The sequence below is a fragment of the Chelonoidis abingdonii genome, chromosome 19, assembly GCF_003597395.2.
Source record: "Chelonoidis abingdonii isolate Lonesome George chromosome 19, CheloAbing_2.0, whole genome shotgun sequence".
Taxonomy (NCBI): Eukaryota; Metazoa; Chordata; order Testudines; family Testudinidae; genus Chelonoidis; species Chelonoidis abingdonii.
In genome coordinates this window covers 11,388,249-11,460,337 of record NC_133787.1, presented here as the reverse complement: position 1 = coordinate 11,460,337, position 72,089 = coordinate 11,388,249, and positions in this window count along the sequence as shown.

Below are 72,089 nucleotides of genomic sequence, written 5' to 3'. Positions count from 1 at the left end.
GAAGTTTGTGAAGTTCAATGATCATTAGTGGTAGTAATATGGCAGTGCCAAGATGCCCCAAGAAGTTACTGGTGCTCTACAAACACAAGATACAGTCTCTGCCTAAAGGACTTTGCACTGTGGAGAAATCCAGAGCCCAACTTCACAGCTTGGGTGTGAAGGGTAAGGAATGTATCTCAACATTGGGTAAATCTGAGGGTGGAATCCCACAGTCTTATCACGTTTAGAACCAGTTTTGCAATGGAAGGATCAGGTTATAACAGAGTGTCCTCAGAATGCCTGAGTCTGGGCTTAAGCTATGCAGACCTCCTCAGTGTGTACATGGTTTTCCCTCAGTTCATGGCTCAATTTTACAAATGCTCCCCAGCATCAGCACACATGGCCATAGCTTTGAGTTTAGAACAAAACCCAAAGTTTTGCTGCTTTTCAGGTTCGGTTATGGAAGTTTTACAGGGTTCAATTGAGAACACAGGTTTTTAAACTTTGCTTGGCCCATCACATCTCTGGTAATGTCTCTTCACTTTTAACTGTAAAGGAATCTGTTGGCAAGAGATTTCAGCTATATAGACTTCTAGAAACAAATTTGCCCATGCACACACACACCCAGCATATATTGTACTGCAGGTACTTCCAATATGGATTAAGAGTTAATGTGCTATACGGTTCTGGAAATGATTTTGACCTTTACTTTTTAGTTGTTATATAAGAGTTGTACTTCCTAGGAGAAGAAATATGTGGATTGTATCTGCTGCTGAAATGCATTTGGAAAAAACAACAAAGCTATCGACAATAAAAGGAATTTAAAACTTCTTTGCATAGCTGCTAGACCATACCTCCTATCTGCATTTTCTTTAGATATGATCCATGATAAGGGCAAAGTAACTGTGAAAGCCACTGCGATTTAGGAAAATGAGCACAGAGTTCTAATCTCTGCTCTGCCACTAATTTGTGTGTGTCCTCGTGCAACTCACTTCAACTTTCTATCCCAGTTCTCCTTTCTAGAAAATGAGGATAACATTAACCAGACCAGCCTCAAAGAAGGTGGCTAGATAATATCGATACACCATCCTGACCATGTAAAGCAATACAATAGTTATTTGAGGGTTAATAACTCAGCCATTAACTGTATGCCATGGGTGAAAACCTTGAAGAGTGTCACAGGACTTTTGGTCACATAACTCAGAAGTTACTTTGGTATTAAAATTAATTTGATAGGCAGCAACCCATGCTATGGACTCTCATTTTGAGCATGTCACGCAAGTACTGAAGTTTGCAAAGTGGCTAATGCAATGCACATACAAAGCACTTAATGGAAAGGATCTTAGATTACAGCTCAGATATATGCATGCACTGCTGTGGATCCTGAGCAGCCTTATAGCTCAGAGTACCATGCCCAGATACAAAACGTGTTGCATATCAGAGACTTCAATTTGTCCCCTTGTTTGCATTTCTATCTGGTAGACAAGCATATTTTATAATCATGCTTATTTCCCCTTCCTAGTCTTCCTCATTCCTCTCCTCTTCTCCAAAGGTGTGTTTGTGTTTTGGTCCCCACCCCACCCCACCCCTACTACAACCCACGGCAATTGTATTTCAAAAGAATTTGCATTTTCACACATTTGAGAGAGTGCAAGACAGAGCCTCAGTCTCAATCCTGAATGTGCCAGCCCTTTGTCAGCATGAGTCATAAATGTGACATGACTTAAATATATATTTTTATATTGATATAGATAATCATGATTTGCAAGATGACTCAAATTAACAATCAATTACATATTAATAGGCTCTAATCAATACGTTAATGTGACTAAAAGGAGGAGGGCTGGGAAGATGAAGGACCTGGAATTTAAACAACAGGGCTGTTCAGCTGCAAAGAAGCTGCTGATGGAAAACTGAGCAGTCCTTTGTGGAAGAGGGCAATTTTCCCTCTCCCTCCCTTTCTCCCCCTCCCCTGTTTTTGTAGATGTAGAGTGTGTTTATTAAAGAATAAAGCAGAACAATTATTACATTCACAGCAGATTGGGTCCCTTCAGACAGCTGCATGCTTGAACTGCGTCCATAATAGTTATGTCAGCCTGCTCCCTAGCGTTGCTAGCAGTGTGCAGCATCTGACAGGAGCTAATGCAAACTCGACACCCAGATCGTGTGTCTGAAGACAACAGCCTGCCACTCCAGCTGTACCCAGTTAGAAAGAGATATGAAGGCCCCAAAATACTCTTGCTATCTTCTGGGTGGCAAGGAAATCTCAATTATACACACAAGGGATGTGGTTGGGGGGGAAGGAGAAAGAATGTTTAAATTCTATACATAAATTGTTTTGTTTTACAAGCTGGAGTAAATCAGCACATTTGCAGGCCATATTTATCTGATCCACTCAATAATAATCTTTTTGAATAAACACCATTGATGTGGTATTTATGCCTTTGCAAAACATAACAAATCCCCTCAATTCAATTAAGGCATTAGTGAAAAATAAGAAATTTTGCTCCTGGGCTAGTCACTACTGCCAGAGTCACAGGAATATCTGCTCTGCTGCCATCAAAGACTGAAACTGAAGAACACACTCAACAATTGAGAAACTCAGAAACATTCACTGATTTCTACCTACTGATTTCTCCCCTATTGCAACCTCATCCACACCCATTTAAACTCAATGGAGTTACGATGACGCAAAACTAAGTTAAGAGAATCAGATTCTCTGTTTATCTAGCATAGGTTTCCAAATAATAGGCCAACTCCTTCAGTCTTTTCCCAGAAAAAGCTTCCACTGATTTCAGTGGGAATTTGCCTGACTCAAGATGGCAGGATCAAGTCCAAAGTTCTACCATGGGGTTTTGTTTCAAGTTCTAGGAGTGCAGGGCTGCATGCCCCCACTCCCCATTTCTGCTTGCATAATGCTGAGGTTATGGGGCCCTCCTATTGTTTATGTATGGAAAGAGGAGGGAGATGGCTACAATCTCTGCTCCTCAATAGGTGTCCTAGATAGACTTCACTAGGAGTGGACCTGTTACAGATATGGAACCTAGACACAAACTAAAATGGCTTCCCCAGTGGAATAATGCCATAGGAAGAGGGTGATAGGGAAAACACTAGACCTGAGGGAGACCTTCCCTGGACCTGTTAGTGGATCTAGCTCAATCTCAGTTACACCTGTGTAAATCAGAATTAACTCCAGTAGAGTCGCAGCTCAAGCTCAGTTGCAACCTAATCCAATGCCTAGATCTTTAGTGAAATCATGATAACAGAGAACCGTCTCCTCATGCTTACAGCCCAGGGGGGAAAGGTTTCTTTGGAATGTTCTGCTGAATTATTTTGAAACATCCTTTTATAAAAAAGTCAATATAGCCACTAAAAACAGGAAACCCATTCTAAAGGACAAATCTATCCATAGAAAAAACTTTTTGTTTCATACAGGCAAAGATCCAGGTTTGGCTTTCAGTAGAGGCCTGTAAGGCCCTGCACAGAGAGTAGGCTGATGAGAATTCATCAGTGATCCTGCAGACTAGGGAGTGTACTGATGAGAGATGTACTATTTAAGCAATAGTCCTCACTGTTGTGGGCCTTTCCAGACAAGATAATTGACACTAGTGAGAGTTATGGTCCCTGAGCTGAAGGTCAGGGTCCATAATGGAAGGCAAGGTCACATATATCACAGAAACATCCATAACCAAAGGGGTTATTGTGAATAGAGCACTTATAAAAGTGTTGTTGTAATCCCCACACCTTTTTTAAACAATAAGTTAGAAATCAGCTGATTTGCTACTGCAGAGTAATGCAGATTTCATTCCCTCCTTAAAAAGACCTGATACAAAATCTGGACATTCCAACTGGCATCTTAGATGAGTTGGAGACAACTGGAAATACTGTCTGAATGGCTGAGTTTCATTAAATACAGTTTAATATTCATTTGATGTAAGATGCATCCCCGAAATTGATGCAGTCTTGGGACACTATTACTGATTTATGTGTGGCTGTTAGAGGTGGGAGAAATTGTCTATGATATTTTCTTAAACAAAAAATGTAATTCAGTTTGTTGGTGTTTTTGTCCTTTCTACAAATGTTCAGCCAACTGTTAGCAGGGATGTTCACAGAAACAGCAAATCTTAAATGAACATTGGAGAATATTCATGAAAAGTGCGTATTGAACCACTGAACGTGAGTGTTAACAAGATAAACTATTTCTAAAAAAAATATTCCACTAATCCAGTTGGGGAATAGAGAACAATATGGTGTTAACCCTACGTATCTAATCAAAACTAATATTTTGAATATCCAATAGCAAATATTCACAGCTAACAATCAACAGAGCAAAAAATATTTGGTAGAACAATTCTGAATCACGAATACTGTATATTCGAGAAACCCTTAAACTGCTTCTTGATAACTCGTGATCAGCTTAAGGAGGTATATTTAGCAAATGCATTTTTCACTATGAATTAGTTCCTCAGCTCCAATAGCTACTCCAGTGGCAATCAACATGGATTTACAACCACATAATAAGAGGGGAAAATGGTCTTTCCATTGTCATGTTTACAGTATATCACTGTACATTTGAAACTGGATAATATCATATCTCACCCCTCACTAAGCCTCTTCGCTGGGCAAGTTCTACGCCAATTTGTTTGCATAACTCAAACTCAGGATATTTTATAAAAACACAAAGGGGACACACTATATGTTTGCACCATTTGTTTTACTACAGGACAAACTGGAGCTTATTCTGGATTTCTCTTACACCAGAGGAACTCCACTGAAGTCAATGAATGACACTGGTGTAAATCAGAAGGGAATCATTTCTTGAATACTTGTTTTTTAGTAAAAAGGTTGGTTTGTTGGATCCTGGCTGTGCCTGTTACAACTGTCCCTAACCTCCTTTACATTCATACTTGTTAGAAAAAAATACTGCCACATCCTAGAGTGGTGGCCCCAGATGCTTCAGTAAATACAATGTTAGAGCCTGACCTTGAAAGGTCATAAGTGCCCACGGACCCTTGTGCCTATGCAAAGTTCCAGTCCTTGCTTGCCTAATCAGAGTCATGAGCTGCAGTGTTAGGGACCACTCTTTCATAGGTCGGACCACAGGATCAATATAAACAAGGGGAAGGGCGGGAGGACATGTGACGTCATAAGGAAAGCCAGGACATTCCACACTATAGCTGACAGTCTGTACTGAACTCCTACTAATCTGGAAAACAAATCGAAAAGGAACAATTGCACAAATTAAGGATGAAGTATCAAGCTGTGAAGTTCTTAGATTTTTATCACTCTAAGTCAGACCCTTAAAATGATTAAAGGTGAATTTCTCAGACTACTTATAAACAGAAATAGCAGAAGGTTGCATGAAAGTTTATACAATGAATATTTAAATGAGAGCCCTGCGCAGCTCTAAAATGAGAACCTTTCTGCATTCAAAATTAAAAGTAAAAGATAGGGTATTTTCTACACCAGGGACTGCTGTTTTCACCAGGGAAGCAGTAGACACACAACATCGCTAATACCAGTACCAGACAGAACAGAGCTTCCCTTTGGAGTCTGCACATACAATGTGTATTTGATCCAACAAGTAACAAAACAGCAGCAGCAAATAAGCCAAAGCTAGACAAGACATAGCTGGTGCTAACTTGGGTCATGCCACTAGGCTTGATACACCTGCCCGAGGTAGAGCACTTTTCTAAAGTGGCTCTGCTGGCCTGATGGTCAGAAGTTGAGGCTTGAATCTGTATGTACACCTAGAAATTAGTGGGAAGAGTTACTGACTTGCCTGACCTTTGAATCAGGTCTCTTGTTTGCATTTGAAAATGGGGCTTGCACAATTGTGCTATTATATATGCAAAAATCACCAGTTTTGCACCATTATTTGTGTTGTGGGAGCACCTAAGAGCCCCATTCATGGACCAGGGCTCCATTGTCTTAAGCGCTGCACAGACACAGAACAAAAAGATGGTGCCTGCCCCCAAAGAGCTTAGATCTCTAACTGATCATTTGTGCATACATTACTGTAACCGTGAGCGCCAACGTGCACAAAACTGCATGCAGTTTCATGCCCAGACCCCTGAAAACAGGGCCTCTGATATTCTTGCACCTTATTTTTGTCTTAGAAATGTGGTAAAAATTATTCATTCTTACAATACTGATAGGGAAATGTTAATAGAGATTTTTTAGGTAGCACAACACAATAAAAAATACTTCTACAGAGTTAAAATTAACCTCCTCAGTTAGGTTTCTATTAAGTTTCATGAAAGCAATGTATATTTATAATTGATATATGTAAAAAGAAAAATTAAACAGGCTTATTCTGCAATATCAGGCCATAAATGTCTTATATTTCAAATGAACCATTACGGCCGAATCTTGCAAATTCTTACTTATGTGGTTAATCCTATGTGCTACCTATAAGAGCAAAAGCTACTCACGTGAGCAAGAATTTGCAGGGCCAGGGCTTTCATTTGTGTAGAATGCCTGCTGACAACCCCTAGGTGAACTCATTTTGTTTAATTTCTTATCCATTTGAATGTTGTGGGATTGAAAGTTCAGCTTAAAAAATAAATCAAACATTATTGGATTAATTTTCCATTTAGAAGAGACAGTGAAAAAGTAGTAGAAAATATTCAATGAAAAAAAAATCAAGGTGAAAAATGTAGCAGAGCTTGGAATCAGTGATGTTACTCTTGGGAGTAATGCAAACAGGTTTTGACCTCTTTTGCTTTGTTCCTTTAATACAGCGTGTCTACCTATCTACAGATATTTAAACCCAGACCATCTACCCAGCAAACAGGATGTTGACTCTCAGGATGTTTTGCCATAGCCTGCATCCTTGCCATCTCACCTGCCATGCTGCCAATCATCCTCCTGCTGTAGCTGCACATTACAACCCTCTGTCTGGGGAGTTAATACAGTGGTGGAGGAAATAACGCTGCTTCACTCAGTATTCAGCTCTAGGAACTTTCTCTGCAGACTTTAGGATTGTGCAGGCAGGGAATAAAGGGGGTGCAAGGAACTCATCTCTGGCTATATCTCTGCCTCTCACAGAGCACAGTCATCACAGAGCCCTGATTATACAAAGCTGCAGTGAAAGGGCTTCCATGGCATGAGGCAGATGGAACACATCGCAACAGACATCTGCTCTTTCTGCCCTCTCTCTTCTGTGGACCTGTGGAAGCTCTTTGCCTCTTTACACATTCCTCGCCCCTCTGGTAAAAGCCATGCTGACAGACATGTTCTCACCTGCTATTTTCCTCAGCAACTTCCCTCAGTGGGAATTCCACAGCAGAAAGGGGAAAACATTAATTTACTAGCAAGAGTTCTGTGGCACAGGGAACGGGGGTAATGCCTTCACTGATGCCATCTATCTAGGACACCTTCAATCTGCAGCCTCACAGGAAGGCCCTGAGCCTCCATGCTCCCTCAAAGTTAGGGGAAGTAGCTGAATGATACCAGTCTGGAGACTCCTTCCACCTCCCTGCCTACAGAACCAGGATTCTCTGGATTCCCACAGTATCTGTCTGGGGGAACCAAAGGTACAATAAGATAGTTTTTCCCCCTCAGGAATATGAAAAAAGAAAATGAAGGGGAAATATAACAAGAATTAAGAATTCTTACCAGCCGGAAGGAAGGGAGCTACAGCCGCTGATGATAGCAAAAGGGCTGCATTAGGGCCACAGCTGTGTGTGTCTGCCAAATTTAAAGAAAAGCATGCTGGGGGAAAAGTTCCTATAGGAGGAGAAGGAAGAGTTATCAGAGTCCAAGTAACCACTGTTGTGGTGTGTGTACTGCTGGTATGTCACAGATTCCTAGTTACTTATTTTCATAATCCTGATACAAGATTTGATAGTTAACAATTTTAGGGGAGGCAGAGGTTAAAACAAAGATTCACTTTCTCCCAACTCTTCTTTTATATCTTACTTCAGTAAAGCTGTAATAATATTGCAGTTAGATGTGTTTATGAAGGACTTTTACAACTTCCCTTTGCAAGCTTTGGCAGCTGTTGGAGACAATTTTATCTGCCTGGTTAAATTATTGGGGTCAGATACTTAGTTGGTGTCATCTCTCTAATGAAGTCAATGGAGCTATGACAATTTACATCAGCTGAAGAGCTCTTTGCGGTGTTTCTACTGTAAGAGGAGTTATGATGTTACTTAGCCTTGACTGAAGAAACTGTTTGAATGTATGACATAATCAGTCCCCTCTCACCAAACACACTATAATGATGGTAGCTGGGTCACCAGAGGAGAGGCATTAATTAAAGTACACAGTCAATAGTTATTGATATTGTTCTTTTGTTGGCTGGCATTGTACAAAACAGTCAGTAACATCAATGGCAGAAAGGGAAGATGGTAAATCCTGTCTTCTCCATTGCAGATGCATTTGAGGGGAAAGAAGGGAGGGTGTTTCTTTTTCACCACACAAATACTGGCAAGGTTAGGGAACTAATGTGTCGTGACACATTAGGCAGGGGTCCAGCTAACAAGTCCCCTGTTGCTCCAAGGGGGCATTGTCAGCCAGAGGCAAAGGGGAGAGACATCCCAGCCCTCCTGCCTGGAGGCCACTATTTAACAGCAGGTGCTAACCAGAGCACAAACTGTTCCTTTTTGAAAGAGGAGCCATGAATGCTGCTGAACACCTTGCCTGAGCCTTCTCTGAGCTGTCCTGCTGATGGCTGCAGACTAGATCAGGGACCACTCCAATCAGCTGCTGCTGCTCCCTCCTCATGTAGATCTGAGCAGCTAGGGAAGAATTTTGCCTCCAGCCTTTATGTATAAATATGTTTTCTTCAGTGTTTGAGTTAATAGTGTGAAAGTCCCTCCTTAAGCCTCGCCTTGTAACTAGCATTGGATTTTACTTTTAAAGCCACATTTTCTCTTTAAATAGAGGAGTGAAAAAAGTGCTGATTAACTGAGCACTTATATACTAAAGTACCAGAGCAAGGTAAGCTTTTACTGCTGTCCAGTAAAGCCATGGAAATTTGGGTTTGTTATGGAAATAAGGCAAGTCCAATCACTGTGAGACTGTACAAGCAGAGCATCAGAGGGGTAGCTGTGTTAGTCTGGATCTGTAAAAGCAGCAGAGAATCCTGTGGCATCTTATAGACTAACAGACGTTTTGGAGTGTGAGCTTTTGTGGGTGAATACCCACTTCATCAGATGCAGGTAGTGGAAATTTCCAGGGGCAGGTATATATATGCTAGCAAGCAAGCTAGAGATAACGAGGTTAGTTCAATCAGGGAGGATGAGGCCTGTCTAAGCAGTTGAGTGTGAAAACAAGGGAGGAGAACTGTTCTGTAATTGGCAAGCCATTCACAGTCTTTGTTTAGTCCTGAGTGATGGTGTCAAATTGCAGATGAACTGAAGCTCAGCAATTTCTCTTTGAAGTCTGGTCTGAAGTTTTTTGCTGCAGGGATGGCCAACTTAAGGTCTGCTACAGTGTGGCCAGGGAGGTTGAAGTGCTGTCTTACAGGTTTTTGTATATTGCATTCCTGATATCTGATTTGTGTCTTTTATCCTTTTCGTAAGACTGTCCAGTTTGGCATGTACATAGCAGAGGGGCATTGCTGCATATGATGGAGTATATTACATTGGTGACGTGCAGGTGAATGAACTAGTGATGGTATGGCTGATTGGTTAGTCCTGTGATGTGTCGCTGGTGTAGGTATGTGGGCAGAGTTGGCATCGAGGTTTGTTGCATGATTGGTTCCTGAGCTAGAGTCCTATGGTACGGTGTGCAGTTGTGGTGAGAATAGTTTCAGGTGGCAGGTGTCTCTGGCAAGGATTGCCTGCACCCAAGGCTGTGGAAGTGTGGGATCATTGTCCAGGATGGTTTGTGATCCCTGATGATGCGTTGCAGGGTTTTAGCTGGGGGCTGTATGTGATGGCCAGTGGAGTCCTGCTAGAAGGGCTCATCTCCTGATTGAACTAACTCGATTATTTACTTGCTTGCTAGCATATATATACCTGCCCCTGGAAATTTCCACTACCTGCATCTGACAAAGTGGGTATTCACCCACGAAAGCTCACGCTCCAAAACGTCCGTTAGTCTATAAGGTGCCACAGGATTCTCTGCTGCTTTTACAAGCAGAGCGTAATAGTGACTAATTACACTCTGAGAAGGATGAAAAAGGGTTAATTAGATGCATTTAAAAAGTCCACACTCAACCCTAGTTTATGGGGAAGAGATCAGTGTAGTCAAAATGATGCCCTCATCACAATTAAATTAGATATCTTCTCCCCTTCGACTAAGTTGGCTACTCGTTCTCTGCCTTGAAAAAGAGGCAATACTGAGCTACAGTTCACTTGCTGCTTTCCCCTTCCTCCATGGAGCAAGAGAACTACATCAGACCTTTACCTGGTGCACATAACGTCCCTTTTCATATGGGCTGGCATGGTGAAGAGGCAGAACCAAGGCCCAAACCTTACATCCCCGCCCCCCCTGCCCAGGAAAAGGAATGGCCGTCCATTGGATGTTGCTTCTACTTCTCTGCTCCCCTGTTGTAACTTGCAATGCATGTACCCTGCTCAAGGGAACACAGAGGGATCAATTTCCTGTGCAGGTGTGTCAGCTGGTTCATGCTGAAGCTAGCAGAGCTTTGTGCTGCTTCCCATTATTGTGGTATCTGAGTGCTTTCTGTACTGATATGCTTGACCATAGTGAAAGGTCACAGTGGAATTAATGGAGTCAGTGGCTCTTTTCCCTTTTGGGGTTACAGAGAGCTCCATCCAGGTAAGGTGACATTTTTGGAGGATAGTGTGGATGAGGAGGGCAGTTGCTACTGTGAATGTCATGCTGGGTACAGAGGGAAAGCTCTCTCTATATGGGTCCCAGATTTACATTTTCCATAAATAGACAACATATTCATCTAATTTTGTGGAATAAATATAGATCACAACCACCATGGGGTTCAGGGAATTTGAATGATATACTTAAAGATTACCAGAAAGCATTTTTCTCCATCTGTTATATTGGTTACAGATACCAGAAGGAAATGATCTTTCATAGACAGAAACAGAATAACCTGTCACAATCCCTCATTTACAATGGTGGATCTTCATTGCTTTTCCCAGGGACTTCTGAGTATTAGTCTTTATCATTTAAAAATAAAGAATTTGATATTATTCATGAAAAACTGTTACAGCTAAAATGAGAGTCTGAGGGGAATTTGGATTAATTCACAAATTAAAATTGATAAAATGTTATACTAGCCTCTGGGGTTGCAAAGTAGAAATTTTTGAATACTGGATGTCTATGTAAGCATGCACTTGCTCATAATTTTTCTCACACACTCCCAGCTGGCCTATTTCTGGTCTCCTGGCAGTCAAGGTGAGTTTTAGGCCAACTTTGAGTGCTTTTGGAAACTCCATCCATACATTACAGATTGAAGAGAACTAATTTTTGAAAATATTTACAAACAAGCCTGTTTTCTAAGGGTTATCTATCAGCACTACCTATGTTAGTAAAACCAAGTCAATCATCCTGGAAGCAAGTGGAGTTCTCACCCCAATCCAAACAGAATAAAAACACACTGGCTATATTCCAAACCCCTTTCCTGGGTTGTAGCTGTATTGCAAGTTGTTAATACAGATAACAAGGAAATCTCAGCAGAAGCGTTTTGCTGAGCTTGGCTAATAGCATTTTCCCTGCAGCACTTATCTCCCCCTTCTTCGTTTCTTATATCCCTGCGCTTATATTCTAGTACTGAAGCTCAGAGAATGCACCTGACATGCTGTTCTTCATGTATGGGAGAGGGTCACCTTAAATGTCAGCAAAACTGACTCCTTATGCTCCTTCAAACCACCCCCTTAAAACTCTCCTTTGCTTTTAGTAGTTTGCCCTGCTGTGAAGAAACTGCTGAGGCTTGTGACATCACCAAAGAGGCTGGAGCCTCCGGAGAGGGGTGGTTGGTTGGTCAAAGTGACAGTAGAGCTGGAGAGAGGGAGATCTGGGAATGGTAACTGAGTATCATAAGGAACAGGGAGACAGAAGGTCTGGCTAGGCTTGCCAGGAGAGGGGGCCTAACTGGAGAAGGGTTAGTAGAGCTCTGAGGAGGGAACCTGACTCCCAAAGCCCTTCCAGTATTTCAGCCACAAGGACTGGTGCAGAGAGGTGACATCAGAAACCAACAGGCCACAACCCAATGTATATGCCTAATTGTAAATAGTTAAGACTCTCAAGGTAGACTGACCTACACAAGCTAAAATGAGCACTTTCTGTGTATAAAACTATTTCTTTAATGTTTCCAGTTTCTTGTTTAGATTATATTTGTTCATAGTGTAATAAATAAGATAACATTAATGAAAATAAAGTAAGACTAAGCCTGATACGTGCTACTAAGTTAGACACCTGACTGTCACATCTCAAAGTGATGCTACATAATAATTATCACATAGTAATTTTTTTGAGCTAGCTACTCATTTTACAGCTGCTAAGTTGCACCGTTGACTTCAATGGAGTTATGCTGTTTTACAGCAGAGGAGGATTTGGTCCTTTATTTATACTTTCCTATCTCTACCCATAGTCAACTCTTCTTGTTTCTCATTTTCTTCTCTTCTTTGTCTTTTCTTCTCTTTTCTTTCATGGTCATTCATTGTGTAATAAACTATTATTAATATTTTACTCAATACAAGAGCTTGTTTGGGTTGTACATAATGTTTCCTTGTAATGAAAGGATTTATTTAATACTATGAACATTTTTTTTATTTTTAAAAAAAAGCCATTGACAAGAATATTTATGAAAAACATACACCATGGAGGGGTTCCACTTCCGTGATACCTCAGACTTCCAGACATACCTTTACACTTATCCTAGAGTTTTCAGGGAGCGAACCCAAAGTCCATTGAAGTCTTTGGAAAGACGCTCATTCACTTGAATGGGCTTTTGATCAGGCCATCAGTGACTTCAAAACACAACAGCCCAAATTCATTTAGACTTCAGTGAAGTTGCACCAGGGAAAAAAGAACTGGCCCAAGAGGTCAAATTAGTCACTGAGATATACACACACAGACACAGAGCTCTCATTGATTTAATCTAGCCCAAATTCTGTGTCATTTGAAAAAAAAAAATAGCAGCACATGAGCTCTTCCCCCCTTACTCGATAGGTAGAGTTCGCTTTTATCGATCTGTAAATAGATGCCTGGTTGCCCTAGCTCAAATTGGAACTCAAATATATATTTTAAAAATTATCCAAGGTCCTGAGCAGTTACAAGAACTTAATTTCCTGAACCACAATAGAAAAATGAAAAAGGTGAAAACAACACAGATTGTTGATCTGTTTTAGTTAATAGCATGTCAATCTTCTCAGATCCAGTGCACAATCCTCTTTTGTGTGACTGAAGGTAGAAAATGAAAGTCAAAACGGAGTTAGAACATGCTTTGCTCACCCCTCCTGCGCCCCAAAACTCATTCTGACCCTGCTTTGGGGGACAATATTGAAAACAGTCAACATATAACCCTGCTAAAAACATGAATCAAAAAGTCACTGCTTGTGGACATGTTTTTAAAATTGCTTAGTTGCATGGAAGTCCCTTTAGTGCTTGAAGGACTTTAATAAAATTGATTTTCTGAGTATAGCCTTTTAGCAGCTACTGTATAAGCTTGAAATATGAACCCTTCATTGTTGAAAGTGTTTCATTTTTGCCCTGTAACTAATGATCAAGGGAATGAGTGTGTTCAGAATTCTCCATGGTTGCCATTTTCATAATTAAATCGTGCTAATAATAAAGCTTTGCAGACTTTAAACAAACTGGCACTGGAGTGGAATGTGGTTTGCAGTGTTTCATTTAGAGACCTCTGCAATTAGCCCTTAATGAATAAGCACACCACAGTGATAAGTAAGACATCTCTATGAACTGCTTATTTACCAAAGCACAAAACTGTGACATTTTCATTCCAGTGACTGAAAATTATTCTGTAGAATTCTTCTGAAGGGCTCTTGTGTAATTATTTTGAGAAGTTAAAGCACATTAATTGTTTTTTATACCTGAAGTCTAATTTCAGCTACATTTAAGCATACTACTCATGGTTTATCCCAATGTGCTCTCCACACATGTATCAAAAACTGAGCAGGAGGCAAATCAATAAAGGCACATTTAGATGAATAAATGGACATTGTTACCTTATGCATATATTCTATTTGTTATTAAGCTATGCTGAAGTTCCTATGCACCAGAAGATGCATTCAGTCTGGAAATATGACAGCTTTCTTTTCTACAGTTATTTTAACTCAAGACCACTTTTATTTTCTTTAATTCTAATTGCTAATACTTACCTTTCTAGGATACAATGGCCCAGATCTTCAGATGGGACTATGCTGATTTATATCAGCTGAGGATCTAGCACCATGTGATTCAATGCACTGATGTAGGAGATTCAGTATAGTTCACTCATTATAGATGTAACACAAAGACCTTAGGAGAGATTTGTTATTATCTAGCAAAACTCATTTCTGCATCTAATCAACAATATGTGCCGGTTTCCAAAATCTGTACCATATCTCATACAGCACAGTCGCATATAGGGCCTGAGCCACTACCCATTGAAACAGTGAGAATCTTTCCATTAACTTTGGTGGGTGTTGGATCAAGCGCATTAAAAACAATTTGGTGAGCACAAATACAGTTGAGCATCATCACAAACAAACAGACTGCCATCTGTTCATAGAAGAACTGACTCAATGTCAGTACACCATTCTCCGATACTGCTGTTAGAAGACAATACTAAGATAGTATGGTACGTACCGCCGAGATATGAGACATAGCAGAACCCTGATTATCCAAATCTAAATTTTGCAAAATCCTGTTCCCAGACACTACCAAGGCCCATCCCCAAGGACAATAGGGTAATTAGTTTTGTACTGTCTTATATATGCTTCACTTCCACCTGGAACATAGAACCCCTAACTCCTAATTGCCATCCTTCGCCTTTTTAAAATAGAAAGAGTGAAAAAGTTAGTGTAGATAAAACAGCACAGCCTCTGATATAATTTTAGGCCCTCTCCATCTAATTCTAGCATTGATCTTTTCAAGAAAGAAATACAAGGCAAAAATCAAGGGTAACATGAAAGATTTAAACAAGTGATCTCCAGAACCACAAGTAACAGACAAGAGTTTAGTTCAGTGTTCAGTAATTCTTATAATAGTGATTAATGTAAGATCATTGGAATTGCTATACTGGATCAGACCAATGGATCATCTAGTTTAGCATCCTCTCTTCAACAATTGAGTACCAGTGTCATAGGGAGGTGCAAGAAACCCAGCAGAAGGCAGTTATGGAATAAATTCCCGATGAAGTTTCTTTCTAATCCTGATTTGTGTGTTGATTTATGCCCTGAAGCATGAGTGTTTATATCCCATCAGAGCCTCTTTGATAGTTTTTAATCATTATAACAACTCTGGATATTCTTATTATCCATATAAATGTATAATCTCTCTATGACTCTTGCTAAACTCTTTACTGCAATATATTGTGGAAATGAGTTCCACTGGCTTATTATGCATTCTGTAACAATGTATTTGCTTTTATCCATTTTAAATGAACTACCCGTTAGCCTTTCACTTAATCTCAGTTTAATAGCATGGAGTAGTACATCTGATTGGAAAGATAGTTTCCATAGGCTTCTTAAATTAAAATCTCTGTTGGAAAATTGTAATAATTATATCATTTCTGGGTTCATGAGCCCAGGAAAAAACTGGCCATTACACACTGAAAGCTGGGCATTTTTTGAAAAAGTGGTAGTATTTGTAGTTAGGAGATTGAGTGGTAAACCAGAATCATAAAATCAACTCTGGGACAAGTCGCTGGGCACAAAGTGATAATTAGGGTAGTGTCTTTGCAAGGGTCCTGGGAAATGAATACATTTGCTACCCTGCCAGGTGGTGAACACCTTGGCAAAGATGGGCTAGAAAGTCCTTGGCATGAGGAGTCTTTCCTGGACTAGGCATGGTGTCTCAAAAGTCACTAACCTACTGTGGTAATCTAGCCGTCCAGTCCCAGACCTGGACTTTAGCGTCCACCAGTCTGGTCCTGTCCCAAACCTGGACTTTTGCGTCCAAAGTTTGGGGGCTTACCTGAAACTCCCCCAAGCTCACTACCAGCTTGGATATTCTCGCTGCCACCAGATCAGGAATTAATCTATGGGGCCTGATCCCCCCTTTCCTCCCTCTGGTGTCCCCAACCCTCCCTTGGTGGGACACCCAGATTCCCAATCCCTTGGATGCTAAAAGCAGGGAAAATAACCCCTTCCCCCTCCTTATCAGGCTTGCCTCGCGGCTAACCTGTGTGACCCAAGAAACCAGCTTTTCTGCTTCCCTCAGGACAATGGAGATGCAAAATACCCACAGCTGGGCTCTGCCACCCCCCTTGCTCCAGGAATGAGGGAAAAACTGTAACCACCAGAGAACAGAGAGAATTCTTCGTCTCTTTCCCCGTAGTCTGCTCTTTCCCTGGACCCAAATAGGAAAATAGCCCACAGCCTGGCTTTTCCCTTTGCCTCCCTAGGAAAAGAACTTTCACAAGGTTTAACAAGAAAACTTTATAGAAAAAAAGAAAGAAAATATAAAACAATCATCTTGCATTAAGAAACTCAATACAGGCTCTTGCTTATAAGAAAATATAAAGAAACAGTCTGATTTAAAAGATAGCCCAATTAAACCAGCACAACAAATTAACATACAGGTAAATACACCCCAAAGACCATCATAGCTGAATTACTTTGCGGTTCCTGGGTACTTACAGATGTTTAGAAGAAGTATTAGGAGAGAATTAGAAGAAGACTTGTTTCCTCATAGCTAAGAAAACAAAAAAAAAGACACCGAGTATACAAATTCCCGCCCCTGACTTTAAACAATCCAGTTCTCTGATTGGTCCCCTGGTCAGGTGTTTGGTTACCCTTTCCAGGTAAAAGAAACTTAACCCTTACCTTACCTATCTAGTTATGACACCTACAATTTTAGTGTGTAAGGGGCTTAGGTTTTAAGACTGTAGATAGTGAAGCATTTTTAACTATCTGCATTGTAAACTAACTTTTAATAAAGATAAAGCCATCCCCCTCCCAATATTGTTGGGAATGTATTCAGTTAGTGTGCCGTATGGCACTGTCATTTTAAAAAGTGTGTGTCTGTGTGTGCATGCACATGGGTGTGTATGTAAACTTAGGGGAAATGAAAGTTTCCTTCTCTATTAAAAACACAACCACTGTATGAACAGCAGCAGTGAAAGCTTTCTCACTCATCTCTGCCAGTTTTCCTAAACCCTGCATGAATAGGAGACGGCAGTTCATTTCCCATTGCCAGTTCGCTGCTTGGCCTCTCTGCCAAACAGTCTGCCAATTGCTGCTAGTGTTGTTGGTTTATAGAATGTGGACAGTTATATCCTGGGAACTTGATGGATATCACTAAACTCACACAGATCATCAAACAACCCTGAGATGATGATGCCAAGTGTTTTTACCATTCTGTGTTGAGTCTGAATCAGAACCCTAGAAATGAAAGACTCTAGCCCACTAAGAATTCTTGTCTCTGCTTGCTGGCAATAGCAAGGTTGGGAGCATCGAGCCAGATTCCCAGAAAAAGACTTAGGTGCCTAAAGCCCAGATTTAGGCTTTGTAATGCTCAAGTTGCTTTGTGGATCAGGACCATACAAACCAACGAGTAACATCAAAAAGGATCTCTCTCTCCACTATGGTCTGCATGAGCTTTACTTCCCATCTGAACTGGATAACATTAAAATATTTAGCACACAGAAGCCACCATGGGAGAAGAGCATATGTCTTTCTTAAACAGAAATCTCATACCATTCATTCATAAATCAAATCTATTCCAAGGTAGAATGCACCTCATATGGGTCTTAGTGAAAAAAAAAGCAAAAGTAATATATTGTGTTCATTAGAGCAATACTAAAATTAAATTTTAATATAAACTACCTGAGACAAAACCAAAACTATTAACCCCAAAGCCACTAACTATTCATTAGCCAACTCAATTTTGCATCCATTATGAGTCACATTGTATAAATTCCTGCTGAAATTGATTTAGTAAACCAGTGCTTTGATGGGCCTGAAATTAAAAGGATAGAAGGAAAGATACAACTAATTGAAGAACATAATTTGATGATTGTTCAGGGTGTGAAACTTACTGAGGGCAGAATGGAGCTTTAATTAAACATAATGGGCCAAATTCAGACCTGGGAAAATGGCAGAGAAACACCATTGTAATCAATGGAGTTGGAGTAACTTATCTCAGGTCTGCTTTTGGCCCAAGGTCTCACTGCACTTTGAAAATGTGTCTGGAAAAATAGCTCCCAAAAAGCAGAAATTTGTGTTCGTGACACTCTATCAGGTGTGTGAGAAAGGGCCAAGAGTTACTTCATCTGGAGTATAAACCGCAATATGCTGAGCAGTTGTTCTCCTTCAAACTCCTTCTGACTTGAGTTGCTGGATGAATCTGTTGCCTGGGCTGCTACATGATATAAAAACAGAAGACCTAAAGTTATTGGCAGGAAATGTATTGAAAGGAATCCTGCCCTTCAGTCTGGAAACAGAGTTACAAGGTGACAACGTATGGAAGACTGCAGAAGCTGTTCAATTATATTTTGTGAATAATATATTTGTCAGATTAGGCTTTTTTTCCTGTTCACGATCTGTCCACATAACAGACTGCTAAGATTTGGTTGGTTATTTGTAACAGTTGGATCATTTTTGTTTTGTTTTCTAAAATGAACTATTTGGATGTGTAGGTTTTTGCAATCTATTACTAGTGAATACTCCTTAAAATATTCACTTTTGGAATCTGATAGTTACTTTTTACCCAACTCGCATTGTTTGGCTTCTGTTCTGTGATTGGATGTCACAATCTTTATAAATAAGTGAAAGGCTGAAGAAATCATTACGGTATTCAATTTTGCATGGAAAACATTTTATGGCAAAACACATGGCAAGGATAGGAAATTTTAGGTCTTTTAAAATTTTCTTATTGTTGGTATAGAAGAAAGAATATTGTCTGGTTACATACAGAATATAGACCTGGATTTAAAAGTAGCTATACTCCTCCCTGATTGAGGAATGGAGATATAAGCCAAATTTATTGGTTTTTATTTAGAGCTGTTTGAACTATTCATTGCAAATTTATCTGATAAATTTAACTTATTTTTCTATTTGACAATTGTCTGCGAACAGGGCATGATTTTTATGCATTTGTTCATTATTTGTAATTACTCTTAATGAGCGAAAGAACACAGTTAGACTAAATTGTTCATTGACTGGAGGTTAGGAATGTTCAGTAGTCATTATTCACTAGTCGCTTGTCTGGTTGGTTATTTAAGTCACACAGTGTTGTTTCAGGTCCCTGACTAGATGACATAAATTTTATAAACAGGTGTAAGCTGGTAGCAGGGGGTAAGTTCATTCCATTGCAACAAGAGGGACCTGCTGTAAAATTCCAAACAGAAGTTCAGATTTTGAACATTCAGTGGGCAGAGTGGATTGATATAAAGACTTGGGTTAGGCACATTTTTCTGTGAGAGATACACACAAATAGCCCACACTTTGACATGCAATTTTACCCACTACAACAGGGGTTGAATGGATTCAAATCATGTCCATGCAAAACACCACCTTTGACTACCAAGGACTATGTAAATATGTGCTTGTTAATATGAATATATAAACACACATGGGGTACTCTCTATAAAATATATATCCACAGATTATGGAACCACTGCTTTCTATATTGGTGTATTTTAAGTATGGTGTATGCAGTACAACAGCATAACTCAGTGTCCTTCTGAGCTACTAGTGTTGTATACATCTGTGCTGGCATGTATTTGTTTTTACCTTTATCTTCCATCTGAGGACTCTCATTCCTACAGTGGAGAAGGCATCCTTAACCAGAAGGAATCACTGAAGTTAGTAATGAGCTAATAGGAAGATGAATTGAGTACTGAGCAATATCTGTAGGAGCTCTGTAAATGACATTCACATCAAAGCTGTTGTGTGGGAGCAAATAAGAAAAGTTGAATACTTTGTCTAGTGTAATTCACTTCATTTATTGACTGTTTTTTCCCCCCTCTCATTTGTCAGTGGTTCTGATATGCCTGGCATTCAGAATGATTTGTAATGTAAATTATGTAATTGTACTCTCACATATTTTAACATCAAATGGAATGATTGACTACAGAATTTGAACTGTCTACAGGTGGGGGTCAATTATCATCTGAATAATCACACTGCCACACAAGAATAGCATGGCCATGGAGTGTGACATATTTTTATCTCTATGCATTTCAATGAAGTCAGGCTGGTACATAAAAGGTTATCACCTAGGAAACATATTTTCCTAAGCACAAGTTAAACATGCAAGCGAGATCAGCATAGATATTCAATTTAGCCAGTCAACCCTAACCTATTAATATTTTAACAAAATCCAGTGAGGATAATTTTTTTTCTTTGATCCATTTCATTTGAGCAGCCTGGAAAGGGAAGAAAAATTAAAAACAAAATAGTCAAGCATACAGAATGAGGTTATGTATTAAGTGGGCTATTTAATGTTTCTGGCATTTTATAGCCCTAGGGAAAGCGTGGATGGATTTAACAATCAAGATCTGTGTTCCCTTGGCCCACAAAGTTCGAGAAACATAAAATAATCTATACGTCCAAGCTGACAAATTTTACCTGACACTCCGCTTCATCTCACTGGGACTCTCTAAATCAGCATTAATCATGTGTTACAGGGAGTAAAAAGAAAAGTAAATCACACTAAGTTGAAAAGTGAGATAGAAGGTCTTTGGGCAAAGATTTTAATCAATAATATGTGGGATAATAACCAGGAGCTATTGTTTTAATCTTTGAATATAAAAAGGTTGTGATGCAAAACACAAAGAAACTACAAACTCGCTGCTGTTTCAAAGGGGTCAGATGCAAAACAAAAGTAGCTTGTTTGCTCCAAACACCTTCTTTTCCTTTCCCTTTCCAGTCTATTAAAATATTCTGTATTCACTGTCCAACAGGATTTTGAGGTAGGTCTAACTCTGTAGTTAAAAGCTGAATACAGATATTGCCCTTGCCACCTGCCTGGCTGGGTTCAGAATGACTAGTGAGTTTGCATGCTTCAGTGTTGGGGTGCCCAATTCGTCACATCTTAAAGGACGTGATTTTCAGAAAGTGCTGAGGATCTGCCCTTTGAAAGCCAAGCCCTTCTGTGGTAGCTCAAGTTGGACACTCAGAAATAAAACATACCCAATGAATCTTATTCCTCTCTAGCCTCTCGTCTTCCAGCCCATCCCCACAAGTTAATTGGCAGGGAAAGCACGAAAATATTGCTAATTACCCAATCCTTTTTGTAATTTGAATACTTGTTTGCCATTTAAGGCTGCTTTGTTGTTTAATGGACCCAGATCCTCAGCTGGTGCAAATCTGCATAGCCACATCACCAGTTTATGCCATCAGAGAATCTGGCTCATAAAATATAAGACTATAATTGATCTGACCTCTGGCTACTCATACAGCTTAGTTCATGACCTCTAACTTTACTCACTCCTCCAGTAATGTATGTAATAATATTTGGTTTGCTCAGTTGTGAACAGGAGGTGGGGACACTAGAGCTAGCACATGCTTTTATAATTAATTATTATTATTATAGGAGGTGGGGAGGGAATTACAGGTCAGATTGAAACCTAACCCTAATCCAGTGCAGCTTGTCTATTAATGCAAAACAGTTTTGAAACTGTGAATGGAACTCAAATAATTCCTTCACCCCTGCTCTCTGTGGAGCTTAACTGGGCAGTATTTGCATGGTTAGATGAAAAGAGAAAATCTGTTCATAATCATGGAAACAAGTAGGAATCATTTCCCTGAGCAGTCCCATGAAGAAGGCCACTGCTGCTGGGTATCCTCACAACTGGAAGCTCCAGGAGAGAGTGAATCATGTTATCTTCTTCTTACTGTATTTCTCTTTCAGAATCAATTTATATTTTCTTTCTGGACATGATCAAAGTTAGAGCTGATCTATAAAAGGTTCTGATTTGGGATAAAAAGTAGAAATCTCAGTATTTTTCATGAAACAAAACATTCAGAGATATTTCATTTCAACCTTTTCCAAACATTTTGATTTGATAAAACACTGAACTGTTTCATTTTTGACTTTTATATTATGTTTAGATTTAATATTTTGACATTCTTGGAATGAAACATTTTGATAATTTCCCAAACATTTCAATGAAATCAATATATTCCCACCAAATATTTTGATTTCATCAAATCAGGATTTAATCAAATCTTTTTTGTTTACATTACACAATCTCAGAAGCCATCTATCTTTATTCTGAAGCCCTTTTATTTTGGGCTTGATTCCACTAAAGACAATGGAAAGGTAGACTCCCATGAATTCATTCAGAGTTGGAAAAAAAATACTTAAAACTTAATAAGAAACTACTTTAACAGAAGCAAAATTTCCTCGTTGTGACTCTATTAGACAGGAAAAAATAATGTATAATTAACCATTTATCTGCAGGCTGTAGCCTCTTTCTCCTCTCATGGAATATCCATGAGAAAATCTCAGTTATCTCAAGTGGACCCATGTATCCTGTTTTAAACCCTATTTTACATATAGGGAATGGTGCTGGAGTGGGTGATATCTCCAAAATCAGCATGAACTTTTTCTGACAAACAGCTGTTTAGAAAGGCTGTTCCTTTATATCCAATAATCTCTTGTAAGTGGTTTCTAGAAATTTATGGCGCTAAGTGAATAAACTCAATGAAATGTTCTCTAGGAATAAAGAAAGAGTTAACTGTAAAATTAATGGCGTTTTCAGCTTCAATCTCCACTTAACTGGACTTAGTGAAGACTAATGACCAGCCCTTTGAACCTTCAAGTCTCAAAAGATTTAATTTGTTATTTCTGAGAAAAACATGAATAAATAATTAGAAGAAGGGGCACAGCAGCAAAGACAAGTGTTATTTACATATACAGCAAGGTTCAGAATTCCTAGAATCACTCATTACCACGTCACAAAAAGACAACCCAAGTCTAGGAAGGCAGCTAAAAACCCAGAGCCATTCCTTTCCAAGTACGTAGTACATTAAAAGACATACAGTATTCTCTGAAGTCATTTCAGTTCCATAATATCTGGAACCCAGAGTGCTACCATATCTTGAACTGACCAACATAAATACTTTAGCATGCAGACTCTTCTAAGCTGAAGTAGGGTTCAGTAGCTTACATTTGGATAAGGAAAAAAATGAATACTGTAGTAAATGTAGCACTGGAAATTAATTTTCCTATATTTTTAACTGCTCTGTCAGGTGGTGAATAGATGGACAATTACAACAGTGTTATAGAAAGACTATTTTGTACAGAAAATTAAATGTCCTTCCTGAACAGTGGTTTATTGCAATAAAGAAAGCTCATTAACTGGAATTACTACAGGCAAACAGTGATGGTGAAAAGGAAATCTAGTGTGTGAACAAAGAAACAAATGGATATGAAATTTCAGGGACATCATCTACAAGTTTCCTGTGGCTTCTCAAAGATGCGCAAAGTAGACAGTCCATCTAGTTTTGTGTTTAATTGTTTCCGTCTGGGAAAATGGTTACATGGGCAGTAAATAAGTGAATCACAGGAAAATGTCTATACTCAATAAAGGCTCACTAAGCTAATGGGGAGTCTGATAAGAACTATTTTGTTCTCAACCAGCTAACAGCAAGAGATTTCATTTCCCATACTTGCATCTCACAATTTGCAAGATATAACTATTTGAATTATGGTACCATTTGCATTTTCCCAACAAGGTAAAGGCTACATTTGTGTAAGGTGCTCTACACATACATAATAAAAAATAGTTCAAAGAGCTTACATGACAGAGAAAGCATGGGAGAAAGGAAATACCATCCAGATTTTACAAATGAGGAATTTTGGAACAGAGAGAAACAGACAGACTGAGTGATTTGCCTGAGGGTACACAGGGAGTCTGTGGTTGAATCAACTGAACCCAGATCTCCTGAGTATCAACTCAGTGACAAACACAAGACCACTCTTCCCCTTCAGCAGCTAGTAAAGTCTGACCAAAATGTGGAGAAAGTTTATGACTGCTACTTGGGCAGTTTATTCTGAGACACACTTTTTCTAGACTCTTACAGAATGTCTAATATGTGTGCTAGTTGTTAACAATCTATTTGATATTAGTTCATGCTTTTTTCTCTAATAGAATTTTTTCCTGGTTTTTGTGTCTTCTCCAACAAGATGGCCTACCAATTGAAAGCATGCAAAATTCATGGAGGATAGGTCCATCAATGGCTATTAGCCACAATGGGCAAGGATGGTATCCTTCACCTCCATTTGCTAGAAGCTGGGAATGGGCAACAGAGAATGGATCACTTGGTGATTACCTGTTCTATTCATTCCCTCTGGGGGTACCTGGCATTGGCCACTGTCAGAAGATAGGACACTGGGCTAGATGGACCTTTGGTCTGACCCAGTATGGCTGTTCTTACGTTAAATCTAGCATAGCTGCATGAAAATAAAAATACATGTGCTTAGATAGCTTTGCAGCTTGTATTAGCTATTGAAAAGACCAAAGGCAAGCTGGTTGTGTTTTGGTTAGGGAAGTACCAAATATCTTCTTCTTGTTTTATCAGCATCAGTATCTGATGGCGGTATTTGACTGAACAAAAACAGTGGGCAGAGCAATAAGTAATAGGCTCTCATGTAAATAAAATGATCCATGAATCTGGTCATCTCAAGCAGGGACTTTCAGGTGCTATGGGGAGATATACACACCAATGCTAATCCCATCTTAACTTCAACCTGGATGGGTACACTCTGTTAGACCTAAACTGAAAAGGAGAGATTTCCTACTTTTCATAATGGATGCAACCGATGTAGCAAACCCACCTCCCTGGCATCGAGTCAAGCTGAACCAAACACAGGTGAACTGGGTATGCACAGTTTTGAGACTTCAGTGGGAATTAAATGGTGTATAGGACATAGGTGTGCCTTCTGCACAGGCATGAATTTCATCTCAGGGTGAGAATGGGGCACAGATAATACCAGAGTAGTTTAAACAAATCCTAAATAAGGCCAGCAATGGATTTTTAAGGCCAGAAGGGATCACCTAGCCTGTCTTTATGCATAACAGACAACAGAATTTCACCCAGTGACTCCTGCATCTAGCCCAACCACTTGCAGCTAAAATGAAGCATCTTTTAGAAAGACATCCAACCCGATGTAAAGATTCCCAGGATGGAGAATTGTCAACAGACATAGAATTGATCTCTGGCTAGCCACTTGAAAATATCTGCAACATTTTATTTATTTATGGTAGCCTCCATGATGTGCTAGGTTCCTTCCATACTTTCATGAAGGGACAATCCCTGCCCCAAAGAGTTATCAAAGGACAGTCAGGTAGATAGAGATTAGGGGAATAGAACGCAGTAGGATATTTTTGTACAAGTCACTTAGACTCTCCATAGGCAGTAGTGGATCTTTAAAAGTAAGTGTGAGTGAGACAGAGACAAAAGGATAGTGGTGGTGCGGTTATATACCATTTAAATACTGTTTTTCTTTTAATAACCAGTTCCAGCTGGGAACATTTGTATATGTGAGCAATAGCAGTACCTTGGCAAGCACTTAGGCATCTGCTTAACTTTAAGCACATGCTTAAGTCTATCCCTATCTAGCAAAGCACTTATGCAAGTGCTTAAATTTAAGCATGTGCATAAATCTTATTGACTTACATGGGACTTAAGCATATGCTGAAATACTTAATCAGGGCCCTTGTGCAAGAACAAATGAAAGATCATTGAAATAGTCGGGCTTATTTCTATGTGGCTCTCTGTAGCTAGAGCACTGTAAGTGATTTATTTGCTTCACATAACAAGGTCATCTATAACCTCAACTCTCCTTTTACACCTAATGGCTAGACCTACAAGAATTTCTAAACTTTAATTTATCCTTTTTACAGTTGCTGTATTTTTCATGCTTGACAGTTAGGACAAAGGAGTAGTACCCTAGTCAGGGTGATTTTATTCCTCCACAAGTTGTTGTGTAACCTATCTAACCTTGGCAGACATAAATGTTTTAAAATGCAGTTTAAGTATTGAAAGAGCGCTGCTGCAACAGTCACCTCAGAAGTCATGCACTTACTACTTCCTTTCATTCTGAAGACATATAAGACCTCTGCATCAATCTTAAACAAGCTATTAACACAAGCAGTCTGTAAACCTTTTCAAAGTCTGGTAGATAGCAAAGAAAAGCCATGATTTACAGCTGGTTTAGTATAAGTATGATTAGCTCTTGTGGGTTGTTTTCTTGGCTAAAGAATGCTGGGCAATTCCTCTGTTTTAATCTCTGCATCTGTAACATAGATGGAAGGTGGGTTTCCTGTCACACTGTTTCAAAACTATCCAATTCACTTCACTCTGTCTCAGTATCTCCATTTAAAAGCAGTTTGCTATAGAAAGAGTTCCAGAAGAGTCTTATACGTATTTTTTCCATTCAGGAGTCATATTAGTAAAGATACTATCCAACTTGTTTGGTCAACGCTCATATAAAGGAAAAGAATAAGAAGCCTCTAATCACTTTACAATAATAATCCATAATCATTATTAGCAATAATAATCTCTCAATAGTCTCGAAATATTTTTTCCTCTCAATTTTACTTTAGCCCTCCTGTCCCCTTGTACTGAATATATATAATGCTCGTTTTGATTTATAGACAATAATATTTTAGGTATTTTATAATGCATACCTATTGGTCATACGCCCATATTAAATACTCTTCTATTGGCATTAATTTTATTAAATAAAATTCCGGTGGCACGAAACCTGGAACATCTGCTCCATTAACTTACTGCTATATGTGTTACAAATATCACTCTGGCTTTTGGATGCGTTCCTGATGATTTTGTCATTTTCCCCTGCTGCTAGCAACACTTGCCAATAATAATATTTACTAGGAGAATATTTCTCACCTGTGTGAGAATGAATTTAATGATTGAATCTTTATTAAATGACATCATAAACAAAACAGACACGGGGAAACATGAAAACACCTAGATTCCATCTGTTCGAGTGTGATACACTTCAGAGCTCCCATTTCACATGTAAAACATAATATGATTTATAATTTATACCTGGCTGGTGCAATCCTTATAGAAGAAAAAACACTTTGATGAAATGTTGGCTTTATGCTATCATGAAGCTGTTGAGAGAATCACAGAACGTTTGGCAATTTACCTCCACTACTGTATCTTTGAAGTTTGAGTATTTATATTTTATGAATTTTTCAAATCAATTGTACTACTGAACACAGTATAAAAAATGCCTCAGTCTGAATCAGTGCTGAAATGTAATTACAGCATTAACTGAAGTAGACTGCTGTAGATTTTTGCAGACTTCTGGTTAGTGTTTAAGGCCTGTTTTTAAGAAGATTTCAAATATTCAAGGAAGTAGGCTCTTATACACTTTCCCCTGATTTATTTGAAATCTATAACACACAAAAGATTCACAGAAGAAAAGAAGCGAAACACAGCTATCATGCTCTTCAGAGCTTTAATATATTGGCTAATAGCTATAGGGTTTATAGATCAATATAGTTATAGATTTTTGAGAGCACAGGATCCACATCTGGGGTCTGATCCTGCAGCCAGTATACTTGTGAATAATCTGAAATAGACTGTTCCCATGAGGGTGAAATTCACTCCTGTATAAAGAATTATGTACCACAAAAACCCTGTTTCAAGAGGTTACGTTGGTCTATTGGTGGACGGGCCTTGTGCTAGCCCTGAGCACAGTGGTGAGCTTCACATCCTTGTGAACAGTCCATCTCAAGTCCATGGGATTATTCACAAGTGTAAGGGATGCACAATCAGGCCCCAGATAGCAATCCCATTCTCTGAAGGCATAAGGAATCCCTTGATCTCCTCCCTTGGTTTTCACACCTCTACTGCTAGAACAGGGCCTCACCCTCCCTGATTGAACTAACCTCGTTATCTCTAGCTTGCTTGCTAGCATATATATACCTGCCCCTGGAAATTTCCACTACCTGCGTCTGACGAAGTGGGTATTCACCCACGAAAGCTCACGCTCCAAAACGTCTGTTAGTCTATAAGGTGCCACAGGATTCTCTGCTGCTAGTAAAGGGATGTGAGCCCAGATTCAGGAAAGGTACTTAGGTATCCAATTCCCATTGAAGTCAATGAGAGTTAGACACCTTAATACCTTCGTGAATCTGGGCCTTGATTTCTTACTGAAACGATGTACTTTTCAGAACACCTGTCATCTCATGTCTCAGTTAAAATCCTGACTATTATTCTTGAATAACAAAAGAATTCAGAATGGTTTCTCTTTGGTCTGACAGTTTCATCAACCTACTTTATTTCATTTGAGAGAAATATTGCTTTTGTATTCTGTTTTCAGTCCATTCATAAAAATAAGTGCTCTAAACTGATCTAGAATATTTCACTGTACCAGCTAGTATTTAAGCCTGCATGGCATGTTAGTCCAAAATATAAAAAACTGCTGGATCATGGTTGGTCCTCAAATGTGTGTGCAAAGGGAGGCCTGCAAAGAGGCTTTCCCCCTCCTGTGGGAAGCCTGCAGTCCCTTCTTGCTTATCCAGAAGCAGAGTCACTCCAAAGGGGCTGGGAACAGTCAGGGCCCTAGTCTCATTCTCCTCTGCACCTGACTGAAGGGTGGGACTGGCTTACAAGAGGGAGTATGCTGCATTGCCAGAAGGGATATGCTACCCCACTGCAGGGGCTCTGGGCTATGTGCCATTGGCACAATCTAGCTGGATATGATTACATCACTGAAATTGCTTATGTTCATTTTTTTCTAACGTCTTTATTGATACCAGCAGAAGGGCGTAACATACAGATTCCTGCTACATCTAGCAGCACTTTTATTTCACCACTATGAAACCCAATGCTTTAACACTGCTGGGCATAGGCTGGGATCTTCCAAGGGACCTAGAGGAGTTAGGTACCCAAGTCTAATTGAAACTCAGTGGCATCTGCAAGTTTAACTCGCTTCAGCTATGTCTACACTACCGCAATAAGGAGGCAGGGATAGCTCAGTGGTTTGTGCATTGGCCTGCTAAACTCAGGGATGTGTGTTCAATCCTTGAGGGGGCCATTTAGGGAACTGGGGTAAAAATCTGTCTGGGGATTGGTCCTGCTTTGAGCAGGGGGTTAGACTAGATGACCTTCTGAGGTCCCTTCTAACCTACACTACGCAACTCCAGCTACACGAATAACAAAGCTAGAGTTGATGTATCTTAGGTCAAGTTACCACAGGGGGTCAACAGGAGAAATTCTTGTATTAAATTACTTTATTCTTCTCAGCAGGGGTAGAGTACAAGGGTCGACTGGACAGTGAGCTGCTGTCATTTTTGTAGGTCTTCACTAGACTCACTAAATCGACTGCCGATGGATCGATATCAGAGCATCGATTCTGGCTGTAGTGTAGACAGCCGTAGTCTCCTATGAAAATCCCATCCATAGTGTATAGTCCCTTTTAAGCCAACGAGACTACTCCTATCAGTGGTTACTGCCCTCTAGTATTAAATGCTTACAAGATCAGACCAGTAGGGAGTACAATGAAAAGAACAGACTATTTTATACTGTTGTATCTAACCAAGGCTTCCAAATTCTTTGGATGTGTTTTTGAGACACATTAATCATTTACCGAACAATGTAAAGTCATGGCAGGAGCCTTTAACTTTCAGTAGGAAGAAATTAGTAGCTGAGGCAAATGGGAAAGCAGTCCATTTCCTGGTGAAAGTGCAATGCTCAAAATAAGAAAGATTGCTGCCAGGTGTTAATTGCAGAGGCAGCATTACAACAGGAGGAAAGAGATAGTGTGTGAGAATGATGTAGCTAAAACATTTTTTTTTAGAAAAACCAAATGTTAAAATATTAAAACTGTCACTTGAGCAGTTGCAGCTGTTCTACAGAATGTTTCAAGTGAGCAAGGCAGAAAGAAAGCAGCTTACTGAGCACACTAGGGACAGAAACACCAGGCAACACCTGTACTTGGCCAGGTGCAATGGACAGCAAACACCTCCTATGGGGGGTTGACATCTGTGGGGTGATGACAGTCAGGCCTCCTGATGTCTTCATGGGAGATCAAAGAAATTCTTGAGGGGTCAGCAGAGGATGACATGTGGGTTGGACAGCTGTACTGGTTGAGAGACTTTCAGGCAGGTGATCCACTTACACTGTCACTTTGGGTCTGTGTCAACTAGGCATCTCTTCTCTTTATGTCCTGACTAAAGAGATATCTTCACATTACTCCACTGCTTTTTAGCAGAATGTTTGGAGACTGTGTATATTTATGTGAGTCAGATCTCAAAAGAGCCACAAAATGAATCCAATGCATTTCCATTGGATGGCATTTGTTTCAGAAGCCTCTCTGACTAACATGTGTGTTTAAATGATCAGTCTCCTGAGAAGCAAATATTACTCATTGACTTAAAAGACTCAGATGCTAAAGAGTTTCTCAAAAATGACTTATCCATTGGAGACTGTGCTCCCTTCTAGCATGTCCCTACGATTTTTTTGGTGATTAATTTCAAAGTTTCTGCAACCAAATGGTGTGAAAACTCATCCGCTACTCTTATCCTAAAACCAATGGCCCAGACCATCAAGTGGTGTAAACTATGCCAGTTTACTTCAGCTGAAGATCTGGCTGCATCTGCCTGTCTGAAGCAACACTCAGAACATAGATATCTCTAACAAATGCCCACACTTATCCTTTTTAAAAATGATGGTAGCATTATAAATCAAGAGCTAAGAGAATATTAGTGTTTAAAGCAAAACTTCTGGAAAATACACTTGATTATTTAAATATTTTTGCATCTATATTTCATACAGAAGGCTGCCTTAGCACTATCAAATTGCAGGGAAGCTTTTAAAAAAAATGTCCTCTCTAAAGCTTTCATGATCTAAGTTTTCTGATAACTTATCACTATTAATTAGAGCTGTGCAAAACTTTCATAAGGAAACCCAAAACCAGAAAAAACTCATTCAGGAGTATCTAGATCCAACTTTAATCAAGCCAGTGCTGATTTATGTTTAGGTAGAAATCATGTAAAACTCATCAGTTCCAATGGAGATTCTCTTTGAATGTTTATCTTTGCACCCTCCATTTTTTGTTCTGCTGTGCTCTGGCTAGCTGCTTTATGCATCTGAGCGTTCTCCCATTATCCTCTTCTGACTCCAGGGAGGTCGCAAAATCATGAGATTTAAAGACAGCAGCTAAGGCAGAAGACATTGCCAGACCTGCTCTGAAGCCCTGACAGGGACTTTAACAAAGATAGGCAGCCTACTGTGAATCAAGGAGAGGGAGTTTAGAGTTATGTATCTGAACTCTTTGAACTTAAAAGAGGTTTGACTCAGTTGCATTCTGAGCTGCAGTTCTACAGTTTATTTTACTCCAAACTAATTCCCCATCCATGATGAAAATTTAACCTTTTAATGCTATGAAAGTCAGGGAGACATTTGAAACTGTGGACTCTAAGCACAAGCTCCTATAAATCCTTATATAAGAACTAGGTCCTATTATTGTAACTTATGAGGAATCCCATAGAAATCAATGAGATTATTCAAGGGTGACAGGTCATTATGTGTTTGCGTGGTGGGCCCTAAGCTAATATTCACACAAGATGATCGCTAAGAACCAAACTGTGCCTTATGATATCTATGCCTCTCATTGAGTTCAGTCAATGAGTCCACACGTGTGGCTGAAGACCGCTATAATCCACACATATTTTCCCCCAAATCATTTAGGTCCTGAGTTCCATGTAGGCAGCATCCTACCCCTGCTCAAAGACTTGTTGGCTACATAATCCTCTTGTACAGAGCTCACTGCAGGATGCAGACTTTAAAGAAAATTAATTCCCCTTTGCTTCTGTGCCAGTACCTCCTGTTTTCTTACTTTCTCCTCTGCTGCCACATCCCCCTGCATATACTGAATCTGGCAAGTTTTGTGACACACACACCATGCTAAAGCTGATTTCATATGCTTGGAACAAGGGAATAAGAAATGACATATGAGATATGAGCTAGGTGGGGCGCACATATGGGAAGACAACTGTTCTAAGTGAGTCCTTCAGATGCTAATCTTACTGTAAATAATATGTACGTTATATGTGGAAACGTCAGCTCTATGCTAACTCACAATGGTTGGCTTTCAATCCAACTTGAAACAAATCCAAAGAGAAAAATACAAGAGAAAGTTGCATTGTTATTTAGTAAGTTACTCCTCCCTAAAATTAACTATAGACTGAAAATCTAACAAGCATTCAAAATAATATCAGTGTCCAGGTGATTAAAGTTTCTAGATGCATAAACAATTAAATTAAAACAGATTACATCTGAATCCAATTATTTTTACAACTTTTAAAATTTAAAAAACTATCTCCTAGGACATGGACTGCATATTTTTCTACATAATTTCTCTTGAAAACCGGGAGTGATTTTTCTTAATAGAAAGCAACATACCATTTCATTCAAAATCAAACACTTCTGAAGTGCATCAGACCCATGCACAAACATCTTGTCAGAGAAAGGGATCAGTGCTTTTAACACAATCCTATTCCATTGAAGTTAAGGTAAGGTGAATGCCTCAGTTAAAAAAAAATAGAACATAAAACGTTTTCCGTTTTTCCCTCTTCAGCATCAAAGGCATGTTTACTGCAAACATGGACGTGTAGGGAAATGAAATGGTGAAAGATGGTTGCAACGTAGTTTTTACACATTTATTTTTAGAACTTTTGCATTTGAGGCCTACACACCATAAACAATAGTTTTCAAATTTAGCATACCCCAGTGTTTCATTTCCCCTGCCAGTTAGATGTTACTGCACATTCCCAATCTCTAAAAAGGTTTATAAGGATTAAGTGACCTTTACATGACTGCAATACTCTTTTGTTCTTTCCTCGCAGAACCCAATTCTGCCTGGTGCTGATAGCCTGCAAACTCCTGCTGATTTCAATGAGTTGACCACATTCAGGACTAACTCAGCATCTTGCAAGATTGAGCTCTTAATGCCTGCTCCTACTCCTGCTCCCATGGAAGCCAATACAAATTTTACTACTGACTTTAATGGGAACAGACTCAGGCCCTTAATGGCAAACAGTTATTCTCGATAAAAAGTACAAAGACACCCTCAAGTTCCCGTCTCCTGCTTGAACTTTCATTGCTGCTTTTATTGTAACTGTGAATTCGGTCCATGTCATGTGTTCCTTTGTTCTTAAGTTTGACATATGTTTTAATGCACAGTGCAAATCTACATGCAAAAAATAAGTGCGCCTGCCTATAGAGGCAATAATACTGTACGCAGCAAACATGGTTATAGTTAGAGTTTAAAAGCAACACCGCCAATGACAGTGCAGCTTAATATTTCAAACTCCCAGCCCCCCTTGCAAGCTCCCCTCCTCCCCCAAAAATACAAGACATGCTGAGCATACAAATTCTGTCACTGACATCTGGAAATAGGCACAACTACCCAAGTAAAAAATAAACACCACAGAGGTCACGGCTTTAACAGACTGTCATTCTATATTTAAACTGATTGATTCACACAAAGGTTTAATCATAGAGAACATTGGGATCGGCAGCTCACAAGAGTCAAAGTTTCAAGCAAAATGATTTTGGCAGGAAATGTATATATATAAAAAGAGAGTGCATCTGGAATAAGCTAACTGATGCATTCAATATTATGATGCACACAATAATTTAAACTTCCAGTGTGAATAATGCCTACTTATTGTCCTACCTAACAACTTACTTTTAACTATACATTAACATGTATCATTTACAGGAATTCTTTGCATAATATCTATTGGTTATGCAAATAAAAGGCTCTGGTAAATAATGTACAGTAACTAATTTGTATAATCAGTTTCCCTCAACTCAGTGTGGTAATGATATGTAAAGCACATCACTACAGACTGTCTGTGAAATGAATTCTGTCTCAATATGCTAGTCAACTAGCCATTAGACCTTTGCACAGGATCACTGTAAGAAGAGCAGAAAAACCCACACACATTCTTTCGATTTCTAAAGGGAAATTTGACTCTAGCTGTAGAACAAAGAAAGAAGAAATAGAAGTAAAAGAAAATCAAAGAAAAAGTGATTTGGATTGAAGGGGATCAGATGTTTCACTTATTGCAGGTTGGAGACCTTCAATCAGTCAAATGAAAGACACATTTGTATTAAAATACCTACAAGGCAGAGAGAAAGCCTTGATCAGGTGTATTAGATTTAAGTTACAGCTCTCTTGCTGAGAGATGTGAACCTACCTTCCAGTCTATCTGTTCTCAATATTGAAGGTTTTCTGTGTTACAAACACATGAAAGGTAGCTCATTTGCCTTCCCACATATCTGCTAGACATTAACTGTACATTTTGAGCGTATGCTGCAAGGAGATGTGAACTTACTATATGCCAGACAGACACAAATGTTCACCTGTAAAAAGGGATGCAGTTGAAATATGTTAAGGGCGTCACATAAATCCAACAGAACTGAGGCTAGTCAATGGTAAGGCTGAAGTTCCATTATAGTCAGGCCTGGTCCACACTACAACGACCTTTATATCGATATAAAGGGCTCTTTAAATCGATTTCTGTACTCCAACCCGACGAGAGGAGTAGCGCTAAATTCGATATTAACATATCGGATTACGGTTAGTGTGGACGGAAATCGACGTTATTGGCCTCCGGGTGGTATCCCACAGTGCACCACTGACCGCTCTGGACAGCAATCTGAACTCGCTATCCCACAGTCCACAGCAGTCTCTGAAAAGTATTTGCATTCTTGGCTGAGCTCCCAATGTCTGTAGGTTCAAACACAGTGTCTGGCGTGGTTCAGGGAATAGCTCCTCAGTTTCTTTCCCCCCCCCACCACGTGAAAGAAAAGGGAAAGAAATCATTTCTTGACTACTTTCAATGTCACCCTATGTGTACTGAATGCTGCTGGTAGACGCGATGCTGCAGCAGTGAAGAGCAGTATCCGCTCCTCTCCCTCTCCCCCTCCCCGGTGGTAGACGGTGCAATAGGACTAGTAACCGTCCTCATGAATATCTAACATGTTGACATCGAGGCCAACATTGCTGGTTACTCCCAGTAGATAGGACAGAACGGCTAATAACCAGCTTCATCATAGCAACTGGGGGCTTCAGCCCCCTCCCTTTCCTGTGTAAAGAAAAGATTCTGTACTGCCTGGACTGTCATAGCAGCAGCATGCTGGGCTCCTCTCCCCCCACACCGCTTAATGTCCCTGCTGGACTATCATCGCGCCGGGAGGCTGCCTCCCCCTCATTTTATGTCACTAAACACTCAGTGTTTCTTATTCCTGCATTCTTTATTACTTCATGACACAAATGGGCAGGACACTGCCACGGTATCCCAGGAAGGTTGGGGGAGGAGGGAAGCAACGGGTGGGGTTGTTGCAGGGGCACCCCCTGTGAATACTGACACGGAGCAGCTGTGCTCTGATACACTGGTCCTCTAATACACTTGCCCCTTATTCTAGGCAGGACTGACTCTATTTTTAGAAAGAAACCATAAGGGAGGGATTGACTCAGTCCCAAGTGAGTCAATCCAATTTTGCTTTTGCGTTGCCCCGGCCGATTTCAGCCAGGGGCACTCATGATAGCAGCGGACAGTACAGAGGGGGAGAGATAACCGTCATCTCATTGCCAGTTTTCTCCGGCAGTAGACGGTACAGAACGACCGGTAACCATCTCTGCTATCATTGCAAAAGCAAGTGAATGCTGCTGTGTAGCGCTGGAGTATCGCCTCTCTGTCCGCGGCATCCATCAGAAATCGACGTTAGCCTCGGACCATGGACGCACAACACCGAATTACTGTGTCTAGTGTGGCCACATGAAATCGAATTTATAATATCAGTTTTATAAAACCGATTTTAGCTAATTCGATATTATCCCGTAGTGTGGACGTGGCCTCATCAGTCTTGGCTCTTAGGATTCCTATTGACTTCAGTGGGAGTTTTGCCTAAGGGCTTATTATTTCTGTTAGGATTGTGCCTAGAGACCCCAAACAGGGATTATGGCCCTGTTGTATTAGTTGTACATACAGACAAACACGGAGACAGCCCCTTCCCTAGACCCTGCTAAGTGAAGATGGCACAATGTGGCTCCAAGTCACACTAGAAGGAGGTGCAGAAGGTGAAAGCCAAATGCTGAGATCTTGACTCAGTTTTCACTCTGTCCCTTCATCAGACAGATTCACTGAGCTTGCCTGAACATAAGGAACGGTGTCAAAACTGACTACACAGCCTTCAGGATTTCAACCAATGAATAAATGAAATAAATAACAGCGTATGTATATTGAGCCTTTCCGTAGGAGACTCTCAGAATGCTCTACAGACTAACAGGCTACAATAACACTACGTGAAACAGGTAATTTGTATTTCTGTTCTGCAGGAGGGTTAGTAGGGGCACAGAGCTAAGTATTTTGGCCAAGGACATACCCATCTGAGAGGCTGGCAAATAGAGGTCCTCACCCCTTTCCTCATGTAAGTGCTTATACGGCTCTCATCACATGGTCTCACAAGTATCAATGAGCTTATCCTTACAACACCCCACAAGCTAGGGAAATAACACTATCCCCATTTCACAGAAGGGAAACAGACACAGAACACTTGCACAGGAAGCCTGTGGCAGAGGCAGGAATAGAACCTAGATCTCCTGAGACTCAGTCCAGCACCTTAACTGTAAGACCATCTGCTAAAGTTTTGGGGGCTGGGATTCCACAGAAGAGTACAGCACAGCCTAGAGAAGGGTGAGGTAATGGTGTCATTAAGCCAGGTCGGTGCAGCCTTGGTAAAATAAAGCAGCTAGGAGTTGTTCTGCTTTATGGTGCGTAATGGGGACTCTGCAGCCCATAGCAGCATATGGGTCATGGACTCTCCTCTTCACCCAGTGCAAGAATTTGCAAGGGGTTCTGTGTAGGGCAATGCAATGCACCTGCATTGGGGTGAATTCCTCCTCAGCCCCTGTATGTCACCACAGTAATGTACAGATTCTGTAGCTGGAGGGATAATTCCTCTTTGCAATTAAGTTTCAGACCTGAGCATAGCATAGACAGAGGCAGCCAAATCAGCACTAAAAGATGGCTTCCTTATGGGAATGGAGGAAGGTTATTTCAGTATCCTAATTCATGAGCTTGGTCCCACTGATTACAGGATCTAGTCCTTTGTCAACAAAAGTGCATTAGTGGAAAAGTCAGAAAAACACCCACTGTACTGTCAGTTAGAAGTGACACACAATTATCTACAAGGAGCCTGATTCCTCAGTGTGTCACTCCAGTTTTATGCTGGCATAAAACCATTGAAGTTCATGATGTAAAATTGGTATACATCCTTAATCAGGCTTCAAAATTTCTTAATTTAACAGCTGATGTCTGACTGCTGTTCTATATAAACTATTGCTACAGTGATTGCTGCTTTCACACACACCCCTTCATGTTTGCATGAGTTTTAAATCATCCTGCTTGTTACAAAAAAGAAATCTATCATTGTAAAGCTTTGAAAGCCTCGTTGACCTTTCATTTATCTACCTAAAGCTTCTCTGTCATGCTAAAAAAAAAGAGTTGTATTTTAGTTCCTTATTTTTTTAATTCATTTTTTAAACAAAAATAAATATAGTCACAATATTTAACAGAAGTGTTTTCTCGGTGTTGGACCTGGTAAAGAGATGAACGGGTAAAAATAGACAAAAAGGCCAGAATAAGTTTATTTTCCTTTCATTATAATTTTTTTTTTTTTGATTAAACAGAGAGACAGACCATAACATTAACACTTTCATGGGCAAATGGGGACAGGGCTAAACAGATGATATATTTATCTTATGTACAGATAACAGATCACAGAATTTTCACAGTTATATTACAAAGAAGCAGTTGACACAGAGAGGTACAGATGACAGGCAAAATGTCATAGCCTCTCATATATAAGATTTCACACAGTGTTAAATCTACTTATTGGGAATGTGGGTATGATGCAATTCCCTTTAACAAAGTACATAAAAAGGCCCAATCTGGTTCAGTGATTTCCATTCATCTAAAGTCTCATTCAGTATATGAACAATTTATAATTCACCCTGCTATGTTTCACAGTACACAAAAAGCAAGATGCACATCTCTCCATCTAGATAATTTTATTTCAGATTAAGGAAAGAAACCAAGGAAGAACAAATATAAAGTCGCCATGGAAGAACACAGTGATGCTTAACATTCAATATCTGAACTGAAATACAAGCTGGTAGCAGAGAATACTCCTTTGCGTGCAAAGGTGCAGTATATGGAAAATAGACTGATATGATCTCCTTTCAGCTACATAGCTATGTACACACTATTCCCCTACTGCTGAGCAGCTATTACATGCCACTGGATGCAGAGTCCCCTTGCAGTCACAGGCGAGGGAGAAGAGAAACGTCACCTCTGCGGGGAGAAAAAGAGAGGGAAAATGACTGCTCCTTCCTTGACTGGATAGTGCAGAGGAGTCAGTGTGCTAGTGATCTCTCTAACCCATGTACTGAAGAATAAGTATCTCCCGACAGCACAACACATAGTGAAACTCTACTTATAGGGAAACCAGCTTGTGAAACTACATTATGTGGTGATCCAGCCTCTGCAAGGTAGGTTCACAGGGTATTATACTAGAAACACACTGTCCTAAGTAAAGAATTGCAGTATTCACCCTGGCTCTTTTAAGATTCATTGAATCTGATTAGCTGGTGCCTTAAGCATTGTATTAGCTGGTGCCTTAAGCATTTACACCTATGAAAGGTGGGTATCAAATGCTGCTATTCTGATTTGGCACTCCATTTGCATAGGGGTCAATGACTACAAAAGATGCAACACAAACAATGTGCAAACAATGACACTTCTTTCTTTGTTCTTTAAAACCATGTGCAGATGAGAGTTAATTCCCTAGATGAAGGGCTGCTTCTCTGTTGTCTGGAGGTGGAGGAAGGGTCAGAAGTATCTAGGGTGGTGTCAGAAATTCCTGAGATTTGCAAATGGAATGGGTGAAAATGTAAATGCTGAGAAATGAATGTTAAATATCTTCAGCCAGTGACTGGAAACCAAACTCTCAAATCTTGGACATCAGTAGGTACATGGAAATTTTGTCTTTGATTTAGGAGAAGAGAATGGAAAGCAACCAGGGAGTGTTTTCCATTGCCTTCTGGATAAAAGCAACGACAATCAGATTGTATTTTAATATAGAAAAATAGTAGAAAAGTAAAAACAAACTATATTTTCAATATATCCAGTGTGGCACAGCTACTTTATTCAAAAACTCCCAGCGGACTCTGCCTATAGACTAGAGCCAGCTCACAAGGTCACCAGAGGATCACCTCAGTATAGGGCAGTCCTCCAGTGAGTAAGATCAAGGGTATTGGCTCTGATGCCTTACCTTCTACTGCTAACTGGGGAGAGAATGATTCAGAAAAGATAGGGCTTCCTTATGGCTTGGCAGTCTCTGACTTCTGAAGTGGTGCCTTGGAACCACTGGTAGTCAGCATAAATTAAAGCTGCTCTAACTGGTGTCTGGGGATACCAGTCCAGCATATAGTGGATATAGAACCTGGGAGGGCCAAAGTAGCCCACGATGCCTTTTCACCCTCTTCTCTCATTAGGGGGAGAAAAACTGACATGTGAGTAAAAACAGACCAGGTCCATTTTTTGATGATATTTCTCAGTAACTGACCCACAAAACTGGTGTTCACTCCCAGATGAGATCAGGATGAGCACAAACCTCAGCTTCCTCACTCTGACCATTTTAAATGCTGAAAATGTTTGATTTCCAGTCTGTTAAAGTGGACACCTGACTTTCATGCATGCGAAAACATTTGAAGCAAATGATCAGCTTAAAAATACTGGGCTGTTCACACAATGATATCCTGGCCTTTGTTAGACAAAAGTTCTAGGCACTGATGGTAGCCATTTAGAAAAAGTAAAACTACAGTAGAATAGTAGTATCAAAACTTCTAAAATAAGGGCAAATGAGTTAGCATTATATCTGAAAAGAAAAGCTACTGAACAAAGAATTTTTGACAATGTACTATATACAATAGAACGGGGGAGGAGCTATCGAAAATTGAAGTGTTATCGCAGCTTTTTGAAAAAGTGTAGCTACATTTCCTATATAGACATAAACAACATGTTTCAGATGGTGAAGAGTCATAATATTTAGGATTAAGATTATCAGAGTTGGTGGGGATGGTGATTACTCAAGTTCAACCATTTTCAGTGCAAGGTGACCTGAACGTTCTTTTGATGATTAATACAATAGGGTTTTATGTGACAGAAAAAACAATTTGTATAATAGGCAGGCAAATGCATTATAGCTAGTCAAGTACTGTAAAAAAAAGTTCATAAACATTTGTTTGAATTCCTAACTGCTGTTCAGTTTCACCATTTCATTTACTAATCATGGCCATTTGCATAAATAGATTTGTTTTCATGAGTGCTTGGACAATGATTGCTCTTCCTATGAGTACAAGTAGCCACATGCAAACAAAAGGTATGTTTGTCAAAGGGAGCATTTACTATTGGTAGTCTCCAGTTTAAAATCTTTGTGACCCAATCAAGGGACAGAAATAACATGCAATTTATATGACTAGGTCCACACCATAAATAGGAAACAACTACGTTCTTGAACAACTCAGAGCTCAAAATGTGTTGCCTGAAGAAGAGCTTGTCTCTCTCACCAACAAAAGTTGGTTCAATAATAGATATGACTTCACTCAACTTTTCTCACTAGTATCCTGGGACCAACACAGCTACAACAACACTGCACATACATATTACCATAAACCATTTATTGAATTACAAACAATAAAAATAACTTGTTCATCTGTTTATTTAGTTAGCGTGTGAATAGTCATCTAGCCAAGCGATGGCATATTCAGTGGCGTGATGCAGTTCTTCTAGGTCTTCGCTGAACCTAGTCAGCAGACATTCCTCAACAATGTGCCTCACCATCTGTGTCACGCCGCAGCTGCACAAAGAGCTGCCACGAAGGCCCTAGCGATACTGGTTGGCTGCACAGAGACCTTGCCCAGTCCAGAACCAGTTCAGCAGGGACCATTGATGATGTGGCAGGTCAAAACCAGGTGGGCAAATTGTGGGGTCGACAACGAGGGACTGGTTGGGGATTATAACCGATCCAGTCCTTTCGCAAAGTGTTTCCACCCTAACATCCTGGCATGGCAAATGAGACCATAATGGGTCATGTGACAGCAAACGTGCAGCTGGTGATTTAAAAAGGTCATTGTGCAGCGGCAGACTTGAGCCCGTTAATGATTCATGAAGAGAAAAGAAAAGGACTATATTAAACTGGATAATTTACAGTCCAGGCGTTGAGCTATATCCACACATACATATAGACACAAACCCAGATTGTAAAAATAAATGTGCACGTATAGTGTGTGTTTGTCATTCTCGATTACAGCAAATGTGACTACTTAAGCAACTAACTGGTTGTTTGGGCATACAGTTATGTACACAGATTTTTAAAATGGGCCAGAAATATTCACAGTATAAACAGGAGCGGTGCCAGGGTTTCTGGCACTCTAGGCAGAATTCAGGGGTGGGGGGCATTTTGTGCGCTCCCCATGGGGCATGCGGGAGCTTCAGTTCCACTCCCATTGCGCCTCCGAAGAAGGACCCTCCTCCAAAATGCTGCAGGTGACAGCGGCAGTCATTGAGCTACTCAATTGCCTGCCACTGTTTTCCTCAGCACGTCGGCAGAAGGTCCTTCTTCAGCAGCACAACGGGAATGGAACCAGAAGTTCCTGCGCGTCCCGTGGGGAGCGCACAAAATGCCACCCCCCGAATCCTGGCACCCTAGGTGACTGCCTAGGGTCACCCAATGGAAGTGCCAGCCCTGAGTATCAAGGTATTAAGGCATACCTAATATTAAAGTGGACCAGAAATATTCAGCACTTCTATAGTTCTTGATATTTTCAAACCTCTCTACAAACATTAAATTAATGCACACAAAGTCCCTCTGAGATAGAAAACTATTAATATTCTAATTTTAAAGATGACAGAAGTGAGGCCCAGCAGATGTCATAGATTCATAGTATTTAAGGTCAGACAGGATCACCAGATCATCTAGTCTGACTTCCTGTACATCACAGGCTACCACCCACACACTAAACCCAACAACTGAAATGAGATCTAAGTATTACCGTCCACAGGAACCAAGACTATATTGCACCACAGGCAGAGAATAGGAAGGACTGAGATGTTCCAGTGCCCAAGGCCCACACAACAGTAGAGAAATGAGTAAGTAAGATATACCCAGATAATCTTGATGACCTGCATTCACACTCTGCAGAGCAAGGCAACCCCCCATCCCCAGGGTCACTGCCAATCTAACACGAGAGGAAATTCCTTCCCAACTACACATATGGAGATTAGTTAGACCCTGAGCTTGGGAGCCAGAACTTTCCCCAAGCTCACTCCATCAGTAGCAGAGCTGAAATTAGAACCCAGGAGTTCCTGGCTCACAGCCCAGTCCTCAATCCACCAGACCATGCTGCCTGAATATTTTATATATATTTCACTCTCTCCTCCTTTGTGGTGGCAGTTGTAAATCTACCACTTTCAAAATTCAGTAAAAATTTAAATGAGGGGGGAGTTATTTTAGACCTAAACAATAAAGACCAATTGACTTTTCGGTTTTCTGGAGGATAGGAGAAGAAATCAGATAGAGAACAGAAACACTATTCCCAAAAGCTCCCCCTTCAGGATTTCAAGACCTTCATTCTCAAGGGTGCTGTGTCCCTTAATGTTTATTTAATTTCATCCTGGTATTATTTTCTCAGCTCTGAAGGAAGCAAGAATTCATTCTAAATTATTGATGACTCAGTGCTCAGCAGCGACAGTAGCCTTTAGTTCACTCCTGCCAGCTGTCTGCCAGTCATCGCCTCCAAAGTCACCCATTATGCTGTGGGACACCATTTTCTCTCTCCCCCTACCCCAAAACTGACACATTTTTATATAAAATTAGAGGAAGGAGACCAAAATAAAAAAAAATATGAAGTAACATAGTTCAGCAATGGCCCTACGGTCATGTGAACTAGTGAGCCAAAGCCAATATGGGAGTCAATTTCTGAGGAAAAGAATGTGTAGAGATAGAACCGAGACAAAACTGCAGATTCAGATGTCCTGAGAGGCAATGGCTGATCCCTATTATTATAATAAGCCAAACTAAAACTATAGATTTGAGCACTCAACTTTGGAAAAAGTTCAGATCTAGGCACAAACATTTTGACATAGCCCCCTCTCTAGAGAATATTTTGGGAGAACACATCAGAGATAGAAATAGTTAGAAATATAGTCAGGCGTGAACACATAACCTGAAGTGATATTCAGAACAGGAGTTGGGGTAAGAGGCTATTAGTGATAAACCTTCACATTCTGGCAACATTTTGGGTCTTTCTTCTACTCCCTGGTAGCCATGTCTTTAACTTCTGGCCCTCACCACATTTCACTTCTTGTTTCTCTTCTCCACGTCCTAACTATGCATTTTGAAGGTTTAAATTTTTCTTCTGGAAATTTTGATATCTTATCAAAGACAAGATAAAATTGCACCAATAAAAGGGGAGGATTCCTTTAAAGAATTAAGTGAGATTTTGAGTGCCAAATAGGTAGATAGTTAATTATCTAACTGCACCTACAAGTTTAGTAATTTATGTAGCCAACCACCTAAACAGGTAACTATCTCAACACCTAAATAGGTATTCACACCCTTAATCCATTGTGAGTGTCAGGAATCTACAGAAGTGGGGGTTGGGTTGCAACATGACTCAATCAGTCCCTCAACGTATTACAGATGGGCCTGATCCCACTAACTCTTCCAGTCTGAATAGCATCAAGGGAGGGCATCAAATGGTATTTTATTTATTTATTTTTACCCCAATCCTCCTAGGTCTAAAGATACATAGAAGATGGGACAGTTGCCACTGAGTTCATTTGGAAGAGGAGCAGGTTCACAATTAAACCATGATATGATTGTAATATTTTAATTATTGTTCTGATCCTGTTCTACCTGAACTCAGTGGCAAATCTCCCACTGAATTCTGTGAGGTACGATCTCGTCTGGAGCTTGGTTTCCTGTAAACATGGTGCCTTTTATTTAGATCTAGGAGATTTGGGGTCAAGATTCTTTTTAAAACTGATTCCCATCTTTGATCAAGAATCTTTCTACAATTATTGAGGCCATTCAGACTTCAGAGTTTGGAGCTCAGGTTTTAATGTCGTGTGCGAGATGAGGGGGCTTGGCGGAACTATATACAATTTGGATCCAGATTCACAGTCTGCACCCCCACAAGTTTGGGGGTGGGTGGGTTGGGGTCTAGGATTTTGGCTCAGGCCCATCTACAATACTTTGAAGAGCTGTTTTTTTGTTGCTTTTGCAAAATTTTCTCCACCTCTGTAGGCACAATTTTATTCCTGTAAAGTACTGTCCTTGTATGATTTACACCTGCAATGAACTGAGAACACAAATAATGGACTTGGAAACAACGGATTTCTGGATGCAGATAAGTGGTTAAATGTCTAACTAGTTGGGATCCAAAATCCCAACTGAAATATACGAAGGCCTAATTTTATACATATATTGCATTCTCTGTGTAATACCTGAACAGCTTGTGAGTAACCTTTAACCCTTCTAGCCAAATTACTGATAACATCAGCTCTAACAGAGCCTTCCTAGGACTCAGAGAAAAAAAGGGGAGGGTGGGTTATTTGAACGGCTTGCTAAAAGGCAGTGATTTTAAGAAACTTTGGAGTGAAATTCTATCTTACGCCAACAGTTTTAGTGATTGTGGAGAAACACCTAAAAAAAAAAAGTTAAGCAATTTCACAGTGGAAAACAGCCCAGGGCAGAAGAAAACTAAAACCAAACAGTTTGCCGTCAGTGCTGTAGACTATGTTCAGTAAAAACAAAAGATCAAACAAGTTCTGTAATCATTATATAAAGCACATTTGCTATGGCATGTGAAAAAAACATACTTCCTTCCTAATACTAATTAACATTAGAGAGTTGTGGGCTGAAATGCAGGATAAAAATAACTGTTTAAACTAATCACTCAGCAAGATGTAAATGTTACATATAAAGTATACCTAATGGGTTGGAATGAGATGTATTTTCCCCAGAAGTAAGGAAAGGCTTTCACTACTTAGGAATTATAAAAGTTTTTCTTCCTGTCTTGATGCAACAACATATGCATCCTTTGTACAAATATGGCCACCCTCTTAGGTTGTCTTATGTTTCCTTTATTCCTTAAGGGTTAAATAGCTTTTTCTTTGTTTAGGACAATATCAAATATGCTCCCGTGCAGCACAAACTCATCCTATTGGTTTGACATCTGTACTTAGCAACATGCTCATTATCAAATTGATTGATAGGTTAGATGATTAAAAAAATACCATAGAATAATATAATAATTTGAATGTATAGCATCTCTTTCATCTAAAGATCTCCAACTATTATCCAACACACCCACTTATCCATCAGTATAATACAGACATTAAATACATATGCCAGTTTAACATGTAGCAACAGTGATGAAATTCTCAAATCTTCCCCTCTACTCTGGACAAATTCCTATTTCTTTATGTTTGATCTTTCTCCATATAAGCCCTGTCTCTTCCTTAAACAAACCATGGAAAAAGTTCTAATGAATATCTTTCCTCCTAAACATTCCACCCTTCTTCCCCCTCCACAATGTCTCCATCACCATTAACAACTCCACTAACCTCCCCATCACGACAGTATCCCCTAAAAATAAAAGGTGAATGAGGCAAACTTTTAAACAAACTCTCTCCCCAAGTCCAACACATAACCTCAGGGTACCCATCCCACCTCCCAGAAAAGCCTGGGAGGACAAGTGTGCCTTGCAAACAGATCAGACTGGGAAGCAATTTCCAAACACGAAGACATCCCACCAAGCATGGTTTGCTACATGTAGAGGATAGAAAACTTTCTTGGCAACCATGGCTGCATGGGTACCCAGAAGCAAGACGATTCTATGACCCTCCACAGACTGTCAGCCTAAGCAAGAAATGGGACCTGTTAGCTCCAGCTAGTTGCAACTGACATGGTATCACAGGATGAGAGAGGTGATTTCTGTAATGGAATATGTAGCCAGAGCAGATCACAGAGCACTGATTTAAAAAGACCCCCTAAAAGAAATATTGTTCAGACAGCCACCTTCTGCAATAACTGCAACTTTATGGTGATTTTAATGTACAGCCCCAATACTCCCCATTGCAATAATCCAAACTTCATTTTGAAATGAGGAATAATTATGGTGAAGACCACATCTGAAACAGAGTCCACAGCCTTCTTACCAAGTGAGGATGGAAAACTCAATTGGAAACTTCTCTAGCCTAGATGCCAAATCCCCAGCTGCTTTTGGAGAAGACCCTTGTGTTGCAAACCTCAATAACAAAATGTGCCAGAACCAAAGCATATTCTTAAGTGATTTGTTAAAGCAGGGTCAGCGTTTTCAGCACTTTGCAGGACCAAGCCAATAATCTCCACCTTTTCTACTCTTGCTTGGAGCTGCAGAAAAGTCACCACCACCTGATGGCAATTTATAGATCTAGAAAAATATCACCACCACCTATGGCCTTCTGAAAACCTAATCCCTGTCAATCAATGCTATCAGCACAGTCCCCTTGATATGCCCAAACCAGTGGTAAGAGATCAATATCTTGCATTTTGGAGTTGCCTTCCCACAAGCTTCCCTAAAAGGATTCAAAACAGGGCAATTACTGGAGAACTGGGATTGAAAGACAGTTCTTTTGAGCATCAGACATTGCTTTATTAGAGGAATTTGATATCACAGAGTCCTTCCTCAAGGCTTTCACCTACCAAGTGCAACAAAGATCTAGTACTCATGTCATATCAATCACCAATTCCAGAGATTCAGTGAGGTTCTACTGAAAAGCTAAAGGAGACTGCTGAGACAGTGCTCTCCTATGATACAGACAGATTTTTGGTCTGGATCCAAGTTTACTTATTTACAAGGTAATCTGAAAATCTTTGCAGTAATACATATTTGACCCTTTCAAGAAAAGGGTCAACCCATACAAACCAACCTATATGAACCAGGATAATAGCAAAGAAAGATAGTCCTATAGGTGCTGTGCTGGAGACAAACAACAACAACAACACCCTGTTCTTTGCCTCCTTCAGAGCTATGGTACAGGATGTCAGAAACTCTATGCCAAAGCCTCATGGCCCAATTTGTAATGAGATGTCCACCTCTGGTGTTCTAGCATCCTTACTTCCCTGCTTCATCAGTCACAGGTCATATGAATACCACTAGGACCAGTAAAGATTAGATCAAGGAAGAGGGAAATTAAGCGACACTGTAACGATGATCACAGACAACAGATGAGATGGTCCCACAAGACCATTGGTGGTCTGTCAGCAAGAGAGACCTCTTCTTCAGAGCTATGAGAAACCTAGTAATTAGGTGAACATCAGCTCTGATGCTGGACAAGCAAAACACATGGCAGAGATAAAGGTTAGTTAGTTAAAAGGACATCATCTCTAATCTTTTTAAGCCTCCATTCCAAATTTAAACAGAGTAATAGCCTCATGAGTTGAATCATAGACACATGGTAGTCAGGGTGACTGAGATGATTGACAGGAGTAGTCATCTACACCGGCACTGAAGTTCACAGAATTAGTATTAGTGACTCCATAACCACCACAAAGACAAACCCATTCAACTCAAGCAGGGGCTCTGAAGTATGCGAGGAATGCCAGTTCTACTTTCATCTCAAACCACAACTCACATTTTAAGTGCGTTTTCTTCAACAGCAGATAACACTTGGGCACCCACAAAAATGGTTCATATTAAAACAGATAAGGTAACAAATTCATGAAAGGCAAAATTATTAATGACACATTAAAAACAAGTCATGTAACAAAAATAGACACAATGCAAAGATGCAATTCTCTCTACATTTAGTAATGGAAAAAAAAGCAAGGTCACAGAATATTTAAGTGTTCGGAACCAAGACACAGTATTCTTGCTAGATATTATTCATTGTGCAGGAAAGTATTCAAAACGTGTAAGCCTGCGTTAGGAGTACCAGGCAAGACAGCCCTCAGGGAAGCATTGGGGGAGTTGTACATCTAACCACAGACACACAGCATGGATCAGCTATCCGACACTGGGTTATATGGCTGTCATAGCTCATTGGATTTCCTTGTCTTTATCCACTGTAAGCATTTGCAAGACATCAATGAAAACAGTGTTCATATGTCTAAAAGTGTTCAGGAAAGCTCATATATCATTCAGCTTCTGGAAAAAATCTTTAAAACAACATAAAATAGTGGTTTTCTTCAGAGAAGCTGAGAACAGGTTATGGAGAGTGTGACAATGGTGCTAACATCTTAGAAAGATTTAGTTTACACATGTGACCTATTTGGTACATTGTGTCAGTCTTGTAGTGCATGGATTGCTGGAAGCATAACAGTAGATAAAAGATATGGTTTACGCTGCCAAAAATGTTAGCCATTTCAATTTCTTTCACAGGGCCATGAATAGTTCACTTGAGTTGCAGGAGAAAAAAAGTTTCCCCCAAAGGAATCTGATCCAGAATGTTGCTGTAAGGAGGAATTCTTTCCAAAATATGATACAGAGCCATAGTGAACAGAAAGAGGCCTAGCACAGAACACTTTGTGGAAAACAATACTAACCTCACTTTTGTGGATGCTTCATCACATCTTGTTGGTAGTGTTGTTGTAGCCGTGTTGGTCCCAGGATATTAGAGACACAAAGCTGGATGAGGTATCCGACCAGCTTCTGGTGGTGACAGAGACACGCTTTCAAAGCTACCCAGAGCTCTTCCCAGACCTGAAGAACAGCTCTGTGTAGACTGAAAGCTTGTCTCTTTCACTAACAGAAGTTGATGCAATAAGAGATATTACCTCAATCACCTTGTCTTGGTCTGTCTGAGACTCAAACCAGATATGTCCTCTGTATTAGCCACCTTGAATCAGGTAAAACTCAAAGCTTCCTGAGCATCAACTAGATCTTATAAAAATCACATTTTGATTAGTAAAGAGTAAATGAAGTAGAATTAGTATATGGATATGACACGAAATTTTTGCAGAGAATGATTGATCATACGTAGAGTGATGAAAATTATATACAGGATTATGAATTCTAGACTTCAAATTTTTTGTAAAATGTGTGGATAGCTACATCAAGGTTTCACTGTTTCCACATGGATCATCAGATGCACCCCGAAAGTTCTGACATGCTCACAGGTTAGAACAACAAATGGTGCAGTAAAAACTTCAGCAACAGCAGCTGCTTCTAAGTCAATCAATCCTCCATTGTCTTGCAGCATCAACCACAGTTCCCATTACTCTCTGGTTCACAGGAAAAACTTCACCTGTTGACAAAAGCTGTGAAAGACAGCATCTAATATGCACCAATGTGTGAAATCAACAAGCAATCACTACTTACAAAGGTGAGGTGTTCTTTATTATGAACAATCAACCCAATACTGAAAAACAGACAAGTTTCCAACCAAGAAAGCTGTGGTAGAAGCTCTGGGCCACTATCCCTAATTCATAACAAAAACTGAGTGTTGGTGTGTTGTATTGAGAAAAATGCCAGTCTGTCCATTTGAGAGGGCAATACAGCAATGGGTTGAGTGAGAGGAACACATTGGTTTGTTTGAGGGATGCATTAATTAGGCTGGGTCAATGACCCTTTAAAAATGGCTACTGGTTATCTTTAAGGGTTTGCTTTTTTGTTTTTGTCCTTAGTGCATCACCTCCTGGAGAAGGCAGCAAGTCCAAACTCTCCTGTGTATATAGGAAACTGGAGAAGAATACTTTGGAGGGCAGAAATGGCAGCCCCCCGGCTAGAGAGACGTTCATCTCTCTCTGGACACCCAGCAATAGGGTCTGTCTGACCAGGAGGAAGTCAAAACAGTGACTTGTGTTTTACAGCTGTAAAATCCCAACCTGTAAAGCAGCTGAAAGTGACTTATCTGCTTTACCCCATGAAAAGTGTAAATTTCAATCTGGGAAGTGAACAGTTTCTTTTTTGTTTTGCTCTCTGTTTTAAATAAACCTTGTTTCTGGTTGAGATTACAGTCATATGGGTAATTTCACCCAGACATCCCCGAGGGATAAAAAGAACCCTGAAAGAACCTCTGAAGAGAGGTGCTGACAGGCAAAGAGTTTCTGGAACCTACTGTCCCCCACCCTTCCCAGTGTCAGCTAAGGGGCCTGGATAAAGGTAACCTCTCCTAGGGAGTTGTGTTGCCGTTAGGCAAGTGGACACGGATGGAGAAACCAAAAGGCCGTGAAGGGAATGAGAGCTGGCAGAAGCACTGGTCACAAAAGAAAAACAATTACAGAGATGAATATCAGTTGCTTTTCATTCTTTAGACTCCAGTTAGCAGAATCCATAGATAGAGGCCTGCTTCTGGCTTTCACTCATACCTGTACAACCACCATTGATTTATAATAGAATAACAAAGCAGAACCAGTCTTAAAATTAAAGGCCGCATTTTTCAAGAGAAACCTTAGGCATGTGGAAACAAGTTCGATGTGTCTGGGCAGGGGACAGCACAGGCGGTGCACATTATAAGGTGTGTGCATGTAGGGGCAGAAATGAAGGAGGTCAGATCATGGTCTGTCTTTTGTATCAGCACAAGGGAGTAAAGGAGCAAAAGGAAGCAGCTCTCAGGTAGTAGGTTCCACAGAGTTGCTGCATCTCACTCATAGTGGTGGGCAGGAAGTAGACAGGCCCTTGGCTCCATCTCCTTTCATACCACACCTGTCAATGTAGTAAGCAGGTACACCAGGTGTCATATGTAGCATCTGGTGTATACTCAGGGCAGGGGGGAGAGAATGACTCAGTAATAATATTTGCCTGCTCAACAGGCAGAGCACCATTGCACTGTGCCCAGCTTCAGGGTGGGCTGTAAACAGCCCTGTAACCATAGAGCTTTTTCAGTAGCACTGTAGTTCACAATCACCCTGCTCTTTCTTTGTTCCTATGATACACATAAGAGGTTGATAGATAAAGAATGTTTTGAGAACTGAGTTCCTCAGACTTGCTGTGTATTTTAATGGAATAGCTCTGTAGCTGGCTTCAGACCCAAACTCCTTCTGTGCAGGAACAATTTATACCCACAAGAATGTGTGCTCCAATGTCTGAGCCACACAAAATGAATTGCTGGTGCAAATTGGAATAGCCACACCTCTGACAAGGCAAGATGGACCTGCAATTCAATAGGGAGGGATACTTCAGTGGTTTGAGCATTGGCCTGCTAAACCCAGGGTTGTGAGTTCAATCCTTGAGGAGGCCATTTAAGGATCTGGGCAAAAATCTGTCTGGGGATTGGTCCTGCTTTGAGCAGGGGGTTGGACTGGATGACCTCCTGAGGTTCCTTCCAACCCTGATATCCTATTCTAATTCAGTTGGAGGCATAACTCATTCCTGCAGAAGAAGGCCATCCTCCATAAAATGGGCATGATAATAGTTAACTATCCTACTTTGGAAAGTGCAGGCCAAGACCCTATGTTAGCCCAATGGGCAGCAAGGCTGATCAGCTGCCTAGTTCTCCAGCAGAGTTAATTTGCACCAGTAGAAATCTAGAGCAATCCAATGAAGTCAATAAAATTACATTGAATTTACACCAGCAGAAATGAGGGCAGATGTGGCTTACTGGTCCACATGCTCCCTCTCAGCTGAGGAATATGTAGGACAAGGAGGTGGTGGGAGCAACGTCACTTTAAGCTGTGAGCAAATTTGAGGCCTGATAGCCAGGAGTCCTGGGTCTGTAGCCTCCTTTAAAGGGTTGACATATCCTGTTGTTAACCCACAGTGTAAGTTAGAGCAGCCTGCAGGCCTGATATTTTTCTATGGGTCTAAGTCTACACACATATTTTTAATAAAAACCAAGCAAACCAGCAGTTAGACAATAAAATATCTATGTACATTTTATTGTTTCTCTTTTTTCTTGCCCCTCACCCTTATTTTCCCCTAATCTCACAGTGTATTTTTTTTCCCACTCTGAGAAAAGCAACCACAAGGGAGCCAGATGTGCTGAATGTATGGATACCACGAAGGCAGTCTGGCCTAGCAACAAGAACCACGTGAAAGATTTCAAAATACTCTTGGCTTTTCATCCTGTTTATACTTCCGGTAAGGGGAAAATAAAATACAAAATCCAGTTTGTGTTTTGTTCTCTCTTTCCCAAGAAAACGTATTTCTAGTTTTCCATTTCATCTCCTAATTGAGGTATGGAAACGTGTGTATATTTAGTCATTCTACTAAGTCTTTCTTCATCTCTTTGCCTGGGGTTATCACCACTCTAGAGGTCATGTCCACTAGAGGTGGGCAAAGAGCCTATTGTTCAGATTCTAATTATACCCCATAAATAGGGAGTCAAATTACGAGGCCAAGCATGAGACAATGACAAAAAAGTCTCATTGGTAACAGTGCTTTCTTCACTTCTAGAAGCTTGGCAATCTATAAGGGGAGGAAGCAGGAAACGGTGTTCATATCCTGATTTGAACACTCTTAATGGCCTCAGTTCAACAAAGCAACCGTATTCAGTACAGATTAAGCCAATTTAAAGCACCTACTTAAAGTTAAGCAGGTGTTTAAGCAATGTTCTAAATAGAGATGGATTTAAGCACGTGCTTTGGTTCTCCCCTGAGTCAGGACTGAGAAGAAGGCAGGATAATCATGTTGGTAAGGCACCATTCTGTTTTCAGGAGACCTAGGTTTGTTTCTTAGCCTTTCCACAGACAGCTTGTTTAACCTTAATCAAGCCAATTTTTAGGCCCCAGTTTTCCCCATCTACAAAGTGAGGCTAATAGTATTTTCCTCCCCTTGAGGAGTATTTGTAAAGATAAATACGTTAATTCTTGTGAGCTTTTCATCTTATGATAGGCACCCATATAATGAACCTGGATAGATCGAGAAATGTAATGGGAGTAGGACCTGACCCATCCTTGGATATGGAAACATGAATACTAACTTTACCTGGCCTATATGTTCCTCTCAAAATGTACCTGGGGAGGATTGCCATTAGCTTTCTAACTTCTCTCTATCCCCAAAAAGAAGAGAATGGATTGGTGAGCTGGCTCTTTCCCCAGTCCCAGTTTCTTATCTCATCTTGCTTGATGAAGTGATCAGCCAGGAGGCCCTTTCACACCCTCTTCTTCAATTCCACATCTAGTTGCTGTTCCTTCTAGACCCTTAACATTAACCACTCGCATTCATAAGGGGGTGGAGAGTGGGGGGGAAAAAATCAGTCCACTACATGTGGACTGCAATCTAGATTCCTAGTACCCCCCATTTTGAAGGTACTTATACTCATTATACCCACCCTCTACAACATACACTTGGTCAAACTTTCTAAGAGAACAAAGCTCCTACTTAGGCCAGGGCTGCCCAGAGATGGGGGCAAGTGAGGCAATTTGCCCCAGGCCCTGGGCTCCACAGGGGCCCCCACAAGAGATTTTTGGGGCCCCTGGAGCTGGCTCCTTCACTCACTCTGGGGGCCCCAAAAACTCTCACAGGGCCGGGGCCCCCGGAGCTTCTTCCACTTCAGGTCTTCGGTGGCAATTCGGTGGCAGGGGGTCCCTCGGAAGGACTCCTCGCCACCAAATTGCCACTGAAAACCTGGCACTTCAGCAGCGGGTCCCACTTTGGCGGTAATTCGGTGGGGAGGGGTCCCGCCGCAGGTCTTTGGGGCACTTCGGCAGCGGGTCCTGGAGTGGAACGACCCCCCCCCCACCGAATTACCGCCTAAGCGGGGGACCACTGCCGCCAAAGACCCCCAGAATCCTCTGGGCAGCCCTGACTTAGGCACCAAAATAATGGCCAGATTTTTGAAAGAATTCAGCAGGTTGAAAGCTGAACTCTTAGATGAGGAATATCACAATGGGAGCTGTTAAGTGCTAAATGAAAATCCTGGCCCCAATCATTGGGCACTCAGCATATGAAAATATGGTCCTGAGCTTCTTTGAAAATCTGGTCCTGTGGGCCTGATCCAAAGCTCATTCAGAGACTTCCACTGATTGCAGTGGGCTTTGGATCAGGCCTCAAATATTTTTTAGTAGTAATAGTTGTAGTAACTGAAATTTGGGAACCTCTCATTGTGCAAGGTACTGTACAATCATCATAAGAGACAGCCCGTACCCTGAAGAGCTCACAGATTCAGAACAGATAGACAAAGGGGGTGTGCATAAGGAAGGCCAGGTGATGGAGGCCACAGAAGGTCCGTGGCAGAATCAAGAACAGAATCCAGATCTCCTGAATACCAGTCCAGCACACTACATACAGAATATAATCCATGTACCTATGCATTTTCTAATCAGCTTTAACTTAAAAAAGAATGTTGTAGTTTTTGCTAGTATATGAACAATAGAATTGAGCGAGCAATGTTGTTTCCCCTATTGCCAACATGCTGGTGTTACCTCAGACCTAATTTTGTGTTCGTTGTTCAGAACAGACCACCTTCACTGAGGTTGTCATTGTACATTTCGCCTCCCCAGCCCCCATGATTAAGCAGATGCTGGAGTCAAGTAGTTCTATCCTCTCTCAATGTTTGTAAATCAAAGTGTTTTAGAAAGATGCAAGCAGCAAATAATCTGGTATATAACTGTTATTTGATTTTTTACATATGTGTAGACCAAATAAGCATATTAGATCTCTAGCCTTTAATTAAAAAATAATTTAAGGCAGGAAAAAAGTAACATCTTAATAAATAACATCTGACCAAGAACTATTTAGTAGATCATACCCTAAGTGTGGCCGAAAAAAAATGTACAGCAAGTAAATCATTATTGCTATCTGAGTCTGAATAGCTTCCATCTGATTTATATATGAAAATACACTCTATAGAAGAACAGTCAAAAACTTCAAAGGCAATGCAGGATGCTGCTAATTTCTGTATCTGACAACGTGATGCAGTGTTTGGATTTGCATCTGTGCACTTCAAAGTGTGGCACTCACAAAAAAAAGAGTCTCCCTTTACTTTGACACGAATTTGCAGAGGTGAGCAAGAATAAAGCCCCAAAATGGACACTTGGCAAAAAAGGCTGTTTGCTGCTCTCTAAATTCAATAATGCTACAGAGAACTGAGGATTACAACAAGAGTAAGAGTTATGGTTGTGGTACTTCAAGTAATCTCCAGTGACCGCCATCCAATGTCAACATATGGTACTCAAATGCAGATTTAGAATTTCTTTGAAGTTATATTGAATCTGACTAACGGGTAAAGTGTAGACCTCACATTTTAACATGCTGAGGTTGTCAAAATTTCAACTAGGGCAGCTAGAGATTAGTGCATCTTTAGCCTGCGAACTACATATGATAAGTGTTTCTTATCCAAAAATTGCCACCAAGATGACTCTGATGGTTTGTCATACTTTTGTCTAGCTGCCTCTCACAGGAGCCTATGGAGCAATGATATAAAAGCATTTCTCCAAATCACAGTACATTAAAATAGTCATATATATTATATAAATACATACGTATAATGATGCAGAACAGATAACATTAATAATGTAGTGTAAACAAGCCACATCAATACAAATCTTATTCACTTTGCTGAAACGTATCTTATGGAATTAGTTCCTCAGCTGCTCTCATTTCCCCTGTGTGCAACATCAAAGTTTTTTTTTTTCAGATAGCCACAGCTGCTGACCAGAAACATAATTATTATAATAATTTTATTACTGGTGCACATCATTGATGCTTAACTAGTACTTAAGACAAAAAATGAAGCTTAAAACAATTACACTTTTGAAGAGTTCTATTCTGTGACATCAAGGTGAAAATCTAGAAATAAATTATAGATGTTTAGAAATAATAGATTTTAGAGTAGCGTACCTGGAATTAGTGTCTAAAAATATTACCTACCATCAACATTTCTAACTGATGCAGCACTGTCAAGTATTACATACACCAGCTATCTACAGCCCTTATAATTAATTTTGCATAATATGCTACAACATTAAAAGGATTGCTTTTGTATTTAATTATCTTCTTGATTTAAATTCTTTAAAAAGAAAAGGGGGAAAAAAACCTATCAAAGCTAACAGGACTCAGAAGATTTGAGAAGTAAATATCATATGCAGATTTTTATTTCCCAGTTCAGCTGGAAAGCAAGAGAGTATTTTCATGCTTGATTAAGGAAGTTCAGTCCCTCCAAAATCATTCTTTCACATTTAAAAATAAATCATTGTATGCACATACTATTTAAAATTAATAAAAGAATAGCAAGTTTCACTTGCTAGCTCAAAGGGCCAAAATCAAATACTGTGCTGTGATTTTGAAATCAAAAATCATCCAGCTTTTTGTTCATTCTTGTCAATTGTCATTTGCTCGACCACTATATATTGTATATTATTTCTAAAAGACCTAATCTTATTCTTTCAGGAGCCAACAAAAAGGTCAGTTGGAGTTTTGACTGAATGAATCCTGTAGGATTTGGACTATATTGAATTAGAAACCTATATAATTCTAAACATTTACCCAATTATATAGAATTCTTGCATGCTTAAGCAACTTGGTATATAGAATGAATCTCAGCGCTTAAATGCATCTTGCATCTGGATTGTAGAGTTTGCCCTTATATTAACCTATCTGCAGTTACTGGGAATGTGTGTATCCTTTACTGAGAAAGTATGATTCATTTCATAGAAATTTTCATCTGCTATTAATCTTTCAGGATATAGTTAGTGTCCTGATATTTTCAGATATTGTTTTATGGAGGGATTTAAAGTAGCTCTCCCCTGGCAGCCTGCAAGATTACTCAGTGATTATAAGCAACTCAATACTATATGACAGCATTTCCATGCAAGGGACTTACAATCATGTTTCATTAATTCAGCTTGAATGAAGCCTCATTTCAGGCCTTGAGGAGCTTAAGATTTATGTGAAATTAATAACATAACAGATGTCTTCACAATTTGGTTCCTCTGAAAAAAAACTGATTACTTTGAAAACTTCAATGCTTTAAAATGCAGACTGAGGGAGTTTTTACTCTAGGGTAAAGAATTATTTGTTTATATCATCCGTATCTCAGAACTAAGTGGAATTTAAATGTCAGATTTATATTAAATAGTCATATTCTCCATTATTACATGTAATAAACAAAAGCCTATTACTTTCATTAATAATCTGTGTTGGACATTTAAACTAAATCTTAGAGAGAGAAAGTCAGCACCTTTGATAAGCAGTAGGAATAAGTGAAATACAGGGGAGGTAAAGGAAGAATATTCAAGAAGCCCCTTTTTTATCTTTGTTTCTGATAATTTAATCATTTTTTCCTCATAGGAAAACAAAATGCATCTGTGCTCACACAAAACTCACCACTTTATAAAAGAGTAGAAGCTGTCTCTTGTGAATGCGTATGCCTAAGGCCAAATGCCTTCTTTTTTCTACAGGACACTTTAAACACTGGCTCTTTTTCTCTTTTTTTTTTTTAAACTTCTTTCCAAAAATTCAAGTCTTTTATCTAGGTTAAAGCCATACTAGGTGCATTGCAAGCTGAATTTTAACATACGCACGAGCAGGAGTTTATCTTTAAGGAAACTGACTACATGATTACTTCTCTGCATTAAAAAAAATTGAAATAAAAATTTTCTTAGCCTGGCTTTTTGATCCGATATGCTGAGGGGCACAGGGAACAATGCATTTTTGATTCAAATATTCAAGTACAGCTGATAGGATAGTCACTCTGATGGTTCGATATGCAAATACATTACATTAAGGGCTGGAAAGCTGACAGTGCAGGATATTCCAGCTAAGACTGTATCAGAGAAATCGTAACAATTAGCTCTTTGATTGCTGCAGACACGGTTCATGCACCAGCCTCACATTTATAATGAGGTATCTCCCTGTTTCCTTTCTTGTCTAACCCCACCCTCAGCATCATGTCCACACTGATACGCCGCCCTGCCAAGAAGTAAAGGCTCCAAGATAAAAGATGAAATATCAAAAGCATTAGTATAAATTACATTTTTTTACATTATTAGCTATTTAGTTACATGAGATAGAGTGGAGCTCACTGATTTCATGTGTGTGTTAAAAGTTATCATGGTAGTATTTCTCCCCTCCAAGACTACATAAGGAGTTATTGTTAGCACATGCTAAAACAGACAAAGAAATATATTCTGTCTGCATTCTCTTTTTAAGTTTAATACCAAGGAATTCCTTAGGTGTATGTGTGTGTGTGTATATATATATATTTACACACACAAAAAACCCACCACCACATGTCTGGCACCAGGCTGTGAACTGGGAGATGTGAATTTGGAGATAAACTTGGCGTGCCAGGCCTTAGGCTAGTGGAGACTGTGCTGATCGTGTAGGTGACATGTTCTTCTCTCCATGAGGGACCCCAGCCAGCTTTATCATGTATTAGCATCCTCTCCTCCCCGCACCCCACTCCTCCAAAGTGATGGTTTTAGTGATCACTCCAAAAGCATATGCTTATCAGCTTCTCTGGAGAGAAGAAGCAGCACCGGGTGGCAGGAAGTTGCAAGGAAAGAGGGGGATAAAGTCCAAGAAAAAGGGAAATGTCAAAAGGCTAAAAGAAGAAGTATCCAACTGCTCATACAATCATAGGCCCTGATCCAGCAAAGCACTTACGCATACGCTTAACTTTGAGTGTGTGCATAATCCCATTGACTTCTATGGGAATACTCATGCTTAAAGTTAAGTATAAGCATAGTGGACCAGGGCTAAAAGCAATCTACATGTTGAGCTAGAGCTTAGTTTCTTAGGCATTTATTTTAAACGGAGGGGAGATTTGTATTTGTACACACAGGGTCCAGAGCATTCAACTAACATCAACTTTAACAAATGCTTGAGTTACTTACAGAAAATTTTTCCATCCAACTCCCCAAGCTACACTATAATCATTGTGTGCAAGCAGCATTATGTCAGGAATATTACAGTCATAGAAACCCTTCCTTCAGCCTATTGGAATTTTCCTAATTGGATTACATGGAACTACATCACCATGTGTGGGTTGAAAAGTTCCAAGTGTAGCATTAAGTATTTGGTATGTATCAGAGTTAGTTCTCATTGGTCTTGTGCAAGAGGTTTCCACGAGCAGTTCAGTTAAACAGGGACACAGACACTGACAGATGTTGTGACCTGCCACATCAGAAACCTCTCTCCTCACCTAAAATGCATTTGAAAGCCAAACTATGAACATAAATTGTACTAGCTGATTGACTCAGACTCTGAAGATAGCTAAGCTTTCTCTAGCCGCTTGTCAATAAAGCATTCTATCTTTGATGTGTATAGCATCTTTTCAGATGGAAGTATCCTGAAGCACTTCAAGAGCTTCAAATATAAAGGAACCATTTCACTAAACCACTTAAATGGAGACAAACAGGACTGAAGGTTTTGTTCTTTTGCTTCATCTGCCTCTTCATTGGGATAGCTTTGTTTTGTTTCCTGAATCTTGAAATGTCACGGGGATGCAAAGTAAAAGTCACAAATTTTACTGTTTAATACAGAACCAATTGGTGAGATCACTATCATTGATGGGGAAGTCTCAAATGGTTTAGAGTTTTGACTCAGCTCAGATTAACACCCAAGAATGGGTTTCCTTCTTTGTTTCGTTTAAGGCCTCAAGCAAACAAACTGTGGCCGGAAATGGCATGAGAACAGGCTCTTGCAGGCCAACCCAAACCATGGAATGGTAGAGACACGTGAAATCCAACCTCAGTAGGATGTTTGAACAACAGACAGACAGGGAAAAGATTCAGGATGCCACTGCAGCATGAGGTAAGCACTTCATCAGGGCCCAATGAGCTATTCTGCACTGCCACTAATTAAAGAAACTGTAAGAACACAAGCATCCAGGGTTGAAATAAGTACCAACTCAGCTAGGCTACTGGTGTCAAGATCATTCCGCATGAATCTTCATAATAAAATATCATTCCGTACAATCAATACTTCTTGGAAGAAGTGTATTTGCCACAACAATTAGTGTGATAGTGTTTTATCACTTGCTACTTGCAAATATAATCTCCGATGAGATTTTTTTTGGCACATATTCCTAAATACCAAACATCAAAAAGACTGGAGGATACTGATTTCCAAGTCTGACTCAGGTGCCTTAGGGAGATTGGAAAGTGAATGGGAACCATAAAAGTTACTGCAGAGATTCTTGATCCAAAGGTAGGGCTGCAATACAAAACGCATAGAAACGTTGCTTTTCATACAACAGGGTTAGTGTCACATGCTTCCTTGTCTCAAACAGACATGCACTTGATTTTGAACAGCCTCCCCCTCACTTTAAAGTTGGTCTAACCCAAACCTTTCCAGTAGTGCACAAAGTTGTACTCAAAGAAAGTATTACAATGATTATACAGCCTAGCCTGACACAGTAGTCAAAGAGAGAAGGAAATCTCTCTTTTCTGTCAGGGTCCCTAGTGTTTTCAGAGATACATCACTGTAGCAGTCAGCCTCAGGATATGTTTAAGAATAGCCTTCTTTAAACAATTACCTATGTTCAAGTGCTTTCTATAGACTTCTTACAAAATCTTATAATGCGGCACCTTCCCCTTTATAATCCCACCTTCTGATTGCTCAGAGTAAACATGCTGTTTATGCAGTGTAAGCGAATGAATAAAGCTATTGATGACATGCTCCATGCACAGCAGTAACGTTGATAACTCTCTTCTTTTGGCTTTTTCTTATTCAAGACTAGATAGACATCATACTCCCTTTTTGTGTTGGTCTTACTTTTGGTCCCCTGAAGCCAGCTTCTGAGAGAAAACCAGTTTGTATAAATAGCATTCCTGTAGAAACCTTCTGCCATTTTCCTTACCAAGCAGCAACTAACCCCTTCTGGGGGATGTGACAAATTAAAATTAATATTTTTCTCTCTTCTGGTTTCTGGCATGAACCAGAACAAAAGGTGCCAAAATATCCAATTAAAAGGGTTTTCTCATGATTTTTTTTGGGGGAGGCGTGGGCACTTGTGTTTAAGCTTTGCTTGAAGGTTGGGGATGACTTTTATTTTATCTGAACTTGTCCATCCTTAAGTACCACACGCTGCACAGAAACAGCAAACTTACTGATGCTACAGTATCATAATGGTCCATTTTTGCAGCGACCAATAGTGGTAGAAATTACAGTGAACCTATGTCTAATGCAGGGCTGGATTAAGACATGGGCTCTAAAAGCCTGACAAAGGCCCCCGCTTTTGGAGTCAAGTGATTACTTCAGAGCCTCAACTTTTATTTTAAAACACTAGCAAGTTTTCAGGTCTCATGATTGTTTAGAAAAGCGTGAAAAGATGATTGGAATGCAACAGATTCAGTGGTGTCTCCTGCACGGTTTGCAGACAGCTTGGGGCAATAGCTCAGAAGGTTGAGTTGCTCCATTTACATCAATAAGGTGTTAAACTACAAGATACACTGTTCTGGGGATGCCCTGCCAACATTGCCAAGGCACAGGGCTCCATGAGGGGCAGGTAGAGAATGCAGCAGGCCAAGCCCGCCCACCAACCCAAGCAAATAGACCTCAGCTGCTGGGTAAGTACTGCCTCACTAGAGAGGATTGGCTATTATTCCTGCTACTCCTAAGGAAAGGATAGCCGCTGCTTTCACTGCTGGAAAGAAGCACTTTGCTGTTGTCTCTGTCTCATGAGGAAGGCGGAGAAGGCCGCAGCCATCACCACTCCAAGCAGAGCCTGGGACAGACTATGTGGGCCCCCACACTGTGGTGTAGCTGGAGCTCTGGATTGCCTTTGTTCAACCTGGGCCAACACTGAACTTCTTTGCAGGATGAGAGGTTGAGGCCAGTTTGGTGACCTTCTTCTCTTGATCCAAGGCTGCTTTTTAATCTCAAATCACTCAGATGCTAAATGTTGAACTACATTTGTCAGACCTTTGACATATGCTCTTGTTCCCTTGTGCAAGATGGGCCCCCTAATCGCCTCTCACTTGGTGGCTCAGAATCCCCGGGCATTAATCTTATGTGCCAAGTTGGCTACTTAAAAGAAAAAAAACTTCCATATCTACCTCAATGGTGCAGTTAAGTGGATAAAAGTTCATTCAGCATATTGTCAGAGGAACAGCATATTTTCAGATCCAACAACTTTAAAAAAAATAAAAAATAAACCAGCCTATTCTAAAACAGAGCCAAGTGTATCCATCATATAACGCTCATTACAGTCACTTTAAAGGAAGAAGAAAAAGACTGTAATAGGACAAACAAAAACAGGCAGATCTAACTATACAATAAATACAGAATGTGCCTTATTTAATCTTCTTACAGTAAAATCCACTGAGCAAATTATAATTTGATATGGCTCAACTTAGCCAATAGAAACTCATCAACTGTCTTAACATCATAATACATTGTACAAAAGAATCACTAAGTACCATAAAACATATGGGAATATGGGTCTGCATTCATCTATTACTCTTTGCCAGTGTAGCATATTAAGATGATTTCTATTTAAGTGCAGAGATCCCTGAAGAATACTACAGTCTTAATTAAAATGTCAATAAGATGCAAAAGTGCATAGGGGACATTCTGATTTGTTGTTAACTCTTTCAGAGAGCAATATCTTAACAGAGTCATTATTTCCCAGCTTTGCAACAATTAGAAGTAAGTGTTTGTAAAGTCTTTTTTTAATTACTAGCCAACATAACTGTAGGGGAACCTACCTGAAACACAAAAGTATAAGCCTAGATCCTGTAACTGTTACTCAAGTTGAACTCCCCGTAGCAGTCATTGGGTAGTTTGAGTGAGCAGCAGAGAACTGGACTCTTAACTTATTTGATGCTATGCAATGAAGCTCTGGGGATTAATTTCTTTTACTCATTTAATTTTATTCATTGAAAGAAATGGGCAAGAGCTCTAGCTCTTTTGTATTTTGGTACCTTTGCATCTTGTAAGCTGTCATTTTTGTAGTGATATTTGAGAGGAAGGGAGTTAATTTGTGTCCAAGGCATTGGATTGGGAATCAGGAGGTCTGGTTACAATTCCTGCCAGAGACGACTTCTCATGTAGGGCACATCTCTGTGTCTTAGCTGGACAGCCGTTAAATGGGGATAATAATTAGAGGTGGTCAAATGAGTAAATTTTTTGAAAAATTTACATGAAAATTCTTTTAACAAAAAAGTTACAATTAAAAAAAAAAAGTTGAAGAAAAGTCTTTTAGATGGGAGAAACTCTCCCTCATTGTCCCCCTTTTGAAAACGCACTTCTCCTTCCCATTCCTTTTACCCATTTCTTCCCTCCCTCAGCTCCTTTTGCAGTGATAAACTATGATTAAAGAGAGAGAAAGCATTTTCTCCAGCGCTAAACAAAACAAAAAAACACATGGCTTTTTAAAAAAAAAACAAAAAGATTATCACCGAAGCTTTTCATTTAAAAAAGAAGTTTCACCTGGAAATGTTTGACTAACTAACCAATATTTCCTTTCTCCAGCCTTCCTGTTTAAATTGTAAGCTCTTCAGGGCAGGGAACATCTCTTACTATGCATTTGAATAGCTCTTAGCATAATGGGCCTTAATCTTGGTGTGGCTGTAGGTAGAACAGTAGTATATAATAAAATACTAATAAGAAATTTCATAAGTACCTTAGTTGTGAAGCTGGAAAATTCAGTCAAAACTCAGTTTGAATTTTTTCCAATATTACAAACCAAACCGACTTTGAAAAGTCAAATTGTTTTTCCATTTTTTTTCATCTCTGCAGTCTGGTTCTGGCCTCAATGGAAGTGCCAAATGTCATGAGAAAGGCCAATCTGTGAGCCTGTCTGGAAGCAGGAAGCATCAAAATTGTTACTTAAAATTCTGTACCAGACCAGAATTGCATATTCAAGAGGTCTGGATAAACCTTTTGAATATTATCCAGACTTAGGGGTGCTTATTAAACCCAAACAGAATCTGTGGGGATGTGAATGAAACTCATCCATATTGCCTGCCTTCTGAGTACTTTCTGGAGAATTCACTCAAATAGACACATCTTGCACATTGTTACTCTCTTGTGCTCTGTAAGATATGACCAAAGTGTCTTAGCTACTGGTCCAGACTCCTATGTAAAGTTATCTAATGCATGGAGATAAAGCCTGAGCAGGTCACGAGATTAGGGGCTCATAATCAAATGATCTGTATTCCCAGCTCTGCTGAGGTCTTGCAGGCTAACATTTAAAAGCATTTATCCTTTATGCCTCAGTTTCCCTGTGAAAGGGGGAGGATAATGATTTCTTTCATAAGGGAGCGTTGAGACTTGAATTGCTGCTGTTAATAAAGTGCTTTATGGTCCTCAGCTGAAAGGAGTACTGAAGTACAGAGTTTGCTTGCTCTAAAGTACACTTCCAACTGTACAGGCAACATGTTGAAAACTAGTTTGGAGGAGATATGCTACCACAACACTTTGCCATGCACATAATTCACAATTACTTGACCACAGCCACGAACTCCCAGCCTCACTGAAAGAGGAGAGAAAATTATTATGCGTCTCTCTGCTTTCCTCTTTTTCATTCTACCTACTTAAACCCATTCACAATCCACTTTCTGTTAAGCAACAAGCAGTTGGCATGTTTTGCAGATGTAGCAACAACAGCAGAAATATGATATAGCTGTACAGATTTGTCTTACCAGAGTTTCAGCTGTATTTTGCTAGCTAACAGCTAAATTTTGGGGGTTATGACTTGTAGTTTGAGAGAAAGAGATTGAGCAGGAGGGAAGTGGACCTACGTATACATTTTATATGCTGGTCTATTTCTATAATTTGTTTAGGACTTACTCATTGTAGTCCGATTCCTGTCACAGACCAGGTTGTGGACAGGCAGGCCTAGTGGCTGAAGCCACAGCCATCAGAAACCAAGCAGCACTGGAGCAGTACAAGAAGAACGCAAGCACAGGAGCAACTGCACATACAAGCACTGAGCAATCACTGGCCAAGTGCTACTGCTGGGTTTAAGAGCAGACATAGCAATGCCCCTCAGTCAATCAGGTGATCTGACCAGTTAGAGGTTTCAGCTGCAGTTGCCTAGTTGATCCCAGATCCAGCTGGAGACCCTCATTCCTAGAAGTTTCCAATATATTTGGAGCCTCATTTTAAAACTGAAAAATGATTGAAGTGAAATCCTTAGTGAATAAAACTTGAAGTTTTGCCTTTTAACGTATTTTGCATGCTGATCCCATTGATTTCAGTGGGCTTTGGATCAGGCCCTTTCAGGATACAAAGTGCAGCATAAGCAATCTGATTTTTAGCAACTTTAAACAACAGAGCAAGGGGATAATATGCAATGCTACCTGTTCAAATGTACTGAAGCAGCAGGCATCAGAGCCAGGGGCAAAAAAGATATGGGGTCCAATCCTGCAACATACTAAGTACTTCTTATGGAGTCCTGAACACCCTCAACTCCTAATGGATTCAGTGGGAGCTGAAGGTGTCTGGTGAAACATATATATTGAAATTGTTTCATTTGTATGTAAAAATGAGGACATTCATTAAAAGCAATCTTTGTCACAGTATCTGGTGCACTTCAAAATACCAGGGCAGCTGCTGATTTTGTAAATGGGAGTCTATTGAAATAAATAGTTATATTTAAATTCCATTGTGTTATATATTTTTAAAGGAGATTGTAAATATTATTGAATTTGCCATCTACTCGAATACTCATCAAATGCACTGGTGGGAGGTAGAGGCAGGGGGAAAGGGTAGCTTTACAATTCATATTATAAAACGTTGACACGTACAGAGAGAAATCATTTTTATGTTGAGAAGAAACACTCCTTCAGCAGATATAGACATCTCCTGCATCCTCATGTATTGCTAAAGTGGTCCAACTGCTCAACTCTTAGGGTGTGTTTGGGTTATTTGTTCTCTGCTTCCTGAAAGATACTGTTCTCCAATATTTTTTAAGCCAGATTAAGCAGTACAAAGAACATTACTAATACTGTATTTTGAACACATTTCTAGTGCGAGATAAAGATCCTCTACACGTCTTTAAAGGAAGCAAAAGCAGATTTTTAGAAGTTGAAAAAAATGGCTGTATAATGAATTTATTAGCCTGGTGTGATGCATTGTGTGTGCGCTGATGGGGGAAAAAACAAAACAAAAACAGAAGAATAAGGTGAAAAAAAGGGAGTAAAAGGATATTGCATTATCACTGGCAAGACAAAAATAAGTACGAGTTTGATCCCATCTCTATAGTTTTCATATGGTACTTGAAAATCCAAAGGTCATTGTATATTTGTAAGGCAAAAGCCAGATGTTGATTTCCCTATCATCCAATGTTTGCACAGACTGAACCAAGCAAGCAAAAATAAAATATATTCCTGTAGCCCTCACTAGCCTCTAGTGAATACAGTTTTATATATGCCAGCTCGTAATTAGTCAGACCTGATGCAGTTTTATAAACTCTGATCGTGCCCCCCTTACTCACATTAACTAAGTGGAGTAATAACTTATTCCACAAAAAGTCCCACTGATTTCAGTAGGGCTGACCATTCATCGAGTAAGATACTGCTCAGCAAAAGTGGCAAATACTAGACCTGTAATGAGGTCTGTGCACATCAGAGCTGCTCCTGTGACCCTTACTCATTTGAGTAAGCCTTACCCATGTGAGTAGTCCCGTGAAAGTCATTAGAGAATAGTAACCATTGTCATGCAACTATTCCCAATGTGTAAAAGTTTGCAGAGTGGGGTGATAAGATTCCAGGTTATTCAGCATCATTCACTCTTTACCTTAAAACCTTACTTATGCTTCAAAAACAAGTACATTTCCAAGGTACTATTCCAGTTTCTAAAATGGAACAGAGCTCATGAACCAATATCCTTTTGTTCCATTTTGCCATCTTTTTCCTCCTGGTAACTTGACAGTCTACAAGATACTCTCAAATACTGATGTCGCTATTAAGGATCTGACCTTCCACTTCCTTGTGCTTTATACCTAGGCAAAGTGTAATACTCTCCCACACTGATTTAGTAGCAGTTTCCACTCACTTTGTCCAGGTGCAAGGGAGTGCAGAATCAGGTTAGAAGTCTTAATCTTTGATTTCCACTGAATGCTAAAACTGACTTGTTTAGATGGCATCATTTTTATTGATGACAACAGTCATTATTCTGAAGACACTTTTTTTGGTTCCCTAATTAAGCAGGTCAGTTAATGACATAAGCATATACTCCTTGATACAGCCAATTACGGAAATAGCATCCATGATTTGTGCACATCAACATCTAAGTTCTCTAAAGACAACACCAAATTAAGGAAACTGTTCCAGGTTATATTAGTAATAGAGAGAAACCAAAGCCTGAAGATTTGTAATTCCTATACAGTGGAGGTAATTGTTGCCAAGGGTTGTGGTGGATTCTCCTTCACCAGCAGTTTTTAAATCAAGATTGGATGTTTTTTTTTCCCTAAAAGATCTGCTACAGTTCAAACAGAAATTAATTTAGGGAAATCCTATGGCCTAAATCAGAACAGATGATCCCAATAGTCTCTTTGGACTTGATAATCTATGAATCTGATTGGCTGCTTTCATTTTATGCATCTAAAATATAGACAGGTAGGACATATTTCCTCATCTCTGGCACCCTATAGAAGAGTGAGCATCATTTCCCTTTTGTTGGAGTGTGGAGTTAGTTGTTCCATGCAGTAAGTCTTCAACAAAGTGGATGCCAAGACCTATGGTTCTTCATAAAGTTTTTAGGGTAGGAGGACTATACCCAACCAAACGTGTGATCATGTGAGGACATGTCAGCTGGAGGTTAGAGAAAGAATTTAAGAGTCACGACTCCTGGATTCTATTCCAAAGTCTTCCAGTGATCCAGTGTAGGACTTAGGGCAATTCATTTGAACCTCTTCTTACATACCTCCCACCAGGGTTCAGTGGTTCAAAGGTTTGGAAACCCTAGGACTGAAAGGTATGCATGAGTCTGAAGCATTACTCTTGTCACACTAGGGTTAGCCTCAATATGCAGTCCCAGCAGAACACCAAGCTACTGTAGGAGCCTAGCATCTATGAACAACCCTCAACATTCCATCTCCCATGGCTGATTAATGGAGATTTGGCCCATCATAGGAGCATGACACTTGTACAGGGGTATCATCAAGAGGCACGTCTAACTGGGAAATAATGAAGCAATACTTAGTCTTTAAACCTGCTATTTCCATGCCAGACCCCTGCTTAGAGGGATGATGCCACAGTTGTAATGATAGTGGGTAATACATTAAGAACATCAAGAATAACAGGTTTTCAGATATCTTATTCATGAGTGGCATTTAAGCTGAATAAGTGATATATTCTATCTTTCATTGAACCAACATCCATTAGTAAATATAATTGTTTCCAGGAATTCAGGGATTCAATTTTCAGTGGAATGAGTCTATAAATTAATTTATTGTTATGTCCTTATCAAGTTCAACATTTAACATCTTTCTAATTTAGCTGTCATTTTAATTTTAATTTTTGTCTTTAGTTCAAATCTTTTCACTTTTTTTCCTTTTATGCTGGAAAAATTCTCCTTCTCGTCTATGACTGAGTTTGATCTAGCTTTGTTAGAGCCTTCTTATTATATACAGCATATGTTTTTGCTCTTCCTATCTAAGTTTCCAGGTTTTGATCAATAGTGGAGAATTTTTTTTTATCCAAGAACTAAGCAAATTTATTCAACAGATTATACATTAATTTTACCATTAGAACATAATATGAACAGATAATCCACAAAAATGCTTCAGATTTTTATAAAGTGAATTTAATTATAACTAGTAACGTGTGTCTGAGAATTATAATTATGAAAAGTCATGTTCTATAAGTCTGAAATGACAGATTATATTTCAAAGCCTTATTGCAGAGGAATTAGAGTACCGATTTATTAGTTGTAAATGTCTGATTATTGCAGCTTTGCTAAAAAAAAAAAACATGATCACAGCATATTCTAGCTGGATTTAACATGTTTAATCCTTCTGACAAGAATCATATTTTGTACAGAAAGCAGGCACTGTGTTAATTTGTTTATGAGACAGATTTAGACAACTAATCTTTGTCTTACGATCCCTGAACAGTAATAATTTAAAAACACTTTAAATACTTGTATTTTTCCAGCTGCAGACTACAAACTGATTAAGAAATTTACATTAATGTATAAATACCATGATTATCATTTGGTATTTGGATTGTTTCATTTTATTTGTAGTTTCTATATTACATAGGGACACACAAAGCCTGCTTCAACAATGCTAAATATGGGTTCAGTCATGATAGAGTAAGGCAGGGAATGCATCCATGATTTTGCTCTTTATCAGTCTTCTTCCTCATGTCCAAGTAGCTAACTTCCCAACCAGTCCAGAAGTGATGAGCAAGCCTAATGAGATGGAGTTGGCTGAAAGCAAGGCTTCTGTGTTCGACATAGCTAAGCAGAACAGGGTTTGGTCTGGGATGGGTTCCTCTATAACCAGCATTGTTTCACTTTCTAACGATGCCCTTTATGGAAAGGAGATGCCGTTATTCTATAATAATTCATTTCTGCATCCATCAGCTAGTAACACTTTAAATGAGAATGATCACTGGTCCAAAATGACATGCTGCTTAAAGTATTCCATGTATATGTCAGATGTGTCCTGGCTGTATGGACCAAAGACACCAGGCCCAATTCTGATCTTAAGCACTGGTGTAAAAGTCAGAACTCATTTGATTTGAATAGGGAGGAGTGAGATCAGGATCAGCTATAACATGAACTGTATGTCAGGCTGCCCATTATCAGGGTTTGGACTATAAATCAGAATTCATCTTGACAGGCATATTTTAGATTTTCTTTACTAAGAAAATTTCATAGCACTCTGGAAACCTTCTGGTGGGCATTTCCTGGACATTAGCAATAGCACCCCACGATCTTTCAAAGAACAGAAAAATGTATGCATTGAAGTAGCTCTTTTGAGTTATGGCTCTGATACTATATATTTGATATATTATAAAATATAGCATATTTTGTGGCAGTGTTTGTGAATGAGTGTTTATTCAGTAGATTGATGGCTCCTGGGTTTCATACTAAGGATTTAGTAATTAGGGATACGGTAAAATTCTCCACAGTACCTATGTAATTGAGATGAGAACAGTCAACTCCCGCTTCTCCCCAAACGTTTACACGAAACCTGAACCTTGTTTAAAAATATTATTAACTTATCAGGCTGGTTAGTTGGCCCTGCAACCTCAGCCTGGAATTCCACGATCCTGGCCTTGGAGCTTTGTTTGATAATGACTTTCATTACTAAAGGTTCACACAGTTACATTTGCAAAAAGACTGATTAAAACCACAACAATGGTGTAACTATCAGGAGCTATCCTCTACCCCAGAACTCAGCAGGAGAGATCTGTGGAGATAGGTGAAGAAATTTTCTTCCAAGCTGTGGACCAGTTCCACAACTGCTGCTCCAACTTCTAGGCCATCGGAGCCCGGGAGACACCCTCTTCACTGTCATCTGGGGTGGTGAGGAAGGAAACAAATGGTGAATCTGTGCTGCTATGGATTTACCATCTCCACTGTAGCCAGCCTCCAAATCCCCACTTCTCAGCCATGGGCAGAGAGCCCATGACACTCCTACCAATTCTCTGAATCCATCCTCTGCTATGAGGAAGAGGGGCAGTTGTCCTCCTAGACCTTAGTTCTTCTCTGCCAGACTTTTAATATGCTCTATTTATGTCTTTATGTTTTGCCACGTCCAGACTTTTTAGGAGATAATACAATCACATCTAACATTCTATATGCTGACAGAGCTTATCCCTCTTCCCCAAATTTTTATTGTAAATGATATCCTGGCTCTGAATCCTGCCCTTATTAATCAGGGAAACCCAGTTGTTTCTGCCGAAGATGATTTCTGAACTCGTAGAAGGAGGCACCCATAGAAGGAGGCTCATGATTTGCTCTATGTGATCAGAGAAGGGAATATAACTAGTGTAGTAATGGAAAGAGGGCCTTTGTTCATATACTTTTATGATGTCAGCAGAACTCAAAGGTGTCATTATAGTCTTGTAATTCAGTTGCCTATCAATCTTTCATATTTTGAACAGATACATTTAATGTAACAGTCTCTTAAAGAAATGTAGTAAATACCTGAACTTTAAATTTTCACTTTATTTTAAGTACCATCTGGCAGTGCTTGGCAATTGTTAATTTTGTTCATTTATCATATGTGTTGCAAATTGTACTGTCAATTTAGTAAGCTGATTGAAGTATACAAGCAATCCAACAGGATTTCCTTAATAATATTACAATATTTCATCAATCAGATGTTTCCACTACAAACTCAGATGCTTCCAAACAAAGTATTAATGTTCCTGGAAGTCTTCTCCATAATTTAGGCTGTAGCTAGTAGAAGTTAATCTATCAAAGTGCCACTCTGGGTTTTTGTGCTATGATGACTATTTCAAGCATGTAATAAAAAATCCAGTCATCCACAGGGCATTGGATCTGGCAAAAAATGTAGATAACCCCCCCGGTGCATGTGTTAAATACTGTTGCTCCAAAAGTGGCTGTTTGAGTTAGAGCATTTTATCAGAGCTGCATATTGGCTTCATCATCCACAACAAGCCAACACTGAGGATTAAATTTGTTTTCTGCGGGCCAGTTTGTCACCCACTCTTCCTCCTGGTGAGTAATAACTTACCATGTGAATAGTCCCATTGACCTTGGGGAGACTGCTCATGGAGTAAAGTACTACTCGACAGGAGGAAGGCTTGCAGAATTTGGTCCTTATTGTGCAATGCTCAGGGAGATAAAATATTTACTTTTAAGACCCTTACGCTAAACTGCTGTATCTGAAAAGTTGAGAAAATCAATTATTCTGAAAGAAATATTTATTTGCATTTCTGTATTGGGCTTGCTATATCCATATGGTGGCAACCATTTGGCCAAACTGTGCCTCAGTTTTGGACCTGAATCACCTCTCTTAATCGCATAAATCAGGCTTAAGCCAACTGATGTCACTTAGGAGGAGAAAATAAAGGGCCTGGTTCAGTGTAACTGGTGCAAGTCAGAGAATTAGGCCCACTGTTTTTTTTTCCCCATAATAA